This window comes from Mercenaria mercenaria, chromosome 10 (genome assembly GCF_021730395.1).
Source record: "Mercenaria mercenaria strain notata chromosome 10, MADL_Memer_1, whole genome shotgun sequence".
Taxonomy (NCBI): Eukaryota; Metazoa; Mollusca; class Bivalvia; order Venerida; family Veneridae; genus Mercenaria; species Mercenaria mercenaria.
The window spans coordinates 17411285-17475127 of NC_069370.1; the positions used below are offsets into that span (position 1 = coordinate 17411285).

The 63843-nt window shown below is 34.6% G+C and overlaps 2 protein-coding genes across 5 annotated transcripts; one reads left to right on the plus strand and one right to left on the minus strand.

Moving 5' to 3' along the window:
- Nucleotides 1-3234: 3234 nt before the first annotated feature.
- On the minus strand, nucleotides 3235-43459 carry LOC123559755 (PHD finger protein 14-like). 2 transcript variants are annotated; one of them, XM_053552346.1, is made up of 24 exons: nucleotides 43322-43459; nucleotides 38407-38520; nucleotides 37559-37660; nucleotides 36649-36970; nucleotides 35647-35803; nucleotides 35169-35224; nucleotides 34423-34534; nucleotides 33955-34049; nucleotides 32045-32087; nucleotides 31333-31362; nucleotides 28291-28431; nucleotides 26183-26258; nucleotides 25518-25612; nucleotides 22188-22281; nucleotides 21243-21349; nucleotides 20641-20736; nucleotides 18627-18721; nucleotides 16651-16782; nucleotides 14813-14960; nucleotides 13526-13771; nucleotides 10375-10471; nucleotides 9227-9344; nucleotides 7337-7454; nucleotides 3235-6230 (listed from the first exon to the last, which is right to left on the minus strand). In XM_053552346.1, the coding sequence occupies exons 1-24, from the start codon at nucleotides 43383-43385 to the stop codon at nucleotides 6198-6200; spliced, it is 2691 nt and encodes an 896-aa protein (XP_053408321.1). In that variant the 5' UTR covers nucleotides 43386-43459; the 3' UTR covers nucleotides 3235-6197. The 2 variants fall into 2 exon arrangements, with proteins under 2 accessions (XP_053408321.1, XP_053408322.1); XM_053552347.1 differs by lacking the exon at nucleotides 31333-31362 and having other exon boundaries at nucleotides 43322-43442.
- A 4999-nt stretch (nucleotides 43460-48458) lies between these two features.
- Nucleotides 48459-60748, plus strand: LOC123559756 (protein AAR2 homolog). Of its 3 annotated transcripts, none has more exons than XM_045351825.2 (6): nucleotides 48459-48573; nucleotides 52854-53038; nucleotides 54267-54364; nucleotides 57919-58015; nucleotides 59013-59172; nucleotides 59641-60748. In XM_045351825.2, the coding sequence occupies exons 2-6, from the start codon at nucleotides 52872-52874 to the stop codon at nucleotides 60229-60231; spliced, it is 1113 nt and encodes a 370-aa protein (XP_045207760.2). In that variant the 5' UTR covers nucleotides 48459-48573; nucleotides 52854-52871; the 3' UTR covers nucleotides 60232-60748. The 3 variants fall into 3 exon arrangements, with proteins under 3 accessions (XP_045207760.2, XP_045207761.2, XP_053408325.1); XM_045351826.2 differs by having other exon boundaries at nucleotides 48465-48499; XM_053552350.1 differs by lacking the exon at nucleotides 48459-48573 and adding an exon at nucleotides 51257-51391.
- The last annotated feature ends 3095 nt before the right edge of the window (nucleotides 60749-63843 follow it).

The following is a 63843-nucleotide window of genomic DNA, read 5'->3' on the forward strand; positions in this document are numbered from 1 at the left end:
TCACCAAGTGTTTGAGAACTTCCCCACTTGAACCAAAGTTGCTAACAATGAAATACATTGTATTGACAGATTCTGTAGATTGAACATTTACTACACATAAAGAAGTCAGTTAGGGATGTGTAGCAAGTGTAGCAACTGTTGGTGACATGTTGAGAATCTGAATTCTGACATCTAGATGATTGAACTTCATAATCATTGTGGTATCCCTAAATTATACGCAATATGTTGCAAGTACTGGTCAAAAGTTGTGGGATGGACTACTGTATGTTAATTAGGACAAGTTTTAATGATTCCTGAATAACTGTTGTAAAGGAAGTTGAAACTTAAGTCAGTTTATTTTTTATTTCAGTCCTGTTTGTGATCATTGGTTGTATTGTGATAGGAGCTCTGAAAGATACACAGAAAGCTTTCGTCATAGAGAGCGAGGCGTACCTGTCCTGGGGGTTTGGTGTCAGCATCACAGCCTCTCTCCTGTACCTGGCTAGCTGCGTAGCTGTGTTCATCTCATGAAGGGGACAGTGATACATTCCACACCAATACATACGATAAACAGCTGATTTCTTTCATTCTTAAACAAACCATTGTACAGACTTTAATGTAATACTTACTGTTTTATAAACAGTAGTTCTGATGATTTAATGTACTTCTTAATGCGAAAGATTTTAAGCAGCATGCATCAAATTTTTTTTTCAAAATAAATTATGTAAGTTAAATTTTAAAAACAAAAATATTTATAATTTATTAAAGAGATTAGAGAACAAACAATTATTTTTTTTACAGACAATAATGTCTGTTATAAAGGGTGTGTAAAAAGTTTGTTCCTATTTAACATTTATAGGCTTATTTAACAAAATTAATGGCTTTGCATTTTTTTTCTTTAAAAAAAAATTAAATTGTTTTCATTGTCAAGATGCTTATACATAATATGCACCTGAAAAATATGGAAACAGACTTTTTACACATTCTTTATATCAAAAATCAATAAATTTAAATTTCACTGGTTTGATATTGCATTGCAAGTGTGACAAGTACTTCTGATAGTGTTTACACTTTATAAACAGGTTTTCATAATCAACCTACACACTAAACAGCTAAAGTCCTATTACAATTCTAAATCTTCTACAAGGTTACTTAGAATCTTATTCATTTTTGATAATGCATAGGGTCCCCAAGATTATGAAACTTCAGTTTGGAGACCAGTCTCAAAAACTCTAACATCTGATTGGTTGTTCACAGCACAATTTTGAAATTAACCAATGGCAAGGCTGCATTTTGAGACTGGTCTTCAAACTCATTTTATTACCCTGGACAATCAAGTGCAACAGTCACTATTCAACAGAAAGTGCTTTATAGACGGGCTGCATTATATAATCTTAAAGAATGTTTTGGTTTTGGGCATTCACTTTCTGATACAGATTCAGGACTAACATTATTTAGTATTTTTACTTTCAAGTTTTTAACTTTTTGCAAAAAAAAGGGTAAACTGCAAGTGTTAAATGAGTTATTTTTTTAGTGACTTTATATTGAAAAGGATATTTCATACTCATTTGGATGCCAATGCGGACTTGTTTAATCTAATATAAATAGAGTCAGAGGTGAACACACTTTGAAGACTGGAATTTCATAAAACATTATACATAAACATTCCATACCACAGATGTAAAACCAAAAACTGTCACTCATAAACCATGGTGATTTGTATGTTGCTTTTTTTTTTGCAGAAGCACTTGGATAGTGCATAGGAATTATGGGAAGTGATTTACTTAATACTTAATTTTGAAATCTCATCCACTTGGTTATCATTTGTTTAGAGAAACGTTTTTTAAAATATGTTCAGTCTTAAAGACTAATTTTTACTATTATCCGTTATTTGTAAGACTTTTAAACAGTGTTTCAATACAGCACATCTATATTAAACTATTTTTTTGCAAAATGAAATATTGATCTTTGAAATTGTTTATCTGCCTGTCTTTATATCTTTTTTTTTTTGTGAGTGATCAGACATAATACAGTAAGAAACCAATTTGTGGCTTACAACACACCAACCAATTTACATATATTGATATTGTTTGAATTTTTTCCTATAAATTTTACAATAATTTTGTAAATATATGTATACATTTGTTTTTACATTTTGCAATTCTAATTGCTGCATATTGTAAATAGAATAATGTTGTTTTACCATGTATCATATTTTTTCATGTATGTAGTCAGACAGAAAGAAAATTAACAGTTTCTCAGGCATTTTTTAAAATGTACATTCCACTAATCATTGCCTTAGGCCATATACCACTAATAATATTTCACTAATGGTTGCCTTAGGGCACGTTCCACTATTATTCTCCTGTTGTAAAAACCCCACAGAGAGCCCAGATGATAACCCATTGCAAAAATGCAAGCAACTGTACTATAAAAAGGGAAATATTTACAAAAGTGGTTCTGATAACAGCTTCAACACTTAGAATTTTTTGCTTTATTCTGAATCCCATGACAAAAAACAGGAATGAAACTATGCAACCAGCCATACATAATCAGTTAATTATTCATCGAATTGCGTTTTACTATTCGTAGTTATCTTTGGTTAAAACTATCGCTCTCTGTGTTCAAACGTGTAATTAGCATGGAAAATTTTCATCTAATAACTGTTTTTCCTTTTTAATTTTTGTATCTTTAACTTTAAATCAGAAATTATTTAATTGGCTAGAAGGCTCATTTTAAATTATTTTAATAAAGACTTACACAGATAAAAAGAACACTGAAGCAAAACCTTGATATGGGGGATTGAGCCAGAGCTGAAAGTATTTTTAAGCCAAGCTGCTCCACTGTACATACTTACTGTTAATTCATTAAATTCAGGGGCACTGGTTTCCACCAGTAATCACATATTCAGTATTTAAAATGTCACGGATATGTCTAATTATACAGTGTGTAAAAACTGGTACATAATTTTTAAATGTAAAACATTCTTCTTCCTTTGATTTTTTTTTTTACAATTAAATGTATCTGTTTTAAAGGTAGTCACGCAAATTAAGGACATGAAACTGTCTGATACATATAGCAGTTTATATTCCCTGAAAACTTGAAATTCAGTAAGTATTTAACTCTGATATCAAAATAATTGTTTTTCGCACAAGAACTAAGCCCAGCAAACCTGTATTGAACTATAGTCCAAACTATTGACGAAATCAATGATTTATATAACGAGATAAAATACAGGTATTGTATTTTTTGTAATATTATGTAATCTTTAATATCTTATTACAATGCATAAAGGGAGGTAATAACTTAATGATCTATATTCAACAACTTTACCAACTAAGGAAAGAGCTGCTTGTAACAGCCATTTTGTGTGTATAATGAACCTATTGTTTTGTAGCAGATACAACATGGAAATGCAAGGAAACTCAAAAATGAGTAAAAATGTCACTAAAATGCTTGACCACCTTTATCAGTTTTATGACCTGGACATCATGCTTGTATATATTTTCCTGTATATTTTTATAGCGATATGTATCAAACGAAACTCATAGTATTAAATTGGAATATAAGCCACTTGCTTGTCTTTATTGCCTACTGTAAAAGCAGAGATTTTCACAAGGGTTTAATTTTCACTATATTCCCCAGGCCCTACATCTCACGAAAATTAATCCTCGCGTAAATATTCACCATAAGTATAATTTAAATCCAAGTAGAATACCATTTTTACAATTTCGGGAATATTAAACCTTGTGAACATACTCGAAATTTCAAATTTGCAAAATTTTGACCAAGCAAAAATACGTGCTTTTACAGTATATCGTTTTAAATTTAGAACTTCTTTTATCTGCAGACTCCAAGAACTGTAAACATTTATTAACTCATTCAATATTTCTTTCACACTAAATGGATATAAAATATAGTCACATGGACACCAAAATACAGAGATTCCTAATGCAAATGACTATATTCAGCTTATGGCTACTTCAATTATTAAGATCCCCACTGGAAGAGTGTATAGTTGCCACTTTAACCGTCTTGATTGTCAGATTGCCTTGGTTACAGCAAAACTACTGAGGAACTTTCAATGAGCTAAAACCTTTAAACCATTTTCGGCAATTATAAATGTAGCCACTTGTCTGAGGTTTCAATTTTAACAAGCAGCTTACACCTGGCGGCATTCAGGACTATCTCCTCTTTGCAAGGATGATATTTCATCTGCAGGAATTTCATTAAAATTTGCAGCTGATGTAAACCAGTCAGGTGACATTCAAAGCACATGAAGTATGTCACAAGTTCTTGCAAAATCTATTCTCATTTTGCATGTTTCTAAATATAACTATATTACAGCAACAAGCAAATCACTGAGTTTATCATGGAAAGGGCACTACATAAATCTGGTATTATAATATTGTGTAGTTCACTCAAGGGTGGCATGGAACATTCCACCAGTTTAATCAATATATACTGTGGAATTTAGAAGATATAGTCCACACAGGCGTCAAAAGCTCAAACTTTTGACCTCAGTTGTGATCTAGGCCATGATAATTGGACTGTGATACCTGACAGTCAACTGGATAATATTTACATTCTACCCATCTTAAAGAAGTTAAAAGATAGAGCGAGACTGGACAAAAAAATCAAATGGGATAATTTACAGACAGACAAGGTCAAAACTGTATCTATCTTTGATGAGTGTATATTTAATCCCAAAGGAAAGTGATACTTGGCTTTTTTACCACAGCATCAACCTTGATACTCGTGTTTAACTGAGTGAAAATCAACATGTCCAGCAACAGTTGCCAACCCTTATAGAGGGCTCTTCCAAAATAACATAGACTTTTTCTCTAGCTTTTATATACTTTAATGAAGCAAGACAAGAAATATACCATCATAATTTGAAATCTTTCTACTAACTGCACTGCAAATTTGACGTGATTATGACCATGCAATCAAGAGTTATGCCTCTTTAAAAACAGTCACTTGCACAAACCCGGTGCACGGCGATTATATTTCAACAACGTTAACGACGTCGTGCCTTCATTGTGATGCTTTTATTAAGTTTGCATTAATTCATATTTGTAAATTTCTTTATAAATTTTCATGAGCAAATACTCGTCATAATAAGTTGTTTGGTTAGAATACTAAACATGTATGAACACTTATGCCATGCATCTCGGACAGGGTACTTAACGTGAGTACTTGGTCTTTATCTACGGCGTCACACATTCGCGTTAACGTCCATTCACAGATTTTCCGTTTTCTCCCTTTATCTTGGCTGTCTTTAAGCAATTTTGGACCATTTGAGAATCGTTTGTACCACTTGAAGATTAAGACACAGATGACTGAACATGGTTATGGCGTCTGCTTCATTAGTTTATGAATTTCAGTTGCTGTTTGCCAAAATTTCTCAATAACTAAGCAACTGTCTTATTACCCGGTATCTATGCAAACCGATGACGACATTACATGCATAATAAACAGTAATACTCACTTAGTTTAAACGTTGTATTCTTTCGCCTCCTATGTCTGAATGACGCCATACTCTAGGTGCATGTCGCCCAGACGTGTTGCTGCAGTTTGACATATTTTGTGGGAAACAGGTATACTATTAATGCAAGTATTAGCGATCGAATTCAAGTCACGACAGATCAAAAAGCGACTGTGCTGGTTATGCGTAGCTATGGTAATAAAAACGTTTGACGCGCTTCGTCTATCAGCAAAAATGTTACAAAAAATGTATGACCAAATTATATAAAAATTGCGAATTACAATGATATATTTCACATTGCTATTTATACAATATGGACATTTGACAGCAAAAGTCTACGTTATTTTTGAACAGCCATCATAGTATACACTTACTGAATGGCTTGCTAGTCGATAGTCAGAACTATTGCCTGAGGGTCAATAGCAGCCAGCCATATTGCATGACCTCAAAACTAGTTCTCACCGATTTCTCAAATTTTTGACTTGTCAACCCCACATGTTGAATATAGACAACTTGACAGCACTAACCATGAGCTAGCCACTTATATAAAAATATAAATACAAAATAAAAACAACAACAATTGCAGGATATCACATGTAATTTAAGCTTGCAAAATGTTGATACAGTATGAACACATAATGGTACTTCTAATAAAATGTCACTGTCCTAGGCCAGCTGCATCAGACTGTGATGTCAGAGCTTCCTTCATAATGTCTGATGAAAGTTGACTTCAAGTTTTCTCTTCACCATTATCATCATCATCCTGGAAACAAGAAACAGTATACAGGGAGTTATTTCAGGGGTATCTGTGTTACAATCAAAATAATTATCCGCCTTTCAAAGCTGTGGGTTGCAAACTTCCCTTCAGGCATTGATTTCTTTTATGGGAAGAAACCAGCCAACTGGCTAATGGAAGATTGGTGGGTCTACACAAGTGCAGGCTTTTGTCTGAAATAACGATGAAAGGGGCACCTAGGGACGTCCTCCAACATTAAAAGCTGGGATATCAACACATGACTTTAGATGTCCCCGTGTAACTTGAAACCCAACAAAACAGAAGAACAGAGGTTACCAAAAGCCATGTATTGCTCGCTTGACCCAGTTCTCAGTCACTTAATCAAATCATTGAAAAACTTGATTAGTGATCCATCTGATTTACATAAAACATGACCAGAATGTTTGTTTTAATGAAATCTAGATAAAATTAGCTATGATTTCACCTAGTGACTACCTTGTTTTTGACAGATGATTCAGTTTCCAACTTTATCAAGATTTAAGAGAAAATTATGAGAACGAAAAATTTTATGAAGATCAAGTAGAATCTGAATTTGTGGCATTTAAAAAGACCGTAGGAAAGTTTTTGTAAGATCAGGTAAAGTTCAGTTTCAAGTTCAGTGATGTTTTTGTACTTAAAAAGATTTTCTCATTTAGCTAAAGTGGCACTTAACTGCAATCAGGTAGAACCATTCATAGAACTCGAGAGAGCTACACATCAAGATGCTACAGACCAAGTGTAGCATATTTCTACCTAGTAGTTTAGGAGTTGAAGATATTCAAGTTTAAGTGCAATCAAGTTGTCAGTAGCTGTATGTGTCAATTAACAGAGGTCAAGAAAGGTCATCCGAGGTTGGCTCTAAGAAAGTTTGGAACTTGATATCAAGTAGTTCATTAGAACAAGTTCTTTAAAGGGATTTTTTTTTCCTACGTTGACCCCTAAGAGCAGTAAAGCAGAACAAATCATGAAATGATTACCAAGATCTGTGAACTGCATGAACATGTATGACATATCATTTTGCCAAGTACAAGTTCCTGGTAACTGTTTTGCTGCCCAGTACATGTACACTGTACATAATGGAGATAAATACTTACAGAATCTTCTGATACATCACAGGCTTCACAGATCCAGGTATACCCTCGCTGTTTTGGGGTCCTTGTACACGGTGGGTCCAGACATTTTAAATGATACCACTGCTCACAGCTGTCACATCTAACAACAGAATTGAACTCTACATTAAAATTCTAATATTTTAACATGAAAGTCCAACTGCATTACTATATACTACTGATGCATACCAATCCTCAATGAACCTTATAACCCAAAACATGGAACATTCCAGAGGTAACATCCCTAAACTTCTATTGTTTATATACATCATGTCCTAAAATTAAAACTTGATGTGTGTCCTTAGAACATTAGTGCCCTAACTCGTATCACTGTTTGCATTTGTATTTTTGGCAAAGTCAAAGACCATACTGGTCTGGCTGTGTGAAATCCAAAATTAAAACATGGTGTAAAACTTCACATGCTAAATGACAATTTGGGCTGTTTGAAGTGTGTGGAGACCATCTACTAGTAGATATAAAATAGTTAATACACTTGGCAGTTTAAGTGTGTGGAGACAATCTTGATATAAAATACACTGGGCAATTTAAAGTAAGTGGAAACCATCTAGACATAAAATACACTGTACTATTTGAAGTGTGTGGAGACCATCTACTAGTAGATATAAAATACACCTGGCAGTTTGAAGTGTGTGGAGACCATCTAGATATAAAATACACTTGGCAATTTAAAGTAAGTGGAGACTATCTAGACATAAAATACACTGTACTATTTGAAGTGTGTGGAGACCATCTAGACATGAAATACACCAGGCTGTTTGAAGTGTGTGGAGACCATCTAGACATGAAATACAATTGGCTGTTAGAAGTGTGTGGAGACCGTCTAGACATAAAATACACTGGGCTATTTGAAGTGTGTGGAGACCATCTGGACATAAAATGCACTGGGCTATTTGAAGTGTGTGGAGACCATCTAGACATAAAATACACTGGGCTGTTATGAAGTGTGTGGAGACCATCTAGACATGAAATACACTGGGCTGTTTGAAGTGTGTGGAGACCATCTAGACAAAATACATTGAGTTGTTCTGAAGTGTGTGGAAACCATCTAGATTATTATGAAATACACTGGGCTGTTATGAAGTGTGTGGAGACCATCTAGACATGAAATACACTGGGCTGTTTGAAGTGTGTGGAGACCATCTAGACAAAATATATTGAGTTGTATTGAAGTGTGTGGAAACCATCTAGATTATTATGAAATACACTGGGCTGTTATGAAGTGTGTGGAGACCATCTAGACAAAATATATTGAGTTGTTCTGAAGTGTGTGGAAACCATCTAGATTATTATGAAATACACTGGGCTGTTATGAAGTGTGAGGAAACCATCTAGATATGAAATACACTGAGCTGTGTAAGTATGTGGTAACTATCTGGATATAAAACTTCTGATTCAAGATACTTATTACATTTTAAGTCTACCAGTATTCTCCATCTTACTAGTTTGGCACGGTATTAAATTCCCCTTTCTGAAAGGTGGCTTTTTTGTATAGAGGGTGTTGCTCAGAATTACTACTACATGAGCTAAATACTAGTTTTTGATCATAGAAAATATATATACACTCAAACTTTGTTCACTCAAACTTCGAACAGCGCCCCTCGAACTCATCAGGTCCTGGCAAAATCCCTTATAATGTGTATTGTTGGATGGGTCAAGCTACTGATAACTCGAACAAATTTTGTCAGTCCCATCAAATTCAAAAAACTGAAATTGGACTGTATAAATGAAATGGACAGGCACCATAAGAAGTGCTTGATTCAGGCCTGGTGCACCACTGAGGTGTGTTTCACAATAGAAATTGTGTACATTCCATCATCTGTAGCAAAAGTTACTGTACATATAGCGGATACTTACTGCACCATTGTTTTCCTGCTTCCTGTCTCCGAACACGTGACACACTGGGTCGGCTGATGTGGCGGGGGCTTTGACGGCACTTTTTTCACTCCATCTTTATCTGGTGTCACCTTTCTCCCTATCAAATCAAAATGTGCAAGTAGAAAAAAAACTCTTTTCCTCAACTTTGAATAAACATAATCTCCATGGTTTTCTTCTTAACTTTCATTATTCATTGGTATCTTCTCTAGGTTTTCAGAAACAATAATGCCAGATCTTTATCCCTCCTCTTCAATCTGATTGCACAGAATTTAAATATTTGAAGTATTTTCTACACGCAATTCCTAGTGTTTCTGAGTCCATTCTTCAGGCTTTTCAAGTACAATGTATTATCTTGGAAAGCAAAAATTGCACAGAAAGTCTGTATACTCTATGCATCTGTAACTTCTTTCCTTCCATTCAAGTTTTTTTGCTTCTTTTTGGTTTTAATTGACTACCAGAAAGTAACCAAATAACCTTAAGCCCAGTACTAAATATAAAGCTACCAAAACCCAAACTGAATTAAAGAAAAGAAAATACAATAGTCATTCAATCTATAACGCAACTTAGTGACATCCATGTGATTTCTTCATACTTGTTCGACATCTTTTCTAATATATCACCTGTGTGCATCATGATGAGCTATACTGAATTTGATACACCTTAAAATATTCAGGAAACTGCATTTTATATTGAATTCTCCTGATAAATAAAAATAATAACAAAGTAAGCAACAGCTCTTCCACTAGCTAATATTCCCCAAAAGAAAGAAAATAACCCCCGTAAAAATCATAACCAAACTGCCTGAATCAAACAAACTACAGCCACTTTTAGTCAGATATTTCTTGTATATCTTCAGATAACACTGCATCCAAAAGTGTTAATCTATTCAAGTCCAGATATCAATTTCAAGTGTGGATGAGTAATTTACATGTGTCTGAATTTTAAGTAGTCAAAAACTCAACTCTAAAATACTATTACTAGTGTTTTCCTGTTGTATCAGAGATTGTAATTTACGCTAAATGTCTGAAACGGAAGTAGATATTGTCTTCAGGTGATGTTGAAATTGTTTTGAAGATACGTGTCTACTCCTATTGTCTGTATAAAATGTTAGATTCAAACTAGCTAACCCGTTGCTGACTGTTTAGGGGAAGTATCGCTGTCATCCTCCTCCTCATCATAATGTCTCTTCTTAATAATCTTCCGACCTTTCCTGGACACTTCATGCTGAAATAATAAAACATCCTCAACACTTAATGCTGAAATAATAAATATCCTCGACACTTAATGCTGAAATAAAACATTCTCGATACTTTATGCTGATATAATAAACCATCCTAGACACGTCATGCTGAAATAATAAATATCCTCGACACTTCATGTTGAAATAATAAAATATCCTCGACACTTCATGCTGAAATAATAAAATATCCTCGACATTCATGCTGAAATGATAAATATCCTCGACACTTCATGCTGAAATAATAAAATATCCTCAACATTTCATGCTGAAATAATAAAATATCCTTGACACTTCAATCTGAAATAATAAAATAACCTCAACACTTCATGCTGAAATAACAAAATATCCTTGAACAACAAGCCATGATTAATGATGCTTCATGCTAACTAATAGAATACTCAACATATATTGCTGAAATAACAAATTTTCCTTGACTCTTCATGCTGAAGTACCAAAACAAAAATAAATAAATAAAATATTATTGACACTCCATACTAAAATAACAAGACATCACTGACACTTCAATGGTAAATAGCAAAACATAGGTGACACTTCTTCTGAAATAACAAACATCATTTCACTAATGTTTCATTAGATATGTATGACTTGAGTGGTCCAGCTGCCACTTCATGCCTCTGTGAGTTACAACCACCCATACAAAGACTGTGAGGATCCCAAACACACTAATCTCTTCGGGTCACAAACACACTCCTGCCCCGTAAGGATCACAGCAACACTTTCTCATAAGACACTAGTGTTGCCTCTTCCAGGAAGTAGACTGGTATGTGGTTCCAACACGCTTTCAGCCTACTTCATATTCAAGCTAAAATTTAAACTATCAACCAAAGTAAATTATAGATCAGACTAAACAGTTAAAATAAGTGCCCATGAAAATTATCCCTGACTTGGATTCAGTGTTGTTTATCTTTTCTGGTCCTTTAGGATCATGGAGTCCATTCAACATTATGTGTAATAGAGTTCCGCTTAAGCAGGTGCTAGGGGGCATGAGAGGTGTTGCACTTTCAATTACCTCTCATGAACAGACTCAATCAAACCGAGTCTGCTATTATTTTGCTTGGTTGCATTTCGTGCTTACAAAGGATCTTTTTACAGATTTTATTATTCATTAATTCCATTCTGACCAAATTGGAGCTTAAAGAACTGAGCAGTTTAATAAGTTAGATAATCAACATCTATTTAAAGCCACCACTTAATGAACCAAGCAGTTTATAATTTAAATAATCAACATGTATTTAAAGCTATCTTTAAACTTTGACCTTATTCAATATACTTAAAGCAAAAGAAATTCCCTATTGATATAAATTCAATGATTAAGTATCATGAAATCAAGTGGAATGTGGGAAACAAGAGGGCCATGATGGCCCTATATCGCTCACCTGTTATCATTGCACCTGAGGACAAGAAGGTCCTCAGAAATAATATCTGAGTCCAAAGGACAGGAACAACAAAGGGAAGAAAAACCAAAAAGAAAAAAAATCTTACAAGGTATAGATATGTTAAAATACACCTAAAAATTGAAGGTACCATCCATGTTGTACCACAGAAAACTGGTCTCGTGTTTTCCCTACGACCAATAATAAAAAAGTTACTTAAAAAAAGCTATTTATAGTAACATAAAAGGAAGTAATTAAAAAAAAATTGTAAGTGGACAAAAGAAGGATCTGCCAAATAAATCTGTTGACATAAATGAAATTTCAGATCAGTATCTTCATTAGTTATGGAGATATAACAATTTTAATTTGAAATAAAGGGAGGTAATTTGACATAAATCAGTCCATAGTTATCTACCCTGATCATCTCAGTCCAACTAATAACAATAAAAAAATTCAAATAAGTCCTGTAAGTACTTACTAATATAAATCCATTTTGATTAAAATCAGGGGAGGTAATCAGATATAAAATAACTCTGGAACCTATGATTGGATCTGATTTGTCATGGAATCCAAGATTTATTGTTGTTGAAGATATTTTAGAAGTTTGTATTAAATAAAACCATAAATGAAGTCTCTATATGGCTGCAAAAGCCAAAAATAGCCAATTTTGGACCTTTAAGGGGCCATAACTCTGAAACCCATGATGGAATCTGGCCAGTTGAAGAAAGGAAGCAAGATCTTGTGGTGATACAAGTTGTGTGCAAGTTTGGTTAAAATCAAATCATAAATGAAGCTGCTATTGTGCAGACAAGGTCAAAATAGCTAATTTTGGCCCTTTCAGGGGCCATAACTCTGGAACCCATCATGGGATCGGCTAGTTCAAGAAAGGAACTGAGATCTTATGGTGATACAAGTTGTGTGCAAGTTTGGTTAAAATAAAATCATAAATGAAGCTGCTATTGTGCAGACAAGGTCAAAATAGCTAATTTTGGCCTTTTCAGAGGCCATAACTCTGGAACCCATATTGGAATCTGGCCAGTTCAAGAAAGGAACCAAGATCTTATGGTGATACAAGTTGTGTGCCAGTTTGGTAAAAATCAAATCATAAATAAAGCTGCTATTGTGCAGACAAGGTCAAAATAGCTATTTTGGCCGTTTCAGGGGCCATAACTCTGGAACCCATAATGGGATCTGGCCAGTTCAAGAAAGGAACCGTGATCTTATGGTGATAGAAGTTGTGTGCAAGTTTGGTTAAAATAAAATCATAAATGAAACCACTATCGTGCAGACAAGAAAATGTTGACGCACGGACTGACGACGGACGAAGGGTGATCACAAAAGCTCACCTTGTCACTATGTGACAGGTGAGCTAAAAATCCACACTGAACAAAATCTCCCTGCTTAACTGGACCAAGGCAGACAAAACCCAACAGTTTATTTCCAATCAACATCGCAACATCCAAATTTTCACTTCATTCCATTTGGAATCGATAATAATTATGTTAAATCTTGTAATCTTTCATTTCTGTTCATCTTCCTCATATTTCAAAGTTATTATTCAACAACATCAAAAGGAAGATTATGACCACCTTTGTCAAATTGAGCAGGGGGGAATTTTGTCCTACATCCAAATCAAGTTCTTACAAATGATGTCAGCTGTCTATGAATGGGGGTCGTTTCCTCAACAATTTTGATTTCCACTTCCATTGAGCTGTCATCACTGATCACAATCTCTGCCGGGGATGGTGGTCCGCTAACACTGGCCTCCTCAGGTTTTTGTTTATGACTCTCCGTCTGTCCGTCCTCTGATGTTTCCTTCTGCTTCAGCGGTTTCTTTTTCAAACATTTTTTAGCCATTTTCTTTTTTCTGTCCCTTCGGCCGTGCATATTCTGATCATATAGTAAATTTTGTAAATGTACAGTAAAACTATTGCTTGATTATAAATTTTCTTACAATGTATATAATCAATGATTATTTACACATCTTAATTCTTTTTTTCTTTTTTTAAGAAATGAGTTTTCATTGAAAAATACCTGCAAATGATTAAAACGTGTAGAGTATTCCTTTTAAACAATACAAATGTATTTCATATCCAAAACTGCTTTCCAATTAAAAACATTTTGAGTTTTCCTTCCCTTTTACACTGTTTTAGTATTTGACTAGTCATAAACCTCTAGACTGACAGAACTCAAATGACAGCAGTTGCTGTTGCGACAGTGAACATTTAAACACTGCATTACAACATATCTTCAAAGGGCAAGGTCAGGCAAAATACATATAATGATCTCATTTATGACACAACGTAAGTAAACAAGCACTGAAAATCAAACTCTGTAACCTATGAAATCCACTGCCTTTGTGGTCAATTAAATTGGTATGAACAGAAATTTGATCACTGTGTAACGTTTAGACTGTAAATTGAAGAAATTCGAAATGTCAAGAAACAACATACCAGGGCACATGTAATCACAGTATGATAATTACTTTTTCTGATAATCTTTTCAACAAAAAAAAAGCCAACATTATAGAGTTTACATTCATTTTACTAATAACAAAGAGCTGCCAGAGGACAGCAAAACTTAACTATTCAACAACCCTGTCAACTGAATAAATGTAAGTTGAAAAAGGGGCATAATGTTGTAAAACAACAAAACAAATTTTTGAAACCTGTGCAATGTAAGTCAGTTCTTCAAAGTGAATAATTGTGTGAAGTTTCAATTCATTCCCACAAGTAGTTACTGAGATACCAACCTACATACAAAAACTCAACCAAATAAGGACGCCGTGCATAGGCATGGGTGAGTCTAATAGCTCTACCTATATCTTTCAAATTGTTGCGCTAAAAACATCCTATTTTTTTTTTTTTTTTTTGCAAAATGTCAGCTGCTGATAAACCTGTTGTATTATATAGATAAGCAGTAAAATCCTACAGGAAAGAGAAATTCCATATCTTCTTTTGCCCTTGAGAACTTTGCCGGTTCTTTAATTTTCTCTCTCAGTCTTCTAGGAGCATCAACATTTACACTCGATGATTCCTCTGACTCTTCACTACTACTGTCTGCACACTCCGAGCACTGCCTGCATTATAATCATTTTGTACACTGCTGTTACTGTTAGTTCAATTAAAATTTTTAACAGTTTTTTTGGTTATTCATTTTTTTTCAGGGAGAACAATAATATGAGAAACTGAAAAATCTTACCTCTTGAACTGATCAAATAATGATTTTTTCAAAACATGCGATTCCTTATTCTAATAGTTCCTAAAAATGTAACTGCTTTTTTCCACTTAGTATAGAAGATTTCATCTACAGATTTGTAGAACTACAATGTAAATATTTGAAGCTTTTCTGTTTCTACCTGACAAATGTATGTTCATTTTAAACATTATTAAAGGTTCCTTTTCAACAATATTCATTAAACAAATATAATTAAAACCACCAGTTTATAAATGTCATCTACAAAAGTTGGAAAAACTGTCAAGTTATAAATTATATACCTTTATAAATTCTGTAAAAAAATCGTCATGCATTTTACAATGAAATATGAACAAAGCGGAAAAAATTCCGTATTGTACCTTTTAAATTTCGTATTGTACCTTACCATATTGTATGCTGTCGACTACTTCATTAATACGCATCACCTGACACAGTTTTATAAATAGCACACATAAAACCTTCACTTACTTGCATTTTAATATGATAATAATCGATAAACATAGAAGATTTCTTTCAGTAACAAAACAACAAACAAAAAGTTAGAGGTATATTATAAAGGGTCATTATAACATTAGTTAGATCTGAGATTTCGTATTCAGCTCCCATGTTTTTTGCAAGGTCGGATCACACTCGGCGCTTGCATGCCTTGTGAGATCCGATCTGGCAAAAATCCACTGATCTGAATACGGCATCCCAGATTGAGCTACTATTATAATAACCCTATTATATTAGCTTAACATGCATTTAATAAAATCTACTTGTATTCGAAAATACTGTTTTGTAATGTAAATTAAGATTATTCAATATAATGAAACTCAAGACTCTACCACCTGTATGCAAAGGTTTTTGCACAGTCAATGCGCCTTTGAAGGTCGGATACAGAAGTAGGAAACCATCAGCAAAAATTTAAGTTTTCTCATATCACTTTGTTTAAATGAATGTAAAACGAGACATTTTATGTTTTACCTATTTTTTTGTCTTCTATTGTAAAAAGAGGAAGAAATACCGAGTTTTGTACTAAAATATATAGGCTACTCACAGAATTTTGAAACTGAAAGTTTTAGGTTTAATGAGAAGTGGGCACTGGACACTTATCAAATTATACTATTGACAATATCAAGTTTTAAACTTTAAAGCTACTTGTCCACAGTTGGGGGGAGGGGGGAGGATTTTTCAACATGTTCATTTCCTTTAAGTTTGGCACAGAATGTATTTACAGAAAAATGATATAAGATTAATGAGAAAATGGTAAAAAAGCAAGAAAAATTTTGCTTTTTTTTTTCATTTTTTCAGAAGTGTTCACTCCCTTCAGCACATATTTTATTTTAAATTTATCAAAACATTCTGCAATATTTGTATGTCAGTAACTTTGCACTGCTTGTCACTTCCATACCACCCACATTTTACTGATTTTTAAGAGAAAACAACTTTGGCCTAAGAAAAGTAAACAAGTCATTTTAAATGCAGTTCTTCAATGAACACATTGATTTCAATATTCAATATTCACATTTCTTATGTTAACTAAAAGTAATCTTTTCTAAATGAAATATTACCATCCCCATCTACTGGTTTTCTTTGGCATTCTAGTAAGTGGAGGGTTGAGACATCCCAGGTGATACCACAGTCTACATTTGTCACACCTGGCTAACAGGTGCTGGTCATGTGATTTCCGGCATATGCCACATCTATAAATAGATAAAATAGATAAAATACATATACCACAATTTCTTGATTTGATCCGCAAAATTAAATCCCAATAAATAAGCAAACTATTCTTTTATTTCATCTATTTGAAATCCACAAAGTCACATCCCAATAAATAATTTGTTTTTGCTGAAACCATGAAATTTCATGGAAATGACATTACATGACTTCACAGTATTGTGGTTTTACATTCATTTCTATTTGAATATAAATATTAAAGTATCATATTGACATAAGTTTCAAAGGAAATTTATAGATATACACTTTAGTATATCTGGAGACATACAGGCTATTGCAGCATTCTCTACTCCCCTAATTTTGGGAGCCTTACTTTGAATTTGTTTTAGTCTCACAAAAGCCACTCTTTTCTTGGTTTAGTCACATCCTACTTGGTTTTGCCCCAAGTTTGACTGAGCATCACCAAGACCATTTCCTATTTGGTTGATCTTAATGCTAACCACTCCCCATTTGACTAAGCCTAACCCAGCCACTTTCCATCAGGTTTATCCTCAGCCTGGCCACACCTGTTTGTTTGATCCCCCTATTAAGTTTAGCCTCAATATACCAACTTCCTAAGGGAAGTGGTGGTCTAGTGGATAAGGTATCACCCGCTCAATCTAAGGGTCGTGAGTTCAAGCCCCACTGGGGTCATGACCATGACTTCTCATATTGCACCAGTACTGGTTTTTCCAGGAAGCGGACTCGAGAGTGGTTCCAATAAGCTTGAAGCTTTCATCACAATCGAGCTAAAACAAATTAGTTTAGACTAATAAACCAACTTCCTGTTTGGTTTGTTTTGTTTTGTTGTTTTTGGTTTAATGCCGTTTTTCAACAGTGTTTCAGTTACATTTGTATTTAATGTCTGGCAGTTAACCTAACCATTGTACCTGGATTCTGTACCAGTACAAACCTGTTCTCTGCAAGAACTGCCAACTTTCCCATATGAATCAGAGATTTCAGACACAGTCTTTATCAAATCATCACAGAGAACATACGCCCTGCCCGGGGACTGAACTCCTGACCCTGCCATCTGTAGATCTGCACTCTCCCTATTGAGCTAAGCAGGTGGGCTTAGCCGCTCCCTAGTTGGTTTAGATTCACCCAATCCATTTTCTATTTTTTTATCCTCACCCTACTCACGCATTTGACTGAATGTCATGCTAGACACTTCTAATTTGGCTGATTCTCACCATAGCCACTCCCTATTTGGTTAGAATCCTAACTCTAGCCACTTTCTATTTAGTTAATCCTCACCCTAGCCACTCCCTATATGGTTAAGCCTCACCCTAGCCACTCCCTATATGGTTAAGCCTCACCCTAGCCACTCCCTATATGGTTAAGCCTCACCCTAGCCACTTTCTATTTGGTGAAGTATCCATCTCAAACAAACAGAATCTTTCAAATTTGGCAAATCTAAATGGTCTCAAGTTGTAACATATTTAACAATGATACCTATTCCCCACAGAAAATAGCCATGAAATGTTTCCTTGATACAGACTTAAAGCAAATTTTCAGTATAAGTAAGGTCAGCAATGGTAAACAGTTACACCTGACGAGTGTTCTTGAATTACATGCCAGCATTGTTCTGGCTTCAAAAAGTTTGAAAACTTCCAAACATGAAGGTAGGGAATGATGCATTCTCTTCGGTCACATCATCATGGAGACATTTGAACTTCTGACCACTATACTCATATTCTTGTGCTCTAACAACAAAGCTTCCACTGCCCTCTGACATTTATATACATAATAGTCTTATATTCTGCAAACGTTACATCATGTGAAAAAACTTTGGCAAAAAATGTACCAAAAATTGAAACCAACTTACTGGTTTATTACAGCAGAAGGCGATTTGAGAACTTCTTTTCTAGCTGGTGACTTGTTCACTTTCTTCTGTCTGAATATCTCAGGTAAAGGCATTGGCTGAAATCAACATCACTTTTTACAATTAATGGTATAAAAATCTAAACTTTCAAAAGTTACATTCTTCCTGCATTCTCCATACACATTTATCTTTAAAATGTCCTCATTTATATAAAATTTCAAAATTTGCCATAACTCTATTGTGTAGTAACATAAATTTCAAGTGAAAACCTAGTTTTGTATTTCCTATTTAAAAGCCAGTTTTGAAAATTAGATGATCTCCAATTACCTTCTCTTTAAATAAACTGCTCTTGCATCAGAAAACATCCAAATAAAACTTGTACCTAATGGTTAAGATAATGGGTAACAGTAATATATGCTTTTAAAGGTACCTGTTAGATAAGCTTTGTGGGTAACAGTAATATATGCTTTTAAAGGTAACTGTAAGATAAGCTTTGTGGGTAACAGTAATATATGCTTTTAAAGGTACCTGTTAGATAAGCTTTGTGGGTAACAGTAATATATGCTTTTAAAGGTAACTGTAAGATAAGCTTTGTGGGTAACAGTAATATATGCTTTTAAAGGTACCTGTAAGATAAGCTTTGTGGGTAACAGTAATATATGCTTTTAAAGGTACCTGTAAGATAAGCTTTGTGGGTAACAGTAATATATGCTTTTAAAGGTAACTGTAAGATAAGCTTTGTGGGTAACAGTAATATATGCTTTTAAAGGTAACTGTAAGATAAGCTTTGTGGGTAACAGTAATATATGCTTTTAAAGGTAACTGTAAGATAAGCTTTGTGGGTAACAGTAATATATGCTTTTAAAGGTACCTGTAAGATAAGCTTTGTGGGTAACAGTAATATATGCTTTTAAAGGTAACTGTAAGATAAGCTTTGTGGGTAACAGTAATATATGCTTTTAAAGGTAACTGTAAGATAAGCTTTGTGGGTAACAGTAATATATGCTTTTAAAGGTACCTGTTAGATAAGCTTTGTGGGTAACAGTAATATATGCTTTTAAAGGTACCTGTTAGATAAGCTTTGTGGGTAACAGTAATATATGCTTTTAAAGGTACCTGTTAGATAAGCTTTGTGGGTAACAGTAATATATGCTTTTAAAGGTAACTGTAAGATAAGCTTTGTGGGTAACAGTAATATATGCTTTTAAAGGTAACTGTAAGATAAGCTTTGTGGGTAACAGTAATATATGCTTTTAAAGGTAACTGTAAGATAAGCTTTGTGGGTAACAGTAATATATGCTTTTAAAGGTACCTTAAGATAAGCTTTGTGGGTAACAGTAATATATGCTTTTAAAGGTAACTGTAAGATAAGCTTTGTGGGTAACAGTAATATATGCTTTTAAAGGTAACTGTAAGATATGCTTTGTGGGTAACAGTAATATATGCTTTTAAAGGTACCTGTAAGATAAGCTTTGTGGGTAACAGTAATATATGCTTTTAAAGGTACCTGTAAGATAAGCTTTGTGGGTAACATTAATATATGCTTTTAAAGGTACCTGTAAGATAAGCTTTGTGTGTAACAGTAATATATGCTTTTAAAGGTAACAGTAAGATATGCTTTGTGGGTAACAGTAAGAAATGCCTTTTGGGTAACAGCAGTACATGCTTTTTGGGTAACAGAAAAATATGTTTGTTGGGTAACAGTAAGATATGCCTTTTGGGTAACAGTAAGATATGCTTTGTGGGTAAATGTATTATATGCTTTGTGGTTAACTGTAAGATATGCTTTGTGGGTAACAGTAATGCATGCTTTTAGGGTAAAAGTAAAATATGTTTGCTGGGTAACAGTAAGATATGTCTTTTGGGTAACAGTAAGATATGCCTTTTGGGTAACAGTAATATATGCTTTGTGGGTAACAGTAAGATCTGCTTTGTGGGCGACTGTAATACATGCTTTTAGGGTAACAGTAAGATATGTTTGTTGGGTAACAAGATTTTTTTACAAATTTTGATATACCTTTCCAGCTAGTGTGTTGAGAATAGACCAGAGCTCTTCACCCTTCTTTCTTAGTTTACTGTTTGGATCATGTGGTTTTTCTGTCTGTTTCAGCAACTACAAGAAACATGTAGACTTGATCAAACATCACTACAATGTTGTATACACATACACAGGAAAGTCTCAATAAAACTGTATCTTACATTGAGAAGAATAGAGCTTCCAATACAATATTTTCACTTCAAAAAGGATAAAATAACGGAGAAAATTCATTAAAACCATTTACATGTACAAGCATTTAACTTCTAGTCCGATTCAAAGATAGAATTCACATCAATTTTGAATCATCAGACTTTGTTAGATGTACAAAATTAAGTACAGAAGATCAACTTCTAATGTTAAACAATAACCTTTAAAGTCAGAAAACATCTGCTATTGAAATCCAAAAACTTGTGGGTCAAACCTATTGCCTACATTATCATGTTTCCAATGTACTTTTTAAACTGTTATCTCAATCCAATGTTATTACAAGATATTGTATTACAGCTATATCTTGTTTCCAATGTAACTGAAGTACTACCTTGTCATACTGTTACCTCAATCCAATATTATTACAAAATTACCTTGTCATACTGTTGTCTCAGGGCATTATCTTGTTTCCTCAACTTCAGATTTTGTTTCTCAAGTTCCTTTAAATCGGCTCTCAATTTCTCTATTTTCACATTGCGATCTGAAAAAAAAAGTGTACCATTATAACTGTTCTTGTAGGGTTTTAAGTCAAATAGGAAAGATTAAGGGAATTTGTGACAATTCAGCTTTAACAGTGGAGGAAGTGCCCCTCTAACATTATCTGTGGAATGTGTAGACACCTATGTTAACCACCAAACACCTGCAAGTAAACTGAAAAGTTTCCTCAGGTGCAATAATTCTAAATGAATGTATGATTTGAATACACAGTCATGAGGGGCAAAAGATTTTAGGTCAGCAACCTTATCCACTGGACTTTGTATACTGTTTTAATCATTGCTTACAGCCACAATGCTACAAGTCTGCTATTACATCTACAAAAGAGTGGAATGTTTCAAGCTTTTATCTGACATCATACAAGTCACATGTCAGCTTCCATATTATGGCATCAGAAAATAATTATACATCATACATATTTCCAACAGACAAGCACCTTAATTTATCTCTTGGCAAACAACATAGTTCTAAATAGATTATGTTTTTAGATCTGTAAGCAAGAATAATTTATATCAGTACAATCTATCCGAAATAATTACACTTTGTGAACCAAGGTTTGCTCAAACACAGCCATTTTGTTGGGATTTGAATTAATGGATTTCGATTTTGAAAATAAAATTCTAAATTTTCTTGCTCATTACCATTAAATTTCTTGGACTGACACAACCGCAAAATCCATAAAAATTAGTCCCCCTTTAACTCAGATAAAAAAATGATACTTTCTTGAAAATTATATATCATGAAGATAATACTTTAGCAAAAACTGAAAAAACACTTTCCTGTTCAAAGTCATGGTAGCAAATAACAATTCTATACTGACTTACCTAGATAGTAAGTGACATAGTCAGCTGAGAATGCTGGCCCAGTGTGAGATTTCTTCCTCTCCTGTTTCTCTGCTGTGTGAACAACATGATGTGACTGAAATATTTAAACGGTATATATCTCTGCTGGCGAGTAACATGATGTGACTGAAATATGTACTAACTACAGATCTCTACTGTGTGAACAACATGATGTGACTGAAATATTGAAATAGTATATATTCCTGCTTGTGAGCAACATGGTGTGACTGAAATATTGAAATAGTATATATTCCTGCTTGTGAGCAACATGGTGTGACTGAAATATGTACTAACTACAGATCTCTACTGTGTGAACAACATGATGTGACTGAAATATTGAAATAGTATATATTCCTGCTTGTGAGCAACATGGTGTGACTGAAATATTGAAATAGTATATATTCCTGCTTGTGAGCAACATGGTGTGACTGAAATATGTACTAACTACAGATCTCTACTGTGTGAACAACATGATGTGACTGAAATATTGAAATAGTATATATTCCTGCTTGTGAGCAACATGGTGTGACTGAAATATGTACTAACTACAGATCTCTACTGTGTGAACAACATGATGTGACTGAAATATTGAAATAGTATATATTCCTGCTTGTGAGCAACATGGTGTGACTGAAATATTGAAATAGTATATATTCCTGCTTGTGAGCAACATGGTGTGACTGAAATATGTACTAACTACAGATCTCTACTGTGTGAACAACATGATGTGACTGAAATATTGAAATAGTATATATTCCTGCTTGTGAGCAACATGGTGTGACTGAAATATTGAAATAGTATATATTCCTGCTTGTGAGCAACATGGTGTGACTGAAATATGTACTAACTACAGATCTCTACTGTGTGAACAACATGATGTGACTGAAATATTGAAATAGTATATATTCCTGCTTGTGAGCAACATGGTGTGACTGAAATATTGAAATAGTATATATTCCTGCTTGTGAGCAACATGGTGTGACTGAAATATGTACTAACTACAGATCTCTACTGTGTGAACAACATGATGTGACTAAAATATAGAAAAAGTATATATTCCTGCTGGTGAGCAACATGGTGTGACTGAAATATTGAAATAGTATATATTCCTGCTTGTGAGCAACATGGTGTGACTGAAATATTGAAATAGTATATATTCCTGCTTGTGAGCAACATGGTGTGACTGAAATATGTACTAACTACAGATCTCTACTGTGTGAACAACATGATGTGACTGAAATATTGAAATAGTATATTTATATGCTTGTGAGCAACATGATGTGACTGAAATATTGAAATAGTATATATTCCTGCTTGTGAGCAACATGATGTGACTGAAATATTGAAATAGTATATATTCCTGCTTGTGAGCAACATGGTGTGACTGAAATATTGAAATAGTATATATTCCTGCTTGTGAGCAACATGGTGTGACTGAAATATGTACTAACTACAGATCTCTACTGTGTGAACAACATGATGTGACTAAAATATAGAAAAAGTATATATTCCTGCTGGTGAGCAACATGGTGTGACTGAAATATTGAAATAGTATATATTCCTGCTTGTGAGCAACATGGTGTGACTGAAATATTGAAATAGTATATATTCCTGCTTGTGAGCAACATGGTGTGACTGAAATATGTACTAACTACAGATCTCTACTGTGTGAACAACATGATGTGACTGAAATATTGAAATAGTATATATTCCTGCTTGTGAGCAACATGGTGTGACTGAAATATTGAAATAGTATATATTCCTGCTTGTGAGCAACATGGTGTGACTGAAATATGTACTAACTACAGATCTCTACTGTGTGAACAACATGATGTGACTGAAATATTGAAATAGTATATATTCCTGCTTATGAGCAACATGATGTGACTGAAATATTGAAATAGTATATATTCCTGCTTGTGAGCAACATGATGTGACTGAAATATTGAAATAGTATATATTCCTGCTTGTGAGCAACATGATGTGACTGAAATATGTACTAACTACAGATCTCTACTGTGTGAACAACATGATGTGACTAAAATATAGAAAAAGTATATATTCCTGCTGGTGAGCAACATGGTGTGACTGAAATATTGAAATAGTATATATTCCTGCTTGTGAGCAACATGGTGTGACTGAAATATTGAAATAGTATATATTCCTGCTTGTGAGCAACATGGTGTGACTGAAATATGTACTAACTACAGATCTCTACTGTGTGAACAACATGATGTGACTGAAATATTGAAATAGTATATATTCCTGCTTGTGAGCAACATGATGTGACTGAAATATTGAAATAGTATATATTCCTGCTTGTGAGCAACATGATGTGACTGAAATATTGAAATAGTATATATTCCTGCTTGTGAGCAACATGATGTGACTGAAATATTGAAATAGTATATATTCCTGCTTGTGAGCAACATGGTGTGACTGAAATATTGAAATAGTATATATTCCTGCTTGTGAGCAACATGGTGTGACTGAAATATGTACTAACTACAGATCTCTACTGTGTGAACAACATGATGTGACTAAAATATAGAAAAAGTATATATTCCTGCTGGTGAGCAACATGGTGTGACTGAAATATTTAAGTAGTATATATTCCTGCTGGTGAGCAACATGGTGTGACTGAAATATTGAATAAGTACATGTATAGATCTCTACTGGGTAAACAACATGATGTGACTGAAATATCCAATAATTATAGATCTCTATTGTGTGAACAACATGATGGAACTGAAGTATTTAATAAGTATAGATCTCTACTGTGTAAACAACATGATGGAACTGAAGTATTTAGTGAGTATATATCTCTACTGTGTAAACAACATGATGGAACTGAAGTATTTAAACTGAATGTATCTCATGAGAAAAAGCTGCTTAAAGTGACATGTGCAGTCAGTTCTGGGCTCAAACTCAGCAGACCCCATCATGTATGTCATAGGGTGAGAGAAAAGATCAGTCAATCCTGTGTTATAACTCTAAGAACCCCATCATTTATGTCACAGGGTGAGAGTAATATGCAGTTGGTCCTGGGCTCAAACTCAGGAACCTTGCACACAGTTAAAGTGCTCTATTGACTAGTGTTAACCAGCTGCCTAACAAATATTCTTCCATAATGTCACCAGCTTTGTACCATGACATACACCCTTAAAAACTGGAAAGTCATCTTTGAATTCCAGAGGTACATACTATTGTAAGGCATGCTTGTTTGGACATTAATAGAAATGTTATCTGTGCTTATATTACACTGTCATCACACTTTGGCTATGGTAAACAAAAATGTTTGTATTAGAATACCTGTGTAATAATGCCCATGAGTTCTGCTTTACGTAACATTTTCTTCACTGCAGAGGGACTGGACGTTAGGTATCTTACCATCTTCTGTGGTGGCACTGGAACACAAATACACCATCAATTCACACTGTACATATATACACAATTACTGATTAGGACTTACCTCCCTTTTGTTGATCAATTACTTTCTTACTTACTTACTTACAAAACCAACATCAAATGAAAAAATAATTTTTTTAAAGCTAAAAGCAGTTTCAAAGGTTTTCTGTTAGTATATCCAAATAGCCTTCAAAGGGAAGAGTGAAAAAAGTAAAAAGTTATTACAATCAAAAGAAATAATGTTTTTGATTAAATGGGAGACTTTGGTCAGTTATCCCCTTTCATACTCTCTAAAGTAAGTAGGTCTACATATTCTAAAACACACGTATCTGAATTTTGACATTTCTGACATTTAATTTAACATCTCACACCTTAGAACTGATATCTCACAGACAAAACAGCAATGAAGTCAGAGGATTCCAAATGAGTGAACCAACTTACAATTTTATTACCTTAGACATAATCCAATAAGGGAGACAATTTGAAACTCACTAAAGTCCCTCATTAGAGAACCTCCTTTTCAATTTTACAGATACAAAAGTTTCTCATTAACAGAAAATAAACGTTACCCCATGATGGTGGTCTGGCAGCCTTTGCTATGAGGTATCTTTGTCTATGCTTGTTCAATTTTCTTTTAAATCTTGCCTGAAAATAATAATACTTGTAACTGTATTCTACAAGTAGTCTATCAGCAGGAAAATGTACAGAAATCTTGAGATATGAGCCGTGCCATGAGAAAACCAACATAATGCGTTTGCGACCAGCATGGATCCAGACCCAGACTGCGCGGATCAGGATCCACACTGTTCGTTTTTAAAGCCATTGCAATTAGAGGCTGTAAGTGAACAGCATGGATCCTGACCAGACTGCGTGGATGCGCAGGCTGGTCTGGATCCATGCTGGTCGCAAACGCAGTATGTAGGTTTTCTCATGGTGCGGCTCATATAATGATATTGCAGTTCTTAAAGTCACCGCTAACTCTCTATTATATTCCATTAAACACAATCACACTTGTTCAAATATCTGATCTTGTGATAATTCAGGTACAACAAAACTGTTTTATTGTCCGTATGTCAATATTCTACATCTTTATTGCAATAACTATCTCATTTGGGCATGGGCAAGTTTCCATGCTTGATTGGAATGCAACCATGGTATAAGTCCTATGTAATCTACTGCAATATTCAACAAAATAAACTGTTTATTCAATAAAATTCAACTGATCAATTAAAACTTCTGTTTTGTGCTTGCATTGCTGAGCCATTATACAATTTCAAATGCATCCCGATTTGAAGGCAATGAGTGTCATAAGCGTCATTGAGGTAAATGTTTCCGACATAACCCTAAACAAGAGCTGTCTCCGTAGGATGACACATGCCCCCGATGGCACTTTGAATGAATAGTTATGGCCGATGTTAAGAGTTTAAGACCTTTGACCTACGGAGCTGGGTCTTGTACGTGACACATCCTCTTACTGTGTCACACATTCATGCATAGTTATTTTAAAATCCATGCATGAATGACAAAGATATGGACCGGACATGCCCATCAATGCACTGTCATGAAAAATGATCTTTAACGTCTAAGTGTGACCTTGACCTTTGAGCTACGGACCTGGGTCTTGCGCGTGACACGTCGTCTTACTGTGGTACACATTCATGCCAAGTTATTTGAAAATCCATCCATCGATGACAAAGATATGGACCGGACACGCCCATCAATGCACTATCCTTTAACGTCTAAGTGTGACCTTGACCTTTGAGCTACGGACCTGGGTCTTGCGCACTGCATGTCGTCTTACTGTGGTACACATTCATGCCAAGTTATTTGAAAATCCATCCATCGATGACAAAGATATGGACCGGACACGCCCATCAATGCACTATCCTTTAACGTCTAAGTGTGACCTTGACCTTTGAGCTATGGACCTGGGTCTTGCGCACTGCACGTCGTCTTACTGTGGTACACATTCATGCCAAGTTATTTGAAAATCCATCCATCGATGACAAAGATATGGACCGGACACGAAAATTGCGGACAGACCGACAGACAGACAGACGGTTCAAAAACTATATGCCTCCCTTCGGGGGCATAAAAAAGAAGACTGATTCATTCTTGCCAAAGATTGGGCCTGGACAAGCTCTAAAATGACTTTGACCAGTGTGACCTTGACCTTTGAAATAGGGGCCTGGAAGCAAATATTTCTGCCAAATAAAGGTAAGGTTGCTTCACGCATGTCAAATTTACAGCCCAACAAGCTCTAATATGACTCTTGATGCCTAAATGTGATCTTGACCTTTGAGATTGGATCTGGGGTTGCACACAAAACTCTGTCTTATTCAGGCAAACATTTCTGCCAAATAGAAGTGATACTGCTCCATGCATGTCCAAGTTACAGCTAAGAAAAGCTGTCATTTACCTTGACATGGAAATGTGACCTTCACCTTTGAGATAGGACCTGAGGTTACACACAACACGCTGTCTGATTTAGGCAAACATTTGAGGACTGGAGTCTGTGGGCAACACTCTTTCACAGTGAAGTAAACATTTATGCCAAATATGAAAGAGATTACTCCAAGCATGTCAACTTTACTGTCTGGACAAAACTGGACGAATTAACACACTAAGGCAAATACACCAATTAGCCATTCTGATAATTTTGTATGACAAAGCATACCTTTTCCTTCTCATCTGGTATCCCCTGTGCAGTATGTTGCCTCACATGACTCTGTATGGCAAGAAAGTTCCGACGTTTTGCCCGAGATGTAATCTTGTCTGCATGTAACTTACAGTATGCATAAAATGGATCTGCTATATCCTAGTGAATGGAAATAACCACACAGTAATAAATATAATAACACTTCAATATCCTGGTACATGGAAGATAACTACACAGTGAAACATATAATAACACTTCAATATCCCCAGTATGTGGAAAATAACCACACAGTGATAAATATAATAACACTTCAATACCTTGGTACATGGAAAATAACTACACAGTGAAACATAAAATAACACTTCAATATCCCCAGTATGTGGAAAATAACCACACAGTGATAAATATTATAACAATTCAATATTCTGAACCATGGAAAATAACCACACAGTAATAGATATAATAATCCTTCAATATCCTGATACATACTAAAATAAATATAATTTTCGACATGTCTGACGTTGCGGAATTGTAATAAAGCCATTGAATAACAAGAGCACCACCTTGCGGGTGCTGACGCTCATCTGATTTTTTTGTATAATAGAAATATTGTCCTACCCATGATTTTCTAAGTCCAAAAAGGGCCATCATTCCTGCAAAAAGCAGGAAAGAGTTATGTTTCTTGATGTACAGCGTCCACTTATGATGGTGAAAAACTGTTGCAAGTTTTAAAGCAATAGCTTTGATAGTTTAGGAGAAAAGCTGACTTAAACATAATACTCAACCAAGAAAACTGATTTTCTAAGTCCAAAAGGGGCAATAATTATTGCAAAAAGCAGGATGGAGTTATGTTTCTTGCTGTACAGGGTCAGCTTATGATAGTGAACAAGTGTTGCAAGTTTCAAAGCAATAGCTTTGATATATTAAGAGAAAAAGCTGACCTAAACATAAAACTTAACCAAGAAATCTGATATTTTCTAAGTACAAAAGGGGCCATAAATCTTGCAAAAAGCAGGATGGAGTTATGTTTCTTGCTGTACAGGATCAGCTTATGATGGTGAACAAGTGTTGCAAGTTTTAAAGCAATAGCTTTGATATATTAAGAGAAAAAGCTGACCTAAACATAAAACTTTACCAAGAAATCTGATATTTCCTAAGTCCAAAAGGGGCCATAAATCTTGCAAAAAACAGGATGGAGTTATGTTTCTTGCTGTACAGGGTCAGCTTATGATGGTGAACAAGTGTTGCAAGTTTTAAAGCAATAGCTTTGATATATTAAGAGAAAAAGCTGACCTAAACATAAAACTTTACCAAGAAATCTGATATTTTCTAAGTCCAAAAGGGGCCATAAATCTTGCAAAAAGCAGGATGGAGTTATGTTTCTTGCTGTACAGGGTCAGCTTATGATGGTGAACAAGTGTTGCAAGTTTTAAAGCAATAGCTTTGATAGTTTAGGAGAAAAGCTGACCTGAACATAAAACTTAACCAAGAAAACTGTTTTCTAAGTCCAAAAGGGGCAATAATTCTTGCAAAAAGCAGGATGGAGTTATGTTTCTTGCTGTACTGGGTCAGCTTATGATGGGGAACAAGTGTTGCAAGTTTTAAAGCAATAGCTTTGATAGTTTGAAAGCTGACCTGAACATAAAACTTAACCAAGAAAACTGATTTTCTAAGTCCAAAAGGGGCAATAATTCTTGCAAAAAGCAGGATGGAGTTATGTTTCTTGCTGTACAGGGTCAGCTTATGATGGTGAACAAGTGTTGCAAGTTTTAAAGCAATAGCTTTGATAGTTTAGGAGAAAAGCTGACCTGAACATAAAACTTAACCAAGAAAACTGATTTTCTTAGTCCAAAAGGGGCAATAATTCTTGCAAAAAGCAGGATGGAGTTATGTTAGCTTTGATAGTTTAGGAGAAAAGCTGACCTAAACATAAAATTTAACCAGACAATGCCGACGCAGATGCCGAAGCCAACACCGATCAAGTGATGACAATAACTCATTTTTTTTTCAAAAAATCAGATGAGCTAAAAATAATAATACACTAGTGTAATGAAGCTCCGACATCAACATCGTTTATAGTGTCAAACTGACTTGTTTATATAGTAAAAGAAAGTAGAATTTTTGATGTTTTAACAGGAAAGGCTGACATGTGATAAAAAGAATATTACATTTTATGACTTTCCACATTTTATTATTTTGATCAACTCGTTTAATAAATTCAATATGAAAAGACACTCATGTAATATCCTCCATATCCTGCTAAAAATTCAAAGCAGACAAAACCCCTGCATCTAAAACATCAAAGTGGCAAAACCAATGCCACTAAAAATTCAAAGCAGACATTACCCCTCAAGCTAAAATTTCAAACCTAATAACACCCTCCTGCTAAATATTCAAATGGACAACACCTTTCCTGCTAAATTCAAAGAAGACAACACTCCTTCTGCTATTAATTCAAAAAGGACAACATCTCTCCATTTTAAAACTCAGAGCAGACAAAATCTATCTCACTGAAAGGTCAAAGCAGACAAAATTTCTGCCACTACATATTCAAAGCAGACAACACCCCTCCTGCTAAAAATTCACTGCTGACAAAATCCCAGCCACTGAAAACTAAAGCAGACAAACCCCTGGCTCTATAACTTCAAAAGCTATAAGTTCAAAGGGAAAGAACCCCTGCTGCTGAAATTTAAAATAGATTACACTCCTTCTGCTCAAAACAGACAACACCCCTCCTAAAAGTTCAAAGCATACAACACCCCTCACATAAACAATAAGAACTCTACAGCAAAATGGGAGGGGTTTTGTCCTACTTGTTTGAAGTAACAGTTATTTTGTCCATCTTCACTTTCTAGAAAGACAGCTTTTGTCCACCTAGAAACTTAAGTGGGAGGGGTTTTGTCCTACTTGTTAAAAGAACTGAAGAAGTTTTGTCCTGGAGTGGTTCTATCCAACATTGAACTTCAACATATTTCCTTGTTCAATAAAACAAAATCTTCCTAACATAATATAATCAGTCCCTCTGAGGAAATTACCAAAAGGCTGTGATTTCATACTTACACATATGCTGATTCCAGTAGAATAGATGTTCTAGAAAATCATGGCATGTATATTTGACCAGTTTCGATAATGTAAACAGACATGCATTGTATGATATATATTTACTAACTAAACAATATCCATTACTTTAATATAGTACTGTAAAATCATTTAATTTCGTGGGCATGAAATTTCATGGTTTTGGTCAAAACGGCAATTTCATGTGGATATGAATTCGTGAATTTCAACTTTTGAACATAAAATGAATGGAAATTTTACTTGTTCATTGGGATTATATTTCGTGGATTGACTCAATCACAAAATCCATGAAAATTAGTCCCACACAAATATTAGTGACTTCACAGGACCTTTTTTGTGTTTGATTATTATGCTATACTAAACACTAAAATGCATTGGTTACTATTCCAATATCCGACTGTTTTTTAATCAACTGCATCCAGACCTGCTGACATGAATTTCTTAATTTTCCAGTAAAATTTACAAATTGGTTAACCTTTAGCCTGCTGGTGGCAACTGATCTTGCCTTTGCGACCAGAGCAGACCAAGATCAGCCTGCACATCTGTGCAGGCTGATCATGGGCTGCACTGTTTGCTATTAAGTCAATAAATTTTCAGTGAACACCCCTCTGAATAATAAATGGTATTGTCCAAATTGAATGATGGACCAGTCCATTTTAGAAATTTAGCAGGGTAATGGTTAATGGATATTTACCTCATCTGGGGAAGCCTCTGACAATAGTCCATTTCTCTGTGCACTGAAAAACACCACAAAATATTTTCTATGAGGCTTCAAGTCACACTGACACAATTTTATCTATGTTACAATTTTCCTGCTTGAATCTGCAGAACCATCTGCCTTAATTCTAAGAGCTAGCTGGATTGAAGAACTACAGTGCATACGCAGTGCTACAAATCTCAATTTAACGAAATACCGGTATACCTCGAAAAAGTGTTTTGGTCCCGGCTGCTTTCCTTCTTATTTCTATGTTACAATGTCGCAGTTTTACCAAAATGCAATTTAACCAAAAATGCACTCCTATGAATGTATTGTTATGCCCTTACAGCCTGTTTTCAACTTGAGATGCAATTTTACAAATACCTGTATCAGCTTAGTTTTCATTGTTAAGCTTCCATTCTTAATGTGTCAAGTCCTGGTCATCAAGGTGAAGAGTGAAAAAGTGGAAAGTGTCACTACCCATTTAGAGGGTGTAAACTGTTCGGTTATTAAAGTGTGAAAACTTACAAATTAAATGCAAAACACATACGCTGTACCCTATGACACAAGTTATTTGACATTATAGTGATTGATCTTTTCTTCTATAAATATCAGATCAGATGGCACATAAGTCACACTTGCTTTGGTATCTGTACGTCTCATACAATCACTGCATAAAGACGATAAGACTAAATATTAAAGTCCTGTTAATCTGTAAATTGTCATTTTATTATTCCAAGCAATTCAGTGAAGGGTCCAGGTCATCTGGAAGGAAGCTTAACTGGAACAGACAATTTACGTGTTCCTGGCAATCCAGTGAAGGTCCCGGGTTAGCCGGCAGGATAACTGGATAAGGGAAGACCGGAGTTAAAAGGAAGGCATAGACCATTGAGTTTTAAAGTATATATAAATCTGGTACACATGTACTCCGATACGAAAATCATGGGTTAATATCACGTGTAGATATTACATTTGGGTAGTTGTTACGACATGTAGACATAGCAAAATTTCCTATGGTGCATTCGAATAAAAATGCGATATTACAAAACAAACAGCCTGTCCTTTGGCCTTTTCGTAGGACTGCGATTGCACAGTATACACACTAAGTCAATGTTACTGATTCATAGTAATCTAACTTAACCATTCTGCCTCTGAGCTCCAATCATATATACAGAACCTTTCTAGTACTGAAAAACTTCATATTCTTATCTGCAATGGAAAACAAAGCTGCAACTCTTACATGTCTTTTATACTGTAAATCCCTTCTTGTCATTAAAAGTGGAAAAAAATATAAACATTAAATCTGACTCTCAAATTTCTGATGACTTAACAGGAATTATCTGTTAGGTCAAACAAACAGCAAGGTTAAAAAGAGAGTTCTATGGAAGTTGTTTCAAGTTCTATTAAGTTATTCTTTGTTCTACGGAAGTTTTTTCTTGGGTTTACGGAAGTTATTCTGTGTTCTACAGAAGTTATTTCAGGATCTATAGAAATTATTCCATATCCTACAGCATTTATTCCATATTTACAGATTCTGAAGTTGTTCCGTGTTCTGTGGAAACTATTCCATGTTCAATTAAACTTGTTCCATATTCTAAGGAAGTTATTCCATATGATATACAGTAGTAATTCCATGGTCTATGGAAGTTATTCTATGTTACACACAAAACTTATATTATATCCTACTGAAGTTCTTCCATGTACTACAAAAGTTATCCCATTTTCTATGGAAGTTATTTCATGTTCAATGGAATTTATTCAATGTTCTACTGAAACGATTCTATGTTCAATGGAATTTATTCCATGTTCTATAGAAGTTATTCCATATTCCTCTGGAAGTTACTCCATGTTCTATGGAAGTCATTCCATGTTCTATGAAAGTTATTCCATGTTCCTCTGTAACTTACCATGTAACATGGAAGAAACTGCGGCACATTCCAGCATCACAGCTCACACATACACCAGTCTTACTAAACCTAGAATCTTCACACAGCGAACATTCCTGAAACACGAAAATCTTGTAAATAACTGTATTTCTGACCCAAAAGCTTGAATTTGCAAAATGAAATCTAAGCATGAGATGATGTTGTTTTTGTCTTGCAACATAATATATATGTAGTCCATCCATAACTAAAACAACTCAAATAGAATTCAAGAAAGCAAGTTTTAACTGCACTTATCTGGCTTGCAAAAATGTATAAAACTGCCAATTATTCAAACTAAGTAAGTACTTTAAGCTATTTCAAAACTACATATGCAATGACTTTACAAAAAGTAACTAACTGCAAAAATATTTTGGAAAAGCAGATGTAATCATGTTTGTGAGCTATGTTTAAAATTTTGATAAAAACTGAATAGCTTTAGCACATACATACCTTAAGTCCCCACTTAGAGTATGGCATTTCAAACAATGTAACTGGTGATAGTTTGTCCACGTCTCCAAACGCAACTCCAGGTGTGTACAAGGCACACACAAGATGTACCCACCTACAAAATATATATACAAACTAGAAATGTGACATGGATGCTCCAACTGTATGATGTTAGGACAAAGAAGTGCGAGTCCAATGAGTAATGGCTCTTTGATAATAGAACATGTATACTCATTTCTGAAGTTTATGAACTGGAAAAGAAATATTACTGTACAAAATTATTTCACCTTGTGTTTTTGCACTGTCTTGTTATGGTGAAAGTTTGTACTAAGTTACTTGAATATCCTTTGATGCATATAGAAGTTACAGACCAGGCAAGATAAACAACATAGAAATATTTGACCTCCAAGTATTATCTTGACCTTTGATATTCAAGGGTCTAAGTATGCACTTGACACATTGTATTATTAGTGTGAATGTTTGTCCCAAGTTATCTGAATATCGATCTATGTGTACAAAAATAGAAACCAAGAATATCTAACCAAAATCTCTGACCCATGACCCAGCAAATTAATTGGTAATGGCATAAAGACCGGACACAAAAATTTATGCCATTTTTTTACTTTTAAATGCAATCTAGAAATTTAAGGTAGGGGTATGGATCTTGAACCATTTGCTGAAACTGTCATCATTAAGGTTGTTTCACACTATCACACAACTAAATAAAGATAATTCTTTAAGGATCTTACTTTCCAGCATCTGTTTCTTTGAAAATTCCTCCTTCGTTCGGACACAACTCACAATCCTGAAAATAGCAAGAGACAAAATTATAGCAAGATATTTCAAGTTTCAAATATAGACCATTCCTGTAATGCAAATCAGCAAAAGATAATAATCAATGCTTTTTTGAGTTACTCGTTGTATCTAAAGCCTTTAGTTAGATTTTATCATACAACTGTAACAGCTATAAACTGCAGACCAGAATAAAGTATATAATCTGTCTGTAAAAATAAGATTACATTTGCGCCTCACCATGAGAAAACCATCGTAGTGCATTTGCAACCAGCATGGATCCAGACCAGCCTGCGCATCTGCGCGTTCTGGTCTGGATCCATGCTGGTCGCAAATGCACTATGTTGGTTTTCTCATGGTGCGGCTCAAAATTTTATCAAATAATTCCTAGATAAATCAGTTCCTTTATAAATCAGTAACAGAAGATATATTTACAGGTTTCACACCGGCCTTGCAAGCATCACAAAACCAAGGTTCCGTACTGGCGGAAGATTCTGTACTGGCAGCTGATTGGTTATCACTGATACCATAGCAACCCTCATGTACGGCCACACCACAATTATCACATTCAACAATCTCATCATCTGTCTCACTGAAATTCATCATGTTAGAGAAAAATGCTACTAATTTTCGACTCTGAGGGCATAAAAAAGAACAAGCATGTGTGAATGTAGAGCTTCTTACCTGATTTCTTGTTTGTTTTGTCAGGTTTTGAGTCACTTTGACACAATTAAGTTTATATGGTGATTTCCAGTGGTTGAAGACTCCAGATGCTACTCCAGGCTTTATTTCAGGCACATATTGGCATCTGGGTCAAACAACCAACCTTCTACAAGTGTACAAGATGTCTCTCTCACATGAAATAATTCAATTCCTCTTGTGGAGTTTTGAACCCACAATGGTGAGAAGCAAGTGGTATGAATTTTTCAAGTATAAAGCAAAATTCAGTAATGCTCCCCTTGACCCCAACAGCACCCATATGCAATCCCATCCTTTTTATTTCATAAGATACCTTTAGCAAACTCCTGATTCAATATATCTACCAAACCTAACTTATTGAGCAGACCTGAGGAGTCTGACACCACACGCCTGTCACCTCCCTATCCGTCCAAATATATTGCCAATCTAATAAACTGGTTTTCATGCTGATAATGTTGACAAAGATTCATTTGAACTGGGCAAAAACTTAAGAAAGAGTTGAATACAAATAAATGTACGAGTGACAGACTAACTCATGGACAGACAGATATTTCAAACACTTTAATGCCTCCTGTTGTAATATTGTTGCTTTCGCGTTTCCATTTCTATCAATTAAAAATCTTCCAAAGCTTCTTATTAATCAATCTAGTAGACTGTGCAAAGCTTTTCAAATCGGTATTAACATTATCCCACTGAGCCATGAATATATCATCTACAAAATACTGAATAAAAAAATACCTTATATCCCCTAAACATACACAGCATATCAGAACTTTCATTGGTCGAGAGCACTGCGACTCCTCTTGTATGTCACTAGGTACCAGATCTGGTGATCGTATTCTCTGTTTCTCTACATGCTTCTCGATTTGTTTCTGTTTCTTCCTTGGAACGTAATCTTCATCATCGTCATCATCATCAGTGTTAATTACATCTAACAAGGTTCTCTTCTGTCCTCCATCACTTTCATCATCACTTCCCTCATCATCACTCGAGTCTCCGCTACTGTCATCAGTGCAATCATCATCATCTGATAAATCACTTTTTGATGATGATATAGGTTCTGGAAAGTAAAAGTAACTTTATTGGTATCAAAGTATTTATCAGTGGTATTTCTGGATGGATGCCGGGCAAGGCTGACTTGACTTAAAAATGATGTCAAACATGTTAAAAATGTTTGCCACACAAACCTTTCTGGGGAATGAGGGCCCTACCTCCCTGCCATGTTTTTCCATCACAGAAAATATATGTCAGGCACATCTGCACTTCATGGAGATCAAATGTATGATATTTCATTGAAATCCCTTTTTAAAATCTGGAAGAAGTTTGTTCAACAACTATTTTGTAGAGTGGGGATAGCTGCCTCAGGGTTCTCCATCTTTGTTCTTCCCAGAAATATTGTTAAACACACACTTCATGACGAAATGTATAAATTTCACTGGGATCCCTCAAAAAAAATTTGAAGTAGTTTACTCAACAAACTTTTGGCAATATAAGGACTGACAAGCCGATAGTAAGATGACTCATATATGAACTTCATTTTCAGTGGTATAAAAAATTACTACAATGTACGAAAACTGTCCTCAAAAAAGCAGTTCTCAATTATATGCATGAAATAATGCATGAAAAAAATAATTCATCAATGCAGTACCATTATCACTGTCACCCTTCTTTTTATCATCATTGTCATCATCACCATCACAACCGTTATCTTCATCTGTCTCTAGCTCCTGTTCATCATCATCACTGAGATCTGAAGTGAAAACGTGGACTTTACGCACTTGCAAAATGTAACATTGAACTTTTAGCATAATTCTGTCTAATATCTGAAAAAAAGTTTGACACATACAACATCTGAGATGTACAGACAGACAGAGGTAAATGATCAGTAAATCTATACATTAATTCACATCTGTCAAGTCTACCCATTACTAACAAACAATTGTAAAAGAGCATTAAAACAAAAATCAAGAAAAAATAACATAAGAATAAAAGTAGAATTCTTTTATCAAACATCATCTTTGTAGAATACAATGGAATATTCAATTAATTATGAGAAAAGACTGTAAAATCCTTCAAAAAGGGACAACAAAATCTTGAAACACCTACAGTGAAATCATAAATAATGGTTTTTACTGAAATGTCCATTTCATGGCATGAATTTGCTGACTTCAATCTTAAACCTTTAGCCTGCTAAATTTCTAAAATGGACTGGTCCATTATTCAATTTGGGCAAAACCATTTATTATTCCAAGGGGTGTTCGATGAAAATTTACTGACTGACTAGCGAACAGTGCAGACCATGATCAGACTGATCACAAAGGCAGAATTATTTGCTGCCAACAGGCTAAAGGTTAAAGGTAAAATGCATGACAATTGTACATGTTTGTTGGGACTTAATTTTGTTGACTGTCACAATCACAAAATCCACGAAATTAGACCACCACAAATATTAATGATATTCACAGTAGCTGCTTTATTACATGTATACTGACTGACCAGAGTTCTTTGCTTGATAATCACTGTCATTCTCGCTGTCATCTCCACCAAAGTTCACCTGTATCAGGTGCTTCTGCACTGGTTTCACTCGCCGCTTCCCCGGGTCTCGATTTCCTGAAAACAGAAGGATTGCATAAGGGCTTAAAATTCACAGATATCAGGGAAAACCTACGTTTCTAAAACGCTGCCTCTTTTGGAACAGACCTTGCTTGCTTAATCATTAATGCATAGAACTACATTTGTACTTCCAGAATATTAATCGTTCAAAACCTTTATGAAATCTGATTATTTGAAGACAATCTCTTCTCATTCAAACAGTTTAATAATGGGCTTGAAAGCTGTAATTATCATGAATTAGCTTGGTTTGGACGAGTCAATGTAACTAAGAAATATGCCTTATAGAGTTTGATATAAATTGCAAAACTGTCTAGCAACAAAATAAAACAAATATAGTCCAGTGCTTTTTAAATTCTCTTGTGTTTTTATGCAAGTTAGTTCAAATAAGCATTAAAGTATTAGACAGTTGAAGTTACTCTGTCAGTTTGTGTACCTTCACAATATCAGAGAAAAGCATGTTACAGTCAAATATTGCACACATCATGCAATGTTAAAAACAGCCATGGCATTCAAAATACAGAGGAATCATTGGTAGTTTTAATGATGTTTTAATTACATTTCTAACACAAGGCCAATGTCAAAAACAGGCTTTTTAAAAATATAGTAAAAAAAGCCTCATTAAAATTTTTATAAAGATATTTGGACATCTACATCAAGAGTCTATAATGATCTGATATTACACTCAATTCACAGATGACTTAGCACTGCTTGCAGATACAGTTACAGGTTTACAGAGACTTTTAAATCTTTTGAGTGATTTCTGCAAAGAAAAAGGTCTGAAATGTAATATCAAAAAGACTAAAATTTTGGTTTTTAAAAATGGAGGAAAATTAGCACGTACTGAACGTTGGACTTACGACAACAGGCCAATTGAAATAGTGTCATGTTTTTCATATGTAGGTTTAAACTTTACTAAAAGAAATTCTTTGTGTAATATGGCCAAGGAACAGGCACTGAAAGGAAAGAGAATTCTTATATCTGTACTAAACAAACTTTATCAATACGGTCAACTGTCAAAAAGTGTTTATTTTAATATATTTGACACCAAAGTTACACCAGTGCTCTTGTACGGTGCTGAAATTTGGGGAACACAATCACAGGACTCAATTGAAACTGTACATCACTATGCGTGTAAGCGCTATATGTGCGTCAAACAAAGAGCATCTAATATGGCCGTACTTGGCGATTGTGGAAGACACCCTCTGTATATTACAGCAACAAAACGGTGCTTGAAATATTGGCTCAAAATCCTTAACATGAAAGATCATAGATTAGTAAAAAAATGTTACCATATGTTACTACATATGGACGATCAAGGACATAACAACTGGGCATCTGAAATCAAAAACCTACTTACCAAAAATGGATTTGGCTATGTTTGGCACAATCAGTATGTAAGTGATGAAAAGCAATTCATACAAGTATTTATGCAAAGACTAAAAGACCAATTTCTTCAAGTTTGGACAGCAAATATAACAAGCAGCTCTAAACTTCTGTGTTACAGCAGTTTCAAAACAAATTTTGAACATGAAGAATATCTTAATATGTTAACTATAAGAAAATTTCGCAGTGCATTAGCCAAATTAAGAATATCAAACCATGATCTTGGTATAGAAAGAGGAAGATATAGAAATATCCCTAGAGAGGAAAGACTTTGTGAAATATGTGAGGAGGAGAACTGTATTGAGTCCGAATTTCATTTTGTTTTAATTTGTAAAGCTTATACAACTTTAAGAGAACAGTATATACCACGTAAATATTGGGTTTCGCCAAATATAAATAAATTTAATATATTGCTTAGCTCAAGATCAGAAAATGTATTGAAAAATTTAGCATTCTTTGTATACTATGCATTTAAGCACAGATCGGAGTTAAGAAATTAGCTAAAATTATAAACATGTGACTGCACATGTAGTGAGTACAGCTAATAACTTAACATACCATGATGTTACTGTATGTATATAATACATTAATTGCTTGTAGAATTATGCAATTACCAGTGAATTTTCACAATATTGTTCAAATGTAAAAAAACTTAACATACCAGATGATGTTGCTGTATGTATATTTTTACATGTAAATTACTTTCTTGTAAAATTATGTATTTACTAGTTATACAATTGTTAAACTAATGACACACATGTACATATTTGTACCCTTTTCCATTAAAGGGAACCATGCAGTATCTAAAGATATAAACCGATATTATCTATTTTTTTAATATGTACACACTTTACCAACTACATTTTGTGTTATGATTAGTAAGTATGCCTTTCTGTTTCGTTTCATTTAAGGCTACTGGTTAAAATTTCACAACGGTTGAATTAAAACACAGATATATACAGAACTTTCAAATATCTTTTTTCGACCACGGTAAAATTATAAATTTACACTTAAAATTGTACTACAAATTACCTGCAGTTTAAAAAAGTTCAATATTATAGAAAATATGGTAATTAAGTTACACTTCATAAACAGTTCACAGATCATACTTAAAGATGGTAAGGATATGACTATGAAGTGAAATTATGTGCATATGTTTGATATTACATTGTTTGAAACCGACTTGTAAAATTTACACTGCTCTGTACATTAGCATAATAATACTTGTGTAAACATTATGTTGTTTTGGGCCGGTGGCCTATATATCAATAAAGAAATTGTCATTGTCATTGTCATTGTCATTGTCAATTCCAAGGATCTTCTAGACATTTAAGAGTACTTGGAATTTATGATGATAAAATTAATGCAGTGGCTACGTTCATACATATGTCCAGTAACTTTTCTCTTATTTCAAGGTAACAAGGTATTACAACTGCCGACTTTGAATTATTCATCCCTCATATTTGTGTATCCACTGTAACAACTTATCTAAAGCCATCCAGTGCTTATTATCATCACATTTTATTGTTTTATTAAACTGAAATCATAGAGGTATATATTGTCAATACACAAAATTGTGATCACCCATAAAATCTCAAAACAAAGCTTACTGACATAACACCAAGTGACTGAACTTATCAAAGTACATTGCCAGATCATACAAACTTCCAACTGTCAAATAATCTCAAAGGCTAAGATTGATTGTGTTAAAGCCAAAATCGTTTGTGTGTTAACTCTCTTTTTCCATATTTAAAACAAGAGAAACTGGCCTTGTTCTACCTTATATATACTAATTAACATGATATATTTTTTATAGGTAATGCCCTGTTTTGACATTTAGCATGAAAAATTAGATTTTTTTTTCTTACCAGCTATACTCAATGTGTTTAGTTTTAAATAGAGAAAAACTATTTTATAAGAAGGGGGTATTTTTAACTATTTTACCAAGATTCCAAAAAGTTAAAGAATTTGCTTAGGCTTAAGCTGCTATAGGGGGCACTCTGCTATTTGCCACTTGAACCATTTGCAACAATTTTATGAAAGTGGCTCAAACTTTTTTTCATGTGACTGTTACATTAGACTATTTTTCTACACAAAATTCTAAAAAAAATGTTACTTAGTGGTATTAAATTGGTATAATGGGCTATTCCAGATCAGACTTACTTGTCCGTATGATTGTTATATAGTGAATTCTGGCCAAATTTCACTTGTCTCTACAAGCTTTGGGACAACCTGGGCAATACGTACAGTTGAATTTGCCACCCCTGACCATCCAACAAAAATGGCACATTTTCTGGGATGGGGGCTATTTTCTGACTGTTGTCAAGCCTTGAAGGGAAGAGGGTCTATCCAGATGGGTTCTGAAAACAGTTTATCCATGGTAGTCTTTTTTGGCAAAAATGCCCTCTGTAGTCTTGTCAAAGAGGGAACGTTCAAAGGATTCTGTAAACATGCATATATATATGGTTTGTCCTAAGAGTCTGAAGCAAAAACGCTTTCATAGTCCGGTGTGGTATGTCCTAGCGGTGTCTGGAAACATTTTGTCCAGAGAAAAAGTCTTCCGTAGGCCTAACAGAACTCAAGGAACGTGCGGAAAAGCCATCTGATCTAGTGGCGTTATGGCAAACAGGTTAAAGTCCCAGCCCCCTACTCCAGGGCTATAATGATATACTAGTCCTACAATACATATCGAGATAAAGAGCAACGATACAGTACATATCGCAATACAAATTGTGTACCACAATAAGTCAGCATTCATTTGATAAAATTTAAAAAAGACAGTGGTCCTACACTTGGATTTTGGAAAGTACTTGAAATTTTACTTTTCATAAATGATAAATTAAGTTTTAAAATTACTATCTTGTACGCTGATTGTATGAATGTTTTCATTCAATGTTTCTATTTTTACTATATCATTTCTGAATCGAGAAACATGCTTATGATATGATATGCATATCGGCAGACTAATGTATCATGATACATTGAATTTCGATATATCGTTACACTCTAACCCCATCCCAAGTTCAATTCCTGGCATTTCCCATTGCAGTGTGCCTTTTGCCATCCCATCTCATATGCTTCAGTTCTCAGCTGTATATGGGTACCAGTGAATTTCTTGGGATAACATATAAAAAACTATAATTCGTGGCCTCAACGCGAAACTAGTCTATCTGCTTCTATTTAGGGTCACTCAAAAGCTTTCGTAGCTTCGCAGTGTGACAGTAAATAAAATTTACCTTTACCTTTATCTAAAATGGATATATTCTGTATATTTCATACATAATATATCACATCATCAGGAATATGTATAGTGTTTGAATCTATAACAATCTTGTCCGAATACTGATTTAACCGAATTTCGTATGAAGACACATGGAAACAAAAAAAGGGATATATATCAAATTAATGTGCTTACTCATAGCTCTATAAAGAAATCCAACATTTTTATCATTTTCATCGATATCACTATCATCTGCCATTCTCTTAAGCTTTGTAAAAACGAGAAAAAAGGGAAAAAATCAATGTATTTGGTCTTTGTTCGCAGACGCTTGATATTGAGACTAAAACCCGTCCATTGCTATTCCCGTTTACTAGCTTTTCCTGTAAATATTTTTCTCAAACCGTCGCTGAAACAACAAATTGTAATTTTACCTTACTTTCTATGTAACACTTAAATGCATATATAAGTCTTTTGAATGAATCAAATGCGGAAACTCTGGTAAGTGCTTTTAAATTACATTAGTATCAAAGACATTTCTATGGATTTGTTCAAATTTAGCATCTGATCATTTACACTCATTTATGTTCACTTAACACTTAATACAAATTAGATTTTCACTGGAGGTATTTTTAAAATTTCGTTTTCCTATCCTGGTTGCCCAACCAAGATAGAGTTATTTTATCATAAGTATAGATTTAATAAACATACTTTGCCTAAGGAAATGTATAAATATTAGACATATTGTAATATATTTGTAAAATATTTGCATTAAAAATTATGTTTTTAGATGAAATTCATTAGAAACGCAAGTTTGAAAAATTATTATTACCTCCCTTTGCCTTTCTTGGTTGCACAACCAAGATAGATTGGAAATAAATTAATTCAGAAGCTACACACAGCTTTTAAACTTGCATTTTGGTTCAGATTGTTCAATAGTTGATATGTCTATCAAATGCAAATGTAAAACCAGACTTTGTATCGAAATTTTAATAAAAAGAAATACCCTGCTTTTTATATACTTTCATATTAAAGGGGAGTAATTGCAAAATTTTACAAAAATGATAAAATATACATTTCAAACAGGAATCTAACTCTATGTAATCGGTCTTTTTGTTCCTTAAATAATTCTCTACCAGAATATACAAAAAGTGAAAAATGTCATTAAATGTTGTTTAAATGTGACTGACCACCTTTAAAGATTTCCATTTCATTGTTTACTGTTACTGAAATAAGAAAATGGTTCATTATCTACTTCTGAAAATGTGGTTTACAGTAGTTAATTTTATTCTCACATTCCGTCACATTACATCAGTCTCTTTAAATAGTTAATTTGATAACATAAAGCACATACCTATATTATTTTCCTTATTTACCTTTTTTCCACTAAGTTTTTAGTTCTTTCGGGAGTTATTATTGATTTTATTGTACAAAAGTGGATTTTATTTCCTCAGGGTTGTGGGTTCGAGTCCGACGTCTGACCGGATCTGTTTTTATAAGTTTTATGTGCAAACTAACAATTTACCGGATCAAACGTATCGTAATTTTTATGGTTCATTTACTGAATCTTGTCATATTTAACCGTTGTAGAAAAAGTGGAAGAAAAATTATTTTAGAAGGGTCTTATACAAAATTACAAAGTTCTTGTCACCAGCGTTTCCGGAAAATAAATACTACACAAGAAACAATTGCAATTCATAAAAATATGATGCATAAAATAATGTAACAATAAAACAGGCATCGATAACATTACATTACGTAAAAATGCATGAAATGATTTATTGTGACTTTGAACCCTTGGTAACATGCTATTTTGAAAATACAGTCATTGCGTAAATTAACTAAAACATCCGAAAAGGCATATAGATTTGACACTTAATTTTTCTTTTTCTAGGTCAATTACCAACCTCACTGGGTCAAGTTCTTTAACTCTTAACATGTATTTTGAGCACTTAGAAAATCCATTAGTTGACTCACGTAAGGAATTAGTTGACAAAAATCTGATTAACCACCTTAAGTCAACAAAATTAAATTACTTTGTAGGGGTCTCACGTAAAGAATACAAGAAAATTGTTGAGGAGGACAGAGACATCGACTTTCTCTGCGATCCGTGTAAGTCTGCGCCTCACAACCATGAAGCTGAAGACATGTCTCGTGAGGAAGAGGTCATGGACGTTCAGTTCAGCGACACCGAGGGTGATCCACTCAATGAGTCCGTCAACGTGCATGACATGCCATTTGAGCCATGAGAATGAAATGATAAATTATGAAAATTATTAAAAAAAGTGATATATCTTTGAATTTGTTCTTTTCCTTCTTTAAGTTTTTTCCATGTATACTTTAATAAAACAATATAGGCATGTGATATGTGGGAATTAACTAATTGCTAGACATAATAGCATCTCTGGAATGTGACATTACTATCAAACAGTGACACTTGCTTGAATTGGAATTTCACAGGAATGTGAAAGATAATATTTTAACATGTAATTTAAGACAATATATTTTTTTTAGAATTAATTCTTTTATTTTGGACAATATATATCATAAAGCAATGAGATCAGTTTTTAAACAGACAAATGTTGTCTCAAATATATATATATATATATATATATATATATATATTATCTTTTAAATTAAATAACTTCATAATACATTAAAAATATTTTTAATATTGTTTTATAAAATGTAATGACTGATACAAAATGCATTGACAAACACCTTTTAATTATCATTTTTAATATATAATCTTTCTACCTTCACAATATTTGACAAATAATCCTAAATTGGTCAATTACAATTCACATTAAGTTTGAAACAGAGTTATAATAATTCTAATACTGTAATAATTAAAAAAATGTTTAAAACTGAGTTATTAATTAAAATATAATAATTATAAATAAATATGTTAAAAACTGAGTTATTAATCAGAAAGCTGAATAATACATAAATCTGAAAAAAGCAAATTTCAACAAGACAGAAATTTATTTTTGAACCAGCATCCATTCTTAAAACATTTACAAAAGAATTAAAATCTATTTGGAAAATATCAGTCAGAATCTACATCTACATCTACATCTACATCGACATCATTACGCCAAACTGTCAGACTTAACATTTCTTTGATGGTGCGCAAGAAAAGAGAAAGTGTGAGAAAACTGTAAATAGTGAAAGCTAGAAGTTTGAGTCCCGGTCACGACTGGGTGCAGATAGACAAAAGTGCTACAGAATACACCTTATTTTTAGCTGTGAGGTCCAGCGACGATAAACCAGTTTAAATTCTACAGTGCTTCTGTCGCCACTGACCGTTCAATGCCAGTATACTATGTAACAGTATGAAGTGAACCTGATCTAGCAAGCATAGAAGAGTTGCGTGTCATTTACATATATATAATCCAATGCATGTTTTGCTTTATCTGTTGCCTCACTTGAGTTTAGCAGGAAACTTCTACACATTAAATTTAGTTAGAGCACAATTGTTGTCGATCTATTTATAACTCCATCATAGCAACATAACATAGTGTCAGAAATAAGCAATTATTGAACTCGCAGCCAAAGGATATTTTTTTTTTTAACTTAATATGCATATTGCATGGATTTTGCCAAGGATATGAATTAATTTGAAACCCGAATTAAAATAATCTGTGCACTGATACCTTTTATTCCAGAGAAACTCAACAGCTACCAGTAATCAAGTAACTGTACTCGGTAATTAACAACTCAGCAAGTCTTGCAACTAAATCATGGACATGACCCACTATCTTCATGGCATATAATTTTTAAACAGTCTCTCAACTTGTGACCAGGTCAAGCTTATCACTGCAAGACAGCAGTGAGTCACAAGAAAAGGTCTGTAAATTTTATTGATTTCAATCCCACAAAATATTTCATGTTTGATCATTAAATTATGATTTTACTTCATTAAAACATTTCAATGATAATACAGAAAGTCTTTCTATACTGCACTTATTAATTAGCTTGTGTCATTGAGAACCTTTTTAGTTCAGTGATGCAATCAAACAATAATATAACCATGATATTGTTTTAAAATATCTAAACTACCCTGCAGAAGTATTGTATCTTTCCGCATTGACCTGTGAGATTTGACCTCTAAAGATCATAATAAGTTTATCAACAAACTAAAAGCATCAGCTTATCCCCCTTTTAATGTTTTATATATATTCCCATAATATGAAACATATTTATTACAGAAATGAATGTTGTTGTTCTTTTCCAAAGAGGTCAACTCTCACAGGTTTTCTAGCAAAACAGTTTATGTTTATTTAATTTCAATTAATTTAAAGCTGCTCATGACCATTCGCATGTGAGACATATTTTCCTAAAAAGACATTGTGAAATCAACAAAATAACTGAAAGTCAACAAAGAAATTTAACAAAATTTTCATCAAAAATGCCTTGGTGAGTTTGGTTTTACGGCATTGCAAAATTTACTCAAAAAAACCGTTTGCTATCCTGTAAATTTGGCGAGTATAATTTCAAAAATACAGCAATACATTCTAAGATTCTACTAGCTTGAGACATTTCATTAAACATTCGATTTTCGCCAAAAGTTAACAAGCTACTGTAAATCAATACTTAAATCATCTGTCTGGTGTTAGTTAATGTCAAAAATATTTAGAACCCGTTTTACCTTCAGTTCAACAGGTGCTATCGTCGAGTAATTGATAAATATGTATATACAATTACAATATAAGACAAAAACTTGACTGTAATATTGACTAAGTATTGAAAAATGATAATAAACATAATTTTACACATTTGTGGCCATAATGTATTCTTTGGAATAAATGTTTATATACAAATGAAAAACAAAATGAGTTGCAATATTTATAGTCTATGAAGTAGGTCTGTAAAACACCAATTACGCCAGTAACGAGAGCTGGCTGTAAGACAGCGTAATCAATTATTCTATTCACTGATAATCAATGCTAAGCAATTCTATTAAAAGGGCTTAATTTGTTCTAAAGCAAAAGTAATGTGGCCTGGCTCTGTTACTTTATTTACTGGTCCTAAAAACATGCATGATCTAATATCCCTACAAATTTCACATATATTAAGTTTCATGAAAAACTTGTAAATATTATGTTGTAATTTGTTTTAAGTCATGTGCTAATGAAATTATTTTATTTACAGCTCTCATATATTTGTTGCTAGTTGTTTGTATTTGTTTTCAGTAGTCAGTTAAAAAGCTCAGCCAGAGCTTATGTTGTATTGTTAAATGTCTTGTCGCCTTAAAATAAAACTTATCTTATCTTAACAATACTCTGGTCGATCACAATAGTCAGGTATGGACCTAATCCTAATTACGTGCGGTACTAAACGGCACGGCACGGGTGTAAAGTCAACGGATCAAACGTAAACAAACGATTGTCTTACTGTTGTATTAAATGAAATACTCCGTGCTTAAACAAGTTAACAGGTTTTAAGAAGTAAGCATTTAAATTGAATCTATATAACAAATAACGAAAATTTTCAAGAATTAACCTCAGCTACCAAAATATGATATATTTTCGCGAGTTAGTTGCAATGTTTTCGGATTGAACTTATTTATAGTTAGAGGTCAGACACTGCTATTAATTTTTCCATAGGCGTACATTGTAAGAAATGACTCTGTAAGACCCCCTCAAAACTATTGTTGACACATGAGGTGCCATTTACCCTGTCAAATAGCCTTCCAGACACCAAAAAATAACATTTTTACACGAGCATGCCCGATCCATTTTTTTTCTATTTCCATTAAAAGACAGCCACCCTCAACTGTGCATGGAATTTAGTGGTGAATTCCAACAAGTACTTACTTCACTAAATTACTAATTTCAGAGTAAAATATATAGCCAGGCCGCTATAAAATACTTCAAAATGCACAGGAAACATTACATTTCAAGATTTTAAGGATATTTTCATGATTCAAGGCTACACATTTTTCAACCAATCTGAAGCTAGCAAATAATAAGAACATTTGACCTAGACATTAGTAACCAGAATTTTATTAGTTTTTGATAGACCGACATCTTAAACTGAAACAGTGACCAGTTTGTCACAGAATTTTAATATATACTGGGTATACCAATTACCGGGATATACATATTACCGCGAATGTCCCATTTTGACACTTAACATGAAAAGTGCTTTATATTTTTTCTCTCATTATTCATGCTCAATGTGCTTAGATTTTTAGCAAAACTATTTTTGAAAATTGGAGTGTCTTTCTCTTTATTTCACAATGATCCCAGAAAATAAGGAATTTAGCTAATTGACTGGTCATTATAGTTAAACTTTGCAATTTTTCTCCGCAATTTTTTCAATGAAGTTGCTTTTTTCTGCCATATCTGTTTCATATTTAGTTTGGCCTATTGTAAAATAGAACTGCTTTCTTTGTCTTAGATCAATTTAACAACTTCTTTAGATTGAAAGTTGAAATTCACGGTAATAGGTATATGCCAGAAAATGCTAAAATTGCCCACCTCTGTTCTTTAAATGACAATAGTGGAACTTTTACCTGGTGTTTTGATGATTTTTTTGCCAAAAGTCTAAAGCTAAAATATAAATTAATTAAACAGAACAAAATTTATCCTTTCATACATCCGTTTTGTTATAAATAGAGTACACTGAATATAAGACTCACGGTAATTGGTATACCCAGTATAAAATTATTGTTGCATCAGTATCTGGACCTTTAGGTTAGAGGTACAGTACGGTTACCTAATTTTTTTACCACTTCAGCATCTACTCTGTACTGCCCAACAATCAGTTCTGATTATAACTGGGAGGTGCTTGTCTGGGACAGACTGTTAAAAGATGAGCAAGCTCATTAGGTGCAAAGTTAAAAAGAACTACAATTACCAAGTTTAAAAACATATATATAGATTAGAAGGTTACAGTTGCCAGCCTCTCAATGCAAACAGTGAAACTGGTGCTGGACTGTATGTGTAGGGGAAAACCATTCCAGGAACGAACATGTGTGACATGGGCTGTCTGGAGGTCCAATAATCGTGACACAAGCTTTTACAGTACTTTAAATGTATTTTGTAAATTATGTAATTGTAGGGATAAAGTATATTTTAAATAAGTTGTTGTAAAGCTGTGTTTTATACAGTCAAACTTTATTTTTAATACTCAAACTGGACGGGACCAGCAATATTTGTTCAAGTTATCAATTATAGTTAGTGCCATCAGACAAAATATACAGGGATTTTGCCTGGACCTGACAATGAGTTTGAGCAAAGGGTACTGTACAAATTATTGAAATTCCAAGAAACGAAATTTGACTATATACATTCTTATATATTTTTATCGATAGCTCTCACTAGAACTGGAGTCATAATTTATTTTATTATTATATTGAATATGAAATTTTAACAACAGTTTCTGTATGTCAGTGTTATTTACTCAAAAACATATTCATTAAGTTATGCAGGGCTAGACACTAACTATTTTGGGCCACTGGTCCGAAGAGCAGTTTCCACTAAATTTTTAAATGAAACAGTTACTGGTCCTCCAAATATTTCACTGGTCCTTGTTGCTTTTCACTGGCCTCGGACCAGCGGACCAGTGTTAGTGTCAAGCCCTGTTATGAGTACAATGCAAGAGCTAAATAATAAAGAAATCATAATTAATATTATTACTATATAATCCTTCAGATCTGAGAAAAATTGAAATTCAATAAAAGCTTCCATTATGCTACACAGATTTTCAATTAGTATTACTTTTTTCTTAGGATTAAAGGATTATAAATCCTCTGTTCCTTATCATTTGCAGTATATTTAAAACAACAAATCTGTACAAGAAAAAAAATGTAAATTATGTGTATTTGATTTTAGTAGCAAGTTATAGTGTAACAATAACTGTTCTCTTCAGATACCATTTTCAGTATTGGTATTCAATTACTGGACCTCTTGACAGTCCATATACTAGTTGTCTAAAGGTGTGGAAACTGGACCTTAAAGTTTAGACTGGGTCAATGTCCGGTTACTTTGTTTCCAGCCGCTGCTGGTCACTGTAAATCCAACTATGTGTAAATCCTTTTTCCATTCAACTTGTGTTGGACTTAAAGACTTCAGTCTCACAGTTGTTGATCATTTTTAGGTCAACTGTTCACAGAAAAGACAGAGCTATTGCAATCACTTCTGCGTCCACGTCCTGATTTTGCTGATATTTAGTACCTGTGCTGGTATCTCTGAAGCCACAAGTAGGAATGGGTTGAAACTCCACACTTGTTTACTGTGTAATGTGACATGCAATGCACAGGTTTGAAAATCTTGTTTTGCATTACCGCATCAAGTTTTGCTCCTTTTTAGCTCACCTGTCACATAGTGGCCTTTGCAGTCATATAGAGACTTCATTTATTGTTTGATTTGATTCAGACTTGCAAAATATCTTTAACAATTAGATCTTTGATTCCTTGATGAATCCTTTAGATCTAATCATAGGTTCTGGAGTTATGACCCCTGATTGACCCCTGAAAGAGCCAAAATATATGATGGGATCTGGAACCCATGGTGTGATCTTTACAGTTTTCGAAAGGAACCTAAATATTATGCCAATAGGATCTCAGTCAGGGCTTTTCATCAGGAAATTGGGAAGAGGCCTTGGCTCTTCAAATTGGGAAATTTATGCGCTAAAATTGTTCATTTTGGGAAAAATTATCAACTGGAAGTAAACATCGAAAGACGAAGCAAATTTATCTCCCCTGAAACTTGGATTAAAATCCAGGCCATGGAACATAATGTATTAGACTGGCAATGTGTCACAACTGGTTCTGTGGGCTGTTAGGCTATTGTGCGACAAAAAATTGATACCAGACAATCGCTTCCTCTGGAAATACTAAAATGTAAACAAAATCTTAACCATCTGCTGCATGATTTGGGGAAATTTTACCTTGCATTTTGGGAAATATCTCTGCCACAGTTGGGAAAAAATAGTATATTTTTGGATTGGGAAAAGGCCTTTTTACAGGCCTCTGTTATATAAGGATGAAAAGCCCTGTCAGTTCCTTGTCAAGTCCCATAACTCTGACATGTATTTTGGCCGACTTATGTCCCCTTTTGGACTTAGAAAATCCTGTGCAAGTTACTATCTCCAAAACTAATGCAGAAATTGAATTGAAACTTCACATGTGTCTTTATGGTTATAAAACTAGGTTACATCATCAAGTTCCATAACTCTGACATGCATTTTGGCCAGATTATGCCCCCTTTTGGACTTAGAAAATCCTAGTTACTGTTTTGTATGCAAGTTACTATCTCCAAAACTATTGGAGATAGTGGATTGAAACTCTTTAGATATCTTAACATTTAGGGTAATATTCCTGCTTCTGGGACAACAAGGGACAGCTCTTGTTTTGTTGTAATCTGCTATCTCATTAAGCATCATAAGAGAGGAAAGTTATAGGACTCAAATTTGTTGCCCTTTTTGTACTTGTTTATGTCTATGTTTTCATTATTTTTAGCATTTTTTAGTGAAAAGGCTTTTTAGTTGTCAGGCATTGCTGTTCTTCAGGTTGAGGAAGATTCTAAGTGCTACTCCTAGCATTAAATCAGACTTGGGCTGGCACTTTGGCAGAGTAGCGAGGTGCAAGTATTTAAAAGTCAGGTACCTAAAACACTTGACCAACAAGGCCCCTTGCATGTTTTTAACTTCCAATGAAGTTCAGACAGAGGACACAAGTATGCCAGACTTTATTTTAGATGCCTTATTTTCTTTTTTACAGATATAAGTTTGTGACAAAATGGATAATGACACAGCAAAAGTTTTATTTCACGAAGGAGCAACGTTTGTGTTACTGGATATGCCGGAGGGCTCAGAGTTTGGTATAGATTACAACTCGTGGACCACAGGACCAAAATTTAAAGGAGTGAAGATGATACCCCCTGGAATACATTTCGTTTACTACAGGTAGGTATATGTTATAACAAGCTGAAGATACTGTATATTGCTTAGCGTTATAGGTCAGAAAGTCTGGCGATATAGCATTCAATTTCCCATCAGTTATTAAAAGCAAGCATTGGCTTTCAGCTGTCAAACTTGATGGGATGATTGCAAGTGGTTTTGAGGTGAGTAGATCTAGGCGATGAAATCAAGAGCTGGAGAATACTTTTGACATATGGCTGTTGAAATTGAATGGATGGTTACTTGTTGTAAGTGGGTGGCTCCTATTGTTTGAGGGATCAGCAAGTCAAAGGTCAAGTTGACAGTTATGTGATCTTCAAATAAATAATTGGACAACATTGGACTAATGATCATCAAGCTTCATAGAATGATTGTATGTGGTCAGAACATGAGCCCCATGGTTTTTTGTTAAATAGATCAAAGGTCAAGTTCAAAGTGACCTTAAACCTCAAAATAGTTTACTTTTACTAATTAAAGCAAACTTGAATCTATGACAGTCAGACTTCATAGGCTGATTGCCTGTGGCAGATCTACCAATTTTGTTTTGGTCACTGGGACGAAGGTCAAATTCAAGCTCACATGACCTTTGAATTAAAAAGTTTGTCTCTTCAGTATATTTAGATTGCCAGCTTTTGCAATCCTTAAACTCTGATTTGGTATCTAGCAGTAGATGAACCCAATTGATTTGCTATGCTCAGAGATCACTTTGTGCATTATCTGCGGAGATGTTGTACGATGAAAAAAGTTTGTCCACTCTGAGGTCGTGCTTTTTACTTTAGGGCGACTGAGGCAAAGGTCAAGGTCATAGAGACCTTGGAGCGGAAAAGTAATGTCTGTTCAATATTTTAATAAAACTTGCACTAAATGCCATCCTTAAACTTTGTGTAAGCATTAGAACTAGACATGAGATGAGCCCTTTTCATTGTTTAGGTCGATGAGACAAAGTCACAGAGGTAAAGGTCAGGTAGATTCAGGTAATCTAAATCAGAGTTTCAGGATGAGCTATAAACGCATGTCATTGTTTCATGCATAACAGCACAATTTCACCAGAACTTAGAAATGGAAAGAAAAAAGATCTCTGTACCTGTATTTACAGTACTTCATAAGGTCATTGCAGAAGGATATTAAGTTGTCACTTGTCTTAAACAGCTATTTTGGTAATTGCTTTTGATTTTCTACCAGGTTGTACTGTTTGAACAAAACAAATGCTAATGAACTTTTTTTAACATTTCAGTGCCAAAAGTTGCTCCCTTGGTGGGATGAGGACAGGCTTCTTTTATAACTTCAAACAGAAAGAAGTTCTTGTCAAGAGATGGGACAAATACAATGAAGGTAAACATTACATGTACAACATAGTAACTACATGTACTGAGTATGTTTCGCCTAAAGCTTTAGATACAAAGGCTGTAAATTGTGCATGTACACTGGAATCATAGGTCAATTTCTTTCATATTTTGTAAATACCTTGGTCTTAAAATATATAAAGATGATACAGTGGTCAAAATAATTGTAATGTTGTTAGTCCATGCTGTTCGCTAACAGTTTCTCTAATTGCAGTAGGCTTTGAAAGCGAACAGCAGGGATCCTGACCAGACTGCGCAAAAGTGCAGGCTGGTCTGCATCCATGCTGGTTGCAAACACACTATGTTAGTTTTCTCATGGCACAGCTCATATAATAAATATAACCCAGGGTTGCGCAGTCCTTGAGAAGTTCTTTATTGTACCCCCCGACAACAAAGTTTTAAGGGGGGTTATACTGGTTTCAGGTTGTCTGTCTGTCCGTAGACGCAATCTTGTGCACACCATCTCTCCTTATCCCCTTGACAGAATTTAATGAAACTTCACACAAGTGATCAGTACCAACAGTAGTTGTGCATGGGGCATGTTAGGTTCTTTTAGAAAAAAAAATTGCAGAGTTATGGGACTTTGTTTTTTTGTTACTATACTATATACATAGACATAATCTTGTGCGCACCATCTCTCCTCATCCCCTTGACACAATTTAATGAAACTTCACACAAGTGATCAGTACCAACAGTAGTTGTGCATGGGGTATGTTAGGTTCTTTAGAATGAAAATATTTTTGCATATATACATAAAATGGGACTTTCTATGTTATTTGTTTTTGTGCATACATTATCTTATAATCTTTTTTTTTACATTAAGACACAATCTTGTGCGCACATCTCTCCTCATCCCCATGACACAATTTAATGAACTTCACACAAGTGATCAGTAACAACAGTAGTTGTGCATGGGGCATGTTAGGTTCTTTCAGCGACAAAAATTGCAGAGTTATGGGACTTTGTTTCTTGTTAACATACTATATACATACAGTCTGCATATGCAATCTTGTGCATGCCTAATCTACCAAACCCTTACACACAATTTAATGAAACTTCACACAAGTAATCAGTACCAACCCTAGTTGTGCATGGTGCATGTTACATTCTTTCAGAAAAAATTTTTGCAGAGTTATGGGACTTTGTTTTTTTTGTTACTGTACTGTATACATACAGTCTATATACATACAGTCCACATAATTATGCAATCTTGTGTGCGTCAAATTGCAATGTACTGTGTCAGTGCATGTGGGGGGTACATTCGTCACCTTTAGTGATAGCTCTAGTTGTTACTGTAGTTACTGTAATTTCGTTTTAGCTCAACAGAGCACAAAGTGCTTAAGGTGAGCTATACCGGTCATTGTCCGGCGTGCGTCAGTGCGGCGTCCGTCAACACTTGCCTTGTGAACACTCTAGAGGCCACATTTGTGACCCAATTTTTATGAAACTTGGTCAGAATGTTAGTCTTGATGATCTCTTGGTCAGTTTCAAAACTGGGTCATGTTGGGTCAAAAACTAGGTCAGTAGGCCAGATCAAAGGAAAAGCTTGTGAACACTCTAGAGGCCACATTTGTGACCTAATCTTTATGAAACTTGGTCAGAACCGGGTCATTTGGGGTCAAAAACTAGGTCAGTAGGCCGGATCGAAGGAAAAGCTTGTGAACAGTCTAGAGGCCACATTTTTGACCCAATCTTTATGAAACATTGTCAGAATGTTTGTCTTGATAATCTCTAGGTCAAGTTCGAAACTTGGTCATGTTGGATCAAAAACTAGGTCAGTAGGCAAGATCAAAGGAAAAGCTTGTGAACACTCTCGACGCCACATTTGTGACCCAATCTTTATGAAACTTGGTCAGAATGTTAGTCTTGATGATTTCTAGGTCAAGTTTGAACCTGGGTTATGTGGGATCAAAAACTAGGTCACCCGGTGAAGTCAAAGGAAAAGCTTGTGAATACTTTAGAGGCCACAGTTTGACTCAATCTTTTTGAAACTAGGTCAGAATGTAATTTGTTTAGTCAGATGAAAATGGTCATGGTGGCTAAAACCGTATGTCCAGAGGCTCAGTCGGAAATCTGTCAACACTTGCCTGTGAACACCTAGAGCACAAGTTTGACAATTTTAATAAAACTGAATGTTGTCTTGATATCTATAGGTCATTTTAAATCTGGGTCATGTGGGTTCAAAAACTAGGTCAACCAGCATCAAAGGAAAAGCTTGTGAACACTCTAGAGGCCACATTTGTGACCTAATCTTTATGAAACTTGGTCAGAATGTAGTCATTGTGTGGTCAAAAACCTGGTTAGTAGGACCGGCACGTGAAGTAAAAAGCTTGTGAATCTTAGAGGCCACAGTTTTGACCCAATCTTTATGAAACTTGTCAGAATGTTTGTCTTGAATATTCTCTAGGTCAAGTTTGAAACTTGGTCATGTGGATCAAAAACTAGGTCAGTAGGCAAGATCAAAGGAAAATCTTGTCAACACTCTGACGACCACATCAGTTTGACCAATCATTGAATAAAGAGAATGTTAGTCTTGATATTTCTAGGTCAGTTTGAAACTGGGTCATGTGGGATCAAAAACTAGGTCACCCGGTCAATCAAAGGAAAAGTTTGTGAAACTTAGAGCCACATTTTGACTCAACTTTTTGAAACTAGGTCAGAATGTTTGTCTTGATGATTTCTAGGTCAGTTTGAACCTGGGTTATGTGGGATCAAAAACTAGGTCCAGTGGCCAGATCAAAGGAAAAGCTTGTCGAACACTTAGAGGCCACAGTTCAAGTTTGAAACTCAAGAATGTTTGTCTGATTATCTAGGTCAGTTGAATGGGTCATTGGTCAAAACTAGGGTAAATCAAAGAAAGCTGTAACACTCTAGAGACAACATTTGTACATCTTTATAAATAGGTCAATGTATCTTGAAATCTAAGGTCAAGTCGAACTGGTCATGTGGTTCAAAAACTAGGGCCAGTAGGCCAAGATCAAAGGAAAAGCTTGTGAACACTCTAGAGACCACATTTGTGCCCAATCTTTATGAAACTTGGTCAGAATGTTGTCTTGATATCTCATAGGTCAAGTTCGAATCTGGGTCATGTTGGGTCAAAAACTAGGTCACCCGTCAAATCAAAGGAAAAGCTTGTGAACACTTAGAGCCACATTTGTGACCCAATCTTTATGAAACTTGGTCAGAATGTTTGTCTTGATGATCTCTAGGTCAAGTTCGAAACTGGGTCATGTTGGGTCAAAAACTAGCAGTAGACCAAGATCAAAGAAAGCTTGTGAATACTATAGAGGCACATTTTGGCCCAATCTTTATGAAACTGTCAGAAGTTTCTTGATGATTCTAGTAATTAACTGGTCATGGGGTAAAACTAGTGACCAGATTGGAATCTTTGAATTTTACCAATATCTTGAGAAGTTTTCTTAGTTCAGCCTCTGTGAGAGAAAAACTTTAAAAAAATGCGGGAAAAAATTGGACGACCAGTTAAGTAACTAAATCACCAAGGCCTTTAATTCTTGAACAACATTCTTATTTGTTGTATTTCAGATATATCAGAAGGTCCAGTATCACCAGAGGATCGGGAACGAGTAGCGTCAAACATGAAGGAACTGGATCAGTATCTCGGACCTTACCCTTACGACAGGTACTCTATATTTGGATTTAAAGTTTACTTATAGTTTCTGGTGTACAAAGTAATTTTATTACCCAAAAGTTACAGATTTTTCTTTACATTCAAATTTTCTAAATGCTTACATTATGAATGTTGTTATTTATTTTTCAAAGATATATCTCACACATTATTATAGAATTGTGCGATATATTAGGCAGGATTTGGAATTTGGTTGAAATTGTCTGTAATACTGTAATGTATCACTTAAAGTCAGATATCCCCTATGCTCTGTCAGTAAAATTTGAATGCCTTAATTTTTGTTTTGAATTTGTAATGATTGTGTAGCTAGGATGAATAGAGTAATAGCAAACCAAGACCAAGGAATTTAACAAAATTTGGCTGGAAACAGTTCCAAAATTTTACAGTTGATGAGTCCCCCAGGGGACATAAACCTCACTGTTTAGGAGTAATTAGTCATAAAGTTTTAAATAGTACCAAACAAATCTGACTTGGAGCATCCTCATGATATGAGCCGGGTCATGAGAAAACCAACATAGTGGCTTTGCAACCAGCATTGATCCAGACCAGCCTGCATATCTGCATAGTCTGGTCAGGTTCCATAATGCTGTTTGCTAACGGTTTCTCTAATTGCAATAGGCTTTGAAAGCGAACAGCATGGTTCCTGACCAGACTGCGCGGATCCATGGTCTGGATCCATGCTGGTCGCAAAGTCACTATGTTGGTTTTCTCATGGCACAGCTCATATAGGCTTTTTATTGACTTAGAATTTCTTTTTAGTACCCTCCTGGAAAGTTTGCATGGCATATAAGTGGATAGATCATAGTTAGAGCTGCCTACATTCAGTGTTTCCATATTGTAAAATTTGTTTAAATGAGACTTTTTATCCTAGAGAAATTCCTGAATAAACCTAACGCCTACATTTCATGCAATTTCAAAGGAAATAGGAAACAGAACAGATGAGCCTAACAGGCCATTTATATATCTATTTACCTGTTTATTGTTGTTATAGTTACAAGAAGTGGGTATCACTGACCAATCATATAACAGATGATCTGTTGTCACGGTTACAACCGGAATGTGGAACAATCACATCAGTGACACAGTTTGAATCACCTTTTAGCAACAGTCAGATGAGACGGGAAGCTGCGGAGAAGAAACTCTCTGAGGAGGTAAAGTAGAAAAATGTGACTTTTTGACATCATAAGCTATCTGAATACCGTATATTCCCTAAATAATGCTCTTAAGGTGTGTGGAAGGGTTAGGGAGGTTCATAAATTTTAATATGAAGCTTAATATCATATATCGTCACCTCAACACAACAAAGTCATATCTTTTTATAAATTTATCTTTTTATAAATTTATAATAAGATACAACTTTGTTGTGTTGAGGTCGACGATATATGGATATCAAATTTTATGTTTTTACCCAAAATAGAATTCATTGGAACTTTAATTCATTGATTTCAGCTTCTGAAGATAAATTGAACAGTTATTTTGTTAATTTTTTGTTGGGGCTTAATTAATGCATGAAAATTAATACCCCTTGATAATGAATGAGTATGCCTTATCAAATAATCTGCACAAAGTGAGTGTTCAGTCATCCAAATATTTATTGATATAAAACTTCAATGTTGTAGGGACACTCCGAGGAGGAAAAAACTAATGCACAGAAAGGTCTACCCAAACTCACTAAAGTTGCTGGCACAGAAATGCGTTTCACAAAAATACCCAAACAGAGATACCCTAAAGATGCCACACCACAGGATATCACAAGACACAGCATGGACTCTTCATACATGCTTGAAACACTTCTCAAATCTGTCTATTCAAAAAACAATAATGAAATTCTTGGGGAAATCCAGTTTGCTTTTGTCTGTTTTCTGATTGGTCAGGTGTATGATGCTTTCGACCAATGGAAACGACTGGTACATCTCCTCTGTAGCAGTGAGGCTGCACTGAACTCTCACAGTGAATTGTTTATGAATTTGATTTCAATGCTTCATTTTCAAGTGCATGAAATTCCAGAAGACTTCTTTGTTGATATTGTGTCTGCGAATAATTTTCTTACCTCCACTTTACAAGAGTTCTTTTCAAACTTAGATGAAGGAAATGGAGACAGCAAACTTAGACAGAGAGGGCGAAAATTCCGTGAACATTTAACGAAAAAGTTCAAGTGGGATTTTATGACAGAACCTGATGATTTTGCACCAGTTATTGTTGATACTTAACTACTTTAAAAGACTGTTTTCAGTTCATTTTTAATTCAAGTGACAAGGCTGTTTCACACTTTACAAGGACAAAAAGATCACACCTGTGAATTATTAAAAGAAAATGTGCCAATACATTTGCAGTTTGCATAAAGGACACCCATTATCAAAAGTCCGACAAATGCGAAGGATAATTATTGAGCTATTAATTTGTTGACTGATGGAAGATTTTGTGGTTTTCTTACCCTTGAACACTTAATGATAACTGACATTGCAAAAACAATATAGAAAAAAAGTCTGATAAGTGATTTTTTTACAGACATTCAAATTTGAATATTGCATTCGAATATTCGTCAGAAATTTGATTATTCAAATGTTGAAATATTCTATCCCATCATTACTGTGTAGGAATATAGTAAATAAGTGTTTAGAATGTCAGTCATGCATTGTTGTTAAGGTATTTTTATATTTTAAAGACTTTCTTACTGTAATGACTATTTTTGTGTGAAATGAAAGATAATAAATCAATAGTAATATCTGTCTGATATATTGCGCATTGAATGAATTGCTGATTGTGATAGCTGCCTTATACATGGATACATGGCAAAAAGTGCTGAAGTAAGTGTTAAGATGTACAGGGTGGCAGTAACCTTGAATTATCAGGGATACGGCTGACAGTAATCTTGAATTTTTAGTGATACAGGGTGACAGTAACTTTTTTAATTATTCAGAGGCAATGGTTGACAGTTACCTTGCTTATTATTCAGGGATAATGGTTGACAGTTACCTTGCTTATTATTCAGAGATAAAGGTTGACAGTAACCTTGCTTATTATTCAGGGATAAAGATTGACAGTAACCTTGCTTAATATGCAGGGATAAAGGTTGACAATACCCTTGCTTATTATTCAGGGATAAAAGTTGACAGTAACCTTGTTTATTATTCAGGAATAAAGATTGACAGTGACCTTGCTTAATATGCAGGGATAAAGGTTGACAATACCCTTGCTTATTATTCAGGGATAAAGGTTGACAGTAACCTTGCTTATTATTCAGGAATAAAGGTCGACAGTAACCTTGCTTATTATTCAGGGATAAAGGTTAACATTACCCTCGCTTATTTATTCAGGGATAAAGGTTGACAGTAACTTTGCTTATTAATCAGGGATAAAGGTTGACAGTAACCTTGCTTATTATTCTGGGATAAAGATTGACAGTCACCTTGCTTATTACTCAGGGATAAAGGCTGACAGTAACCTTGCTTATTATTCTGGGATAAAGGCTGACAGTAACCTTGCTTATTATTCTGGGATAAAGATTGACAGTAACCTTGCTTATTATTCAGGGATAAAGGCTGACAGTAACCTTGCTTATTATTCTGGGATAAAGCCTGACAGTAACCTTGCTTATTACTCAGGAATAGAGGTTGACATTACCCTTGCAAATTATTCAGGGATAAAGGTCAACAATACCCTTGCTTAATATGCAGGGATAAAGGTTGACAATATCCTTGCTTATTATTCAGGGATACAGGATGACAGTAACCTTGTTAATTATTATGTTCCCTTTTTGGTGTGACAGTTGTCCAATATAGGACCAAAGTAGATCGAGTCAACTGGTGGGACTAGGGCGAAAATTCAAGGTTACTGTCGCCTTGAACACTGCACATGACCACTGTCCCCCTGTACACCTAAGCACTTATTACAACTTTGTCTTGTATAAATGTAGTCTTCTGGAGAAAACAAGATGAGGGTAGATTTGTTCATTGATCTAGAGACAAAGGATTGCAGGGTAACAAAACCTTATTCAGTATTCAGGTATATAGGGCAAGAGTTGGTGGCCTTGTCCAGGGTGACAATGGCTTTGCTCGGTATTCAGGTATATAAGGCCAAAGTGGGTGGCCGTGTTCAGGGTAACAATAGTTTCGTTCAATATTCAGAGATACAGGGTGACAGTTGCCTTATTAAGTATTCAGAGATACAGGAAAACAGGGATACTGGGTGACAACAGCCTTTTTCAGGGATACAAGGTGACAACAGCCTTATTTAAGTACAGCCTTATTCAAGGATGCAGTGTGACAATGGTCTTATTCCGAGATACAGTGTGACAACAGCCTTATTCAGAAAAACAGGGTGACTGACAATATTATTCAGGGATACAGGACGACATTGACCTTATTCAGTGATACAGGGTGACAATAACCTTATTCAGGGATACAGGGTGACAATAACTTTATTCAGGGTGACAACAACCTTATTCAGGGATACAAAATGACAATGACCTTATTCAGGGATACAGAATGACAATAACCTTATTCAGGGATACAGAATGACAATGACCTTATTCAGGGATAAAGAATGACAATGACCTTATGTAGGGAAACAGGGTGACTGACAATGGTCTTCAGGGTGACAGTGTCGTTATTCAGGGATACAGGTGACAATAGCTTTATTCAGGGATACAGTGCGACTGACAATGTTTTTTTTTCAGGGATACAGGTCGACGACAGCCTTATTCAGGATAAAGGGTGACCGACTATGGCCTTATTCACGAGTACAGGACAATGGTCTTATTCAGGGATAAAGGGTGACAACAGCCCTATTCTGGGAAATGGTGACTGACAGTGTTCTTATTCAGGAATACAGGAAGACTGACAATAGCCTTATTTAAAGACACAGGGAGACAAAACCTTATTAGGGATACAAGGTGACTTACAATGGCCTCATTCAGAAATATAACACGACTTTACAATGGTCTTATTCAGGAATACATGGTGATATTGGCCTTATTCTGTGATACAGGGCGACATTGACCTTATTCTGGGATACAGGGTGATAATGGTCTTAATCAGGCATACAAGGTGATATATATTATATTATCATCCCAATTTTAGAGCATCAGATTTTCATTTTTCACTAGGGGTAACAGACTGGGCCATTCTTTCACTAGTGGTGATTGACTAGCCAACCTTTCCCTAGGGGCGACAGATTAAGCCAACCATTCACTATGGGCAGTTGATTATGCCAAACTTCACTAGGGGTGACAAATTGCATCAACCATTACCTATAGGGATGACAGATTCACGAAGGGTGACAGATTAGGCCAACCTTTCACTAGAGGTGACTGATCCACAATAGGTGACAAAATCCACCTTCCACTAGGGGCAACAGGAAACAGTTTTTTCCTGGAAAATTCTGTGATCAAGTCTGGAAAAAGATAACTTAAGCAAATATAAATGTCCAAACAATGTGTTTTGTCCATTTCACTCTGATGATCTTTGAACAGGATGGACACTGTAGAAGCTGAGTGCACAATGTGCAATGTACACATATAGCTGTAATATTTCAAACTCCAAAAAAAGGCCACAACTCAAGACAACAAGAGGACCATGATGGTCCTGAATCGCTCACCTCTTCCCACATGACCCAGTTTTGAGTAGGACGTCGTTTTTTCTATTATTTGACATAGTGACCTAGTTTTTGAGCTCATGTGACCCAGTTTTGAACTTTACCTAGATATTATCAAGATAAAAATTCTGACCAATTTTCATGAAGATCCATTGAAAAATATGGTCTCTAGAGAGGTCACAAGGTTTTTCTATTATTTGACCTATTGACCTAGTTTTCGAAGGTAC

Bases quoted from the DNA above. Each gene is read 5' to 3' on its own strand.
- LOC123559756 (XM_045351825.2), top strand. From the start codon at position 52,872: ATGGATAATGACACAGCAAAAGTTTTATTTCACGAAGGAGCAACGTTT. The intron at 53,039-54,266 runs GTAGGTATATGT...TTAACATTTCAG, and splicing joins ATACATTTCGTTTACTACAG to TGCCAAAAGTTGCTCCCTTG. The intron at 59,173-59,640 runs GTAAAGTAGAAA...TCAATGTTGTAG, and splicing joins AGAAGAAACTCTCTGAGGAG to GGACACTCCGAGGAGGAAAA.
- LOC123559755 (XM_053552346.1), bottom strand. From the start codon at position 43,385: ATGGCAGATGATAGTGATATCGATGAAAATGATAAAAATGTTGGATTT. The intron at 35,804-36,648 runs GTATTTTTTTAT...GATGAATTTCAG, and splicing joins GTATGTTTAGGGGATATAAG to TGAGACAGATGATGAGATTG. The intron at 34,535-35,168 runs GTAAGATCCTTA...TATATTTTGTAG, and splicing joins AAAGAAACAGATGCTGGAAA to GTGGGTACATCTTGTGTGTG.